Source organism: Schistocerca americana, chromosome 2 (assembly GCF_021461395.2).
Source record: "Schistocerca americana isolate TAMUIC-IGC-003095 chromosome 2, iqSchAmer2.1, whole genome shotgun sequence".
Lineage (NCBI taxonomy): Eukaryota > Metazoa > Arthropoda > Insecta > Orthoptera > Acrididae > Schistocerca > Schistocerca americana.
Genome location: NC_060120.1, coordinates 722,860,651 through 722,932,739, shown reverse-complemented (window position 1 = coordinate 722,932,739; position 72,089 = coordinate 722,860,651).

Here is a 72,089-nt window from a genome sequence, read left to right as displayed (position 1 = left end):
TTCTTTGAGATAGTGTGACTCCACAAGCGACTGTTACTAAATATGTCCTTGTGAAGTTTGGGTGTCGTGCACGCAAATCCAACGTATATATAGGATCTTGATATGTGTAATTACTGCTACTTTGTCGCTGTTGTAAAAATCTTGAAGGGTGCAATTTTCATGTGGAAGACAATGTGTAGCAAGAAGCATTGCATTGCATCTCGACAAGAGGAACCAAACGTTATTGAGACATGTGTGACCATCCTCGTGGAACTGTGGGATAAATGCTTGAATAGGAAGCGACACTATGTCAAAGTGCACCAGTGTTGCATGTGACTCAGTCCTGTCTGTCAGACATTTAATTACTGAAATTCAGAACTTTGCGCAGGGTATTATCACGAAAATTGGAGCGAAGTTTTCTTATATGTTCCAGTTACTCAAGTAGAGTATCTCATCGTTTCCACCATAATGTTCCCTACACAGAAGAATAGTGCTGTTCCAACCCCAAACACACATTTCACACGGAAAAGAAAATATGAGTTGTTATGGTGTTCTTAACTTCATTTGTACAGGAAATGTTGCGGTTATTGATACCATACACTGTAGTAAGGGATCAAAGGAGTATGTCTAAGAATTTTGGAAGCAATTATAATGGTTCAGTTCAACCCATCCAACGACATGGAGATGTGTGAAGGAGCTAAACACGGACTACACTGATCAACCAGAACATTATGACCACTAACCTAGTAGCTGGTACGTCCACTTTTGACACGGATAATAGCGACGACGCGTCGTGGCATGGAAGAAATGAGGCCTTGGTAAGTCGCTGGATGGAGTTGGCACCACTTCTTAACACACAAGTCACCTAATTACAGTAAACTCCGGGTAGGGGGCCATTTGCTCTGACGCCATATTTAATCGCATCCCAGATGTGTCCGACCGGGTTCAGGCCTGGCGAGTTGGGCAACCAGCACATCAACTGGAACTCATACTGTGTTCCTTGAACCACTTCATCACACTCCTGGCCTTGTGATGTGGTTCATTATCTTATTGAAAAATGCCACTGCCGTCGAGAAACGTGATCGTCATGAAGGGGTGCATGTGTCTACAACCAGTGTACGATAGTCCTTGGCCGATCATGGTCCCTTGCGCGAGCTAGACTGGTCCCATGGATTCCCACATAAATGACCCCCAGAGCATAATGGAGCCGCCGTTACCTTGTCTCCGTCTTGCAGTATAAGTGCCAAGGAGCTGTTCCCCTGAATGACTACGGATTCGCGGTCTTCCATTGGCTTGAAGAAGGTATCGGGATTCATCATACCATGCAGCGCTCAGTCATTGCGGCAATGTCCAGTGCCGATGGTCACACTCCTATTTCAATCGTAATTTCTGATGTCACCGTTTTAACATTGACACATGCGGAGGCCCATCGTGAGGAGTGTTCGGTGCACTGTGTGGTCAGACAAACAGCTCAGCAATAAAGCCTGATGTTAGTTCCGCCACAGTTCGCCACCTGACCTGTTTTACACTCTGCCCTGCCCCCGAAATCCGACATCTGGTAATGAGGAGTGGCCGCCCAACCCCCCGACTTCTGGACGTGATTTCACCATGGTTTCGCCACGTGTTGAAGACACTAACCACAGCCTTCCCCGAACATCCGACAAGCCAGGCAGTTTCCGAAATGCGCGTGCCGGGTCTCCCGGCCATCACTGTCTACCCTCGGTCAAACTCAGACAGATCGGGCCCCTTTCCATTCTACACACGGACAGCACATTCGTTGATACTACATGCATTGTTCGTGTGTCTCACTAGCAGTGATCCCTCACCAGTTGTCGCTGCTATCGACAGGTTTTTATCGATAGTAGATCGGTGGTCATGATGTTCTGGCTGATCGGTGTATGTGGACATAATGCAGCTTGCGTTGTCTTGCTCCAACGAATGTCATGCGACTGATGTGCAGAGGAAGATAGTCGGCGGCATACTGCTGCAACATCTGCATGCGACGAAAGAAATCACCAGAGGATTTTGATGATGACGTATAGGCAAATCACTCGGCCAACACTCTGCCACCACACACTCTCCTTTACGCATCACGCACGTACCTGCTCCCGTAGAAGTCAATGTTTGGTTTGCATTGAAATCACCATTTACTCAGAAAATTTTTTATCGCATAATGGTGTCATATTGAAGTCCTGTTGCATGCTTGTCATTTCGTCTAATATATACCTACGTCTACATCTACACTCACCTGGCATCATCAAACTCCTCCAAGCCGTTCTCGAGAAATCATTCAGTGAGCTCGTTAGATCTGTAACTTAATAAAGTTCCAAAAGGTTAAACCACATCATCTAGTATAAAACTGTCTTCATTTTACAACAGGTATAGACGACAACGAATTTGCAAGAGAATTAGTTCAACCAGTTATTGTGAAAGGAAATGTGAAGGATCACCTTCTTCAAATCATCAAAAAGAAATGCCCGCAGCTCGTGGTCTGGTGGCTAGCGTTGCTGCCTCTGGCTCACAGAGTCCCGGGTTCGATTACCGGCTTGGTTGGGGATTTTCTGTGCCCGAGGACTGGGTGTTTGTGTTGTCCTCATCATTTTATCATCATCATCATTCATGACAGTGGCTAGATTGGACTGTGAAAAAAGTTGGGCAGTGTAAGAATTAGGACTTTGTAGGGGCGCTGGTGACCGCGCAGCTGAGCGCTCCAAAAAACAAACATCAATATCGAAAGGAAAGTACCGTGTGCTTGGTTAACCACGATCAAGTAAAAAATTTCTCGTGATTAATAGGTTGTCAGTTATCGCACAGCGATTGACAAAAATATTGAAACACCGTGGGAAGTGCATGCTTGAACATAAATGCAGATGCTAGTCAAGCTTGCAGGTTCCGCTGTTCCGGTGGTGTACTGAAACACGAAGAGCACCTCTGAAACATCTTCAATGCGTTTCAAGAGTCAGTCGTGGCGAGAACAAGTTGCGAATTTATATGGGAGATCAGTGCATCCGTATGCGGGCAAACTGTTGATGTTCGTCTGGTGGGAGCTCCCGTAAGCTTCAAGAGGCGCCGTATCGAAAATTTATACCGCGTACAGTGAACGAGTAAAGGCATCTGATAAGTCGCAGCATGGATGAATGTGTGTGTCGACTGATCGCGACGGCCGGTGTTTAAGAGGATTGTAACGAAAGGCACGACGACAGCTGCAGCGGTCAATGGAGAACTGAATTTCGTACTCGCCAGCCCTGTCAGCACCATATCAAGATGAAGGAAGCTCCAGAATCAGGGAATTGCTTGACGAGTGGAATTCCAAAACCACTCGTGGTGCGAATGCCCGAACAGGAAAACGTGGTGCAGAAGCCATAAAACCTGGACTACGGAGCAGTCGAAGGGTGTCATTTGGTTTAGTGCGTCTTGCTTCACACTGTTTCCACTTTCTGGCCGAGTTTATGTCCCAAGAGTGAAACTTGGCTAGGGTTTGGTGACAATTTAGGCAGCCGTATCGCTGTATTCCATGAGCAAGGTCACGTTGCTGGCAAGGAGTATGTGGCCTTTTTGCCTAATCATATCCATCCATTGCTACAGTGTTTGTTACCCAATGATGATGCAGAGTTGCAAGAAGATAGACCTGCTGTTCACACAGTTCACAGTCTCCATAACTAATTTTGTGAGCACGAGGATGAATTTCAGCACCTCCCCTGGTCACCAGAGTCACCAGATCTCTGTATTATTGAGAATTTGTCATGAACGTTCGAGAGAAGTGGACGTGATCGCTGTCCACTTCCATCATCGTTACTTGCACTTGTCATTATTTTGCAGGAAGAACGAAATAAAGATTTCTTAGAAAACATACAGAACCGAATCTATCCTTTCCGAGATGATTGGAGGCTGTTTTGAATGCTAGAGGCTTTCCAACATCCTATTAGACATGGAAATGTGATTTTTCATTGATGTTCCAATATTTTTGTCGAATCCCAGTCTGTAAGTTTCATTGGATATGCCGCCGCCAGTACTGTTCACCTCGCTATGTACGAACATAGGTTTATCGGTGTTATTGTGATGTTATGACTTAAAGTTTGCATTCGCTATTTTCTGCTGGCTTGCAGAACTTTGTTAAGGCATCGGCCGAGTAACGTATATAACAATGCTTATTTGTACCCTCAAACGTCGGCAAATAAAATAGAAGAAGAAATACACAACCAATTACTATCCTCGATATTTACGTTCATGGAAGTACATATTATTCAGTTCATTTTAACGCATACTGATAAAAGAAATACAAATTCTTAATAAATTGTTTGCCTTAGTGATAACTATTATGGAAAAAACTTGGAGTCAAATTAAAATGCAGAATATGCTATCAGACGCTGTGATCACAAAAAATTGAGTGAGACACGGAGACCTATAATCCTGCCACCTATTTAACATAGCCTTGGAAAAGGCTATAAGAGATGTGGTCATCAACACCAGACGGGCTATTCTGTACAAATCATTTCAGCTGCTGATATATGCAGATGATGTTGACATAATTATATGAACGCCAGCCGCGCGGGATTAGCCGAGCGGTCTAAGGCGCTGCAGTCGTGGACTGTGCGGCTGGTCCTGGCGGAGGTTCGAGTCCTCCCTCGGGCATGGGTAAGTGTGTTTGTCCTTAGGATACTTTAGGTTAATTAGTGTGTAAGATTAGGGACTGGTGACCTTAGCAGGTAATGCCGGCACGGTAACTCAGCGGGTTCGGTCAGAGAGTTAGCTGCCCTCTGTAATAAAAAACTGAGTTAATCGATCAACAACTAACTTAAACGGATGTCTTACGACGTCCTCACCGAGAAGAGGCAACGAACAAAAAGCGAACAAAATGAGATAAAAAACCATAAGATTTCACACACATTTGAATATTTCTTCTTATGAACGCCAAGAGCAATGAAAGAAGCCTTAACAAATTCTGAAAGAACGGATAGAAAGATGAACCTACAGGTAAATGAAGGGATAACTAAGTATATGCCTGTAATTAACAAAGGTAATTCCAGTGAGCCCTCATCCACAGAAATTGGTTCATGTAAGTCTGACGTCGTGCGTAGTCTCGCTTACCTCAGAAGTGAACTGTAAGAATAATGTCAGCTCTGAAATCAGAAAACGAATACTGTCCGCCAACAAGTGCTACCATGGCCTCATAAAATATTTGAAATCTAAATTGCAGTTCAGGAAAACTGAAGTCATGATATATAAAGTTTAGTAATACCGGTGTTAACATACGATGGTGAAACAGGGACATTAACAAAATTTGATCGAAGGCAACTGGGCATATTTGAAAGAAATATCTTGAGACAAATTCTTGTTGATGAAAATGGTGTCTGTAAGATGAGATTGAACTATGAATTGTATAATCTGTACTGAACAAGACATTGTCAGCTACATTAATATTAAAAGGCTGAACTAGACGAGACATGTACTGAAAGAACCAGGATAGGAGGAAGACCAAAGGTAAGGTGGGAGAGAAGTGTCGGAGAGGACATAAGGAAAACTGGAATTCGGAATTGGAGGAGTTCGGCACTAAACAGGAAGGAATGAAATAATCTTCTACAGAATTCCATGACTCTCAGAGTGTTGTTGCGCCAATGATGATAACGCTGATAATGATTATGATGATAATGAGGATGATAAAAGAGAGTCTGACCAAATTAAGTACAACTGGTACAACTAAGCTTGCGATCAACTACATACAAAGTGATACCACTATGAGAAGCAATTTAATTGTCGCTATTACTTGATTTACTTCGGCAGTAACCATGTTATGACTAGTCATGGTACAAGTGTACATGTGAATTGATGAGATACAGTGTATTGAGTTTTTAAATGTAATTCTGATGACGGCTGTGGCCGGGACGCGTTAAGAATTGATTCATTACCTAATGGAATACTTAGCACCAAATTTCACATATTTGCAAAAAGTTATTACCTTTCCGTAATTTTTGTGCATTTTAGATTAGGTGAAAACTGCTGAGCTGGGAAATAATTCGAGTATTAATTACATGAACTGCCTCAAATAAAATTTTAGAAACACGCTTAGTTGACACAAATCATGCAACTAACGTCATGTTTGGATTCTTGTAACATTGCGACAGTATTTATAAGTTGAAAATTCATGCTCAGAAAAGACAGTAAATTTTAATGTTATCTTTAAGGATATCAACAACAACTGCCATGATAAAATCACTTTTGCTACCGGAAATAGGAATGGTAAATTGTATTTATATAGAATTTGGACATTACGCAGAAGTGCAGATATTAGTTTTAGGTTACCAACATCTGTTTCATACTGTACCTACATAAAAATAACTATCAATAACATACATAAATAAGTCCATATGTAAAAATTGTGTTCACTTCAGCAAAGTGCCTCATGTCTGACAATGACAAACTGACAAGGGAGTCGGTGTTCAGGTGCGTTATGGGGAAGACGTGTATGTAATTTTGAAGTACGTCAAACTATACTCCATGTTAGCTCCCATTTACGATACATGATTGATGCCAGAAGCAACAATAAACCATGGAGATTATTGAAACCGACGCCCTTTTCTTAATTTTCTTCTATTAACTCCACAAAATCCAGGATGTCAAATTACTGCAGAGTTATTAATTCGAACCTACAGATACAGAATACGCATTTTTGACTTCAACGGGATCATCAAGAAAAAAAGGTAGATATTCTGTGCTTCCTAGTTTTCTTGGGAATAAAGCAAATCCGTAAACCGTGATCAAGGGGTAGCGTCTTTCATTAGCTATTAAAACGTCCTCGATCCCAGGTTCAAGATCCCGTCATTGCTTAAATTTTGATTAATAATCACCAATGGCGGCCGAAGACATCTGGCATAAGAAGTCACCCTCATCCTGCCAACGGCCTTGTCAAAGAGGGCGGAGGAGAGGACAGAGGTTCAGGGCACTCCCTTGTCCTACGGTTGGGAAACTGCCCCTTAAGGCGGAAAAGTCAGCAATGATCAACGACATGAGGATGCAGAAGCAGTGGAAATCACTACATTAAAGGCACGTAAAGTGTATCCACAGGACCTGTAATTGAAAAAGTGTCATGATGATCTCTCCATCGGCAAAATATTCCGGAATAGTCCCCCTTTCGTATCTCGGGGAGGAGAGAGCGGATTTGTGTAAAGAATACGTTGAAAGTATCTATGACGGGGAAGAATTGTCTGATGTGATAGAAGAAGAAACAGGAGTCGATTTAGAAGAGTCAGAGGATCTAGTATTAGAATCAGAAATTAAAAGAGCTTTGGAGGACCTATGACTGGAGGGCTAGATAACATTCCATCACAGTTTTTCAAATTGTTGGTGGAAGTGGCAAGGAAACGACTATTAACGTTGGTGTGTAGAATGTATGAGTCTGGCGACATACCATCTGACTTACGGAAAAATGTCATCCACACAATTCTGAAGACTGCGAGAGCTGGCAAGTGCGAGAATTATCACACAATCAGCATTAGAGCTCAGGCATCCAAGTTTCTTACAAGAATAATATACAAACGAAAGGAAAAGAAAATTGAGTATGTGTTAGATGACGATCAGTCTGGGTTTAGAAAAGGTGAAGGTACGAGGGAGGCAATTCTGACGTTGCGGTTGATAATGGAAGCAAGAATGAAGAAAAATCAAGACATGTTCATAGGATTTGTCGGCCTTGGAAAAGCGTTGGAAAATGTAAAGTGTGCTAGATGTTCGATGTTGTGAGAAAACGCTATAATGAGAGACAGATAATGTACAGCATGTATCTATTCCGAAAAGGGAATAACAGCAGTGGACGACCAAGAACGAAGTGCTCTAATTAAAAAGGGTTAAGACAAAAATATAGTGTAAACGTGGACTGTGGCAAAACCAGAACAGAAGAGAATAGAAATATCTGAGAAGTGGTGCCACAGTAAATGTTAAAAATTATGTGGAGTTATAAGGTAAGGAATGAGGAGGCCCTGCGCAGAATCGGAGAGGAAAGGAATATGCGGAAAACACTGTTAAGGAGAAGGGACAGGATGATAGGACATTTGTTAAGACATCAGGGAATGACTTCCGTGGTACAAGAGGGAACTGTCGAGGGCAAAAACTGTAGAGAAGGACAGGGATTTGAATAAATCCAGCGAATTCACACACCAAAAAAGGTTTTGCATCACCCCAGTTCCCAAGACTCCTGAAGACAGACGTTGACTGTGGATACTGTATCACAGACACAGTCCCTTTGACTGTTCAGAAATGTCAATAAACCCGCCCAGAGATGTAAACAACCATGCTTGAACAGCACCTATTAGACGAAGGGTGTACGACAGCTAAGCAGTTCCAGACATTCCACCAGGAAGGAGGTACACGGCTCGTCTGTAATTCAACCATGCCTTGACGGTCAATACCGCGGTTCGATCGCGTCCGCATTGTTACTTTGTGCCAGGAAGGGCTCTTAACAAGGAAAGTGTACGGGCGTCTCGGAGTGAACGAAAGCGATGTTGTTCGGACACGGAGGAAACACAGAGAGACAGGAACTGTCGATGACATGTCTCGCTCAGGCCGCCCAAGGGCCACTACTGCAATGGATGACCACTACCTACGGATTATGGCTCGGAGGGACCCTGACAGCAACGCCACCATGTTGAATAATGCTTTTTATGCAGCCACATGTCGTCGTGTTACGACTCAAACTGTGCGAAATAGGCTGCATGATGCCCAACTTCACTACCGACGTCCATGGCAAGGTCCACCTTTGCAACCATGACACCATGCAGCGCGATACAGATAGGCCGAATAACATGCCGAATGGACCGCTCAGGTTTGGCATCACGTTCTCTTCACAGATTAGTATCGCATATGCCTTCAACCAGACAATCGTCGGAGACGTGTTTGGAGGTAAGCTGGTCAGGCTGAATGCCTTAGACACACTGTCCAGCGAGTGCAACAAGGTGGAGGTTCTCTGACGTTTTGGGGTGGCACTATGTGGGGCCGACGTATGCCGCTGGTGGTCTTGAAAGGCGCCTTAACGGCTGTACGATACGTGAATGCCATCTTCCGACCGGCAGCATATTGGCTAGGTATTCGTCTTCATGGACGACAATTCGCGCCTCCTTATTTCCTTCAGGTTAACGACATCGCTCGACTAGAGTGGCCAGCATGTTCTCCAGACATGAACCCTATCGATTATACCTGGAATGGATTGAAAAGTGCTGTTTATGGATTACGTGACCCACCAACCACTCTGAGGGATCGAAGCCGAATCACTGTTGAGGAGTGGGACAATCTGGACCAACAGTGCCTTGATGAACTTTTGGATAGTACGCATCGACGAATACAGGCATGCACCAACGCAAGAGAACGTGCTACTGGGTATTATAGGTACCGGTGTGCACAGCAATCTGGACCACCGCCTCTGAAGGTCTCGCTGTATGGTGGTTCAATATGCAACGTATGGTTTTCATGAGCAATAAAAAGGGCGGAAATGATGTTTATGTCGATCTCTGTTCCAATTTTCTGTACAGGTTCCGCAACTCTCTGAACCGAAGTGATGGGAAAGTTTTTTTGATGCATGTGATTGAGGACATAGGTTGCAAGTGCTAGTCTGAGATGAAGAGGTTGGCACATGAGAGGAATTCTTGGCGGGCCGCATCAAACTAGTCTCATGACCCATGACCCAATAAAAAAGGAAATCATTATGATGAACTCACCCCACCCAGGATTAACAGCACATGTAAATATCATCGATATTTCGAGGTGAAGTTACAACGTGCGGCTTAACATTTGGCGTACACCATTCTAGATGTAAAAATTGAAACAGTTCCAACGCTAAAGCTGTCTGTCAGCCTGTAGGTAAATACTAATTAAACAGATGATGCACTCGCAAGCATAAGGTGCTTCGACTTCGACCTTTATAGCCGCTCGCCACCAGATGTCATGTGGTACTACTGTCCACATTGAAGTTTATAGAATAGTTGTTTGCAAATGGGACCATCTGCTAGTTTTCGATGGGTTCAGAAACGGAAATTACTGCATCCCAACATCAGTTGCTCGTAGCTATTCTGTTGCGATTCTTTCGCACATGTTCGGTGCCAGCTCAGTCATTAGCCGCCTTGCCATGTCTCCTGCAAATCATTTAATAGAATAAGGACGAGTTGCACATGGCGAATAAAACGCTTTCATCTCCATTACAAACACGCTTCTTACCTTTCGCTTCGTCTTTCAGGAACGGCGTACATTTAGCTGCAGTAGAAGGAAACATAGTCATGGGCGTCTACATTCCAATGGCTGATCGCATATGTGTTCTAGCAACCGATATTGCTAAACACTAACGTTGCTTTCCTTTTCAGATATTTACGTCAAAGCAAGATACGAAACGTCCAAAATACAATTACGTATAGACTGCATATCTTTGCTCTGAATCCGTGGATGAACCTGTGTATTTCCGCACTCTGAACGAAACCCGTTTGCAGAGCACTTTTTTTCCACTGGAACACGTCCACTCGGCGCCCAGCAGGGAGTCCATTCAACGTAAACTGAATTCTAGCCTCATTTGAATGCCATTCATTATCACAATTGGTGTTTATTTTACTTAACAGAAGAGTTCGATTAATTATCCAAGCGTCAGCAGTTCGTTTGCAGCACTTTGTTTTGGTATGGACAGAGCTGATTTCGTTTATTAGAGCCACAATCCATTATCCTCCAATGACGTGACTTCAGCAGCGATGCAATATTGTAACTTTGCAGCAAAAAAATTGTTACTGCGTGTGAACGTATAAGCAATTTGAGTTCAATTTAGAATTTTTCCTTTACCATGGCTGCAGTAAACAAGTTGTATTTGCTACAGTATGACAATTACAATTGATAATTCTCGAAATTAACTTCTGTCGACTTCTTCCGGTGTATGTTTCAAAGTTCGTTTTTTTCTTGTAAATTAATTAGCACATACTGTAAATGGATTTCCTCTGTATAAATAATGTGGAACTCTTTTCATCTTGTCAGTGTATACAATGCATTTACGTTTTGTGTCAAGCTGAAACAATGTGCCAGAATGGGACACGAACCCGCACTTCTGCAGCTGTGAACCAAGGGTAGCCACGGAACTGAGTCAATGCGTGAGGCAAGTCACCTGACACTGAGCCAAGTGGCAGAGTGGTATGACACTGAAGTCGCATTCTGTAGAGTAGGTTTTCAGATCCCCCTCAGGCCATCCAGATTTAGGTTTTCCGTGATTAAGCCTAGTCGACCAAGACGAATGTTAGGATGGCTCCTGTCAAATGACCTGGCCGATTACTGTCCCTATCCTCCCCTGTTCCAAGCCTTTGCTCCATCGTCATCAGGAGTTACAAATCCTAAATTCGATCTCCTAGTGGCACTAGTCGAAGACATCTGTCAGTAAAACACCGGTGGGCACACGTTTCTTTCGCTGGAGAAGGGAAATTCAACGTATACAATGTGAAAAGTCGCAGAGGTATGTTTTTAAGAAAATATGTTCGGTGTCGCATATCAATAGTTTTTTTTATGAGTGATGATAAGTAAGTAAACTGTTATACGTGCAATAACATCAGCTGCCCTCAGGTGTCTGCCTGTTTAGGTAAGTGTAGCTCATATGTGCGACACCCACACCTTCCCTTCAGGTGCCCCATGCACTTGCAGCGTCACTCCCGAGTGGTGCACTAAGACACACATGAGTAGAAGTGTGCAACTATGCATCGTGCAATTGAAGCAGCTATGCAGTATACAATATGTGCATTATTAAACTAATTTAATACTTTTTCGACCTGATTTATGTTCTCTAATGCAAAAAAGAAAAGATGTTCCATTCCCAAATTTAGCCTCTTAAGAATCGATTTATTTATTTATGTATTTATTTATTTTTTTACTTTCTAAAGTAAATCTGTGTTCCTCCTAAGATTCAGCCATCTTCATACCAAATTTCATCGAAATCGGTTCAGCAATTTAGTCGTTAAAACTAATCTGACAGAGCTACTTTCCCTTGTATAATGACGTAAACATGCTGTATCTTTTCCAGTTTTGATGAAGTCTAAACGTTGCCTGAAGCTACGCTCAAGTCATCAGTGAAAACCCCGTAAAAATTGGGCTAGTAGTTTTGGAGATTAGCGTGTTGAAACAGACAAATAGACGCACACAACTGTTTTATACTTTTACTATTAGTATAGATATGCAGTATTTTTTATTTTATTTATGTTATAGAACAGAAGAGCAATGAATGTAAGGAGCTTGAGAATGAGTGAGACGTTATGATGAACTGTCGGAAACATCACCAAAAGGAAAAAAAAAGAAGGAAAAAAATTATCTCAACCCACTGTTGAGTTTGCCGATTAAGAATACCCTTTTCCGTATCCCTGAAGGATAGGTTCGCTCTTCCGAACATTTTTATAAGTACACAGAAACATATAATTATTTTGTCAAAAATGAGAACATGTTTGGTAATAGCATTATGGTACATTATGTGTGCATTTCAGAGAGAATTTTAGTAAAAAAGAAATGGGAGTTAAATAGTCTGGCAGCTCAAAAATGTTCAAATGCGTGTGAAATCTTATGATACTTAACTGCTAAGGTCATCAGTCCCTAAGCTTACACGCTACTTAACCTAAATTACCCTAAGGACAAACACACACGCCCATGCCCGAGGGAGGACTCGAACCTCCACCGGGACCAGCCGCACAGTCCATGACTGCAGCACCATAGACCGCGTGGCCAGTCCCGCGCGGTTCTAGAAGCTCACAGAGGGCTATTGGAAACATGCCTTCAATTATTGCTTAATGATAACTAAGGAAAACTTGGACTTCCAAGTTTTAATTCTAAAATAATTGTTTGGGTGAATTCAACATATTACAGATGCTTCCTTCTAAGATTGACATACATTTTATAAAAAAAGCACATAAATATGTAGGCGCTGACCACGAACGTGTTTCCGAGAGAGTTTTAGCAATTAGCCTGATATTCACCTCTTGGGATGTGGGGAACCGTCTGAAAACCACATAGACGGCTGCCACCCCGGTTCCCGTTGGTAATCGGCCAGATAGATTCGAACCGGCAAGGGTGCGCTTCCCCGTCCTGGAAGCTGGTGTTTGACCCAGATGTGCAGATATTAATACCATATTACTCGAAATAGTCAGTGACTTTTTTTTGTTGCTGTTGGTGATGATGATGATGATGATGATGATATCGACACATTCATTCATCCTGTGGGAAAAGTTAATTAACAAAGAGTGTTGCTTGACAGTGGTAACACGAGAGGGAGAGAGATGAGCTGAAATTATACTCTGTGTTCAGATAATGAGAGAAATATGAGTGTAAGAATAAATATTTCAAAAACGAGTAATGTAACTTATACGAGGGTCAGGACTTTAATAGTGGCAACTATTTATTTACAGCTTGTAAAAAATAGATACGTGTTTCAAAGTTTTACTGACCTTCAAAGTAGTCACCAGCATTGTGTATGACCCGTTGCCAGCGATGTGGAAGTCGTAGGATACTGTTAGCAGTGCCACTTGTGCTGACAGTTCGAGTGGCGCGGTCTATTGCCCGACGAATCTGTAGCAGTTCTGAAGCGAATGCCGTGATGTGTTTCCTTCAGTTTAGAAATCGAGTTGAACTTACGAGAGCTTAAGTTAGGGGAGTGCAGCAGGTGGTATAGCACTTAGCAGCCCCATCAGTCGAAAAAATCAGTAACAGCTTGTACTGTACGTGCTTGGGCATTTTCCTGCAAAATGATGGTCAAGTCCTGCAGAAAGTGTCGTCACTTCTGTCTCTAAGCTGGTCATAGGTTGTGTTCCAAAAATGAACAGTATAGAGACAGAGGTGATCACATTTTCTGCAGGACTTGTCCATCATTTTGCAGGACAATGCTCAAGGACGTAAAGTGCAAGCTGTTACTGATTTGTTTGACTGATGGGGCTTCTAAGTGCTATACCACCTATTGCACTCCCCTGAATTAAGTCCTCGTGAGTTCAGCTCGATTTCTAAACTGAAGGAAACACTTCACGGAATTCGCTTCGGAAGTACTACAAATTCGTCGGGCAACAGGCCGCGCCACTCGAACTGTCAATAGAACTGGCACTGCTAAGAGTGTCTTACGACTTCCACATCTCTGGCAACGGGTCATACACAATGCTGGTGACTACTTTGAAGGTCAGTAAAACTTTGAAACACGTAACTATTTTGTGTGAGCTGTAAATAAGTAATTGCCATTATTAAAGTTCCAAACCTCCTATGTGCAGTGGCCACATGCAACATTGCAAAGAAATCTTGGCCGCCATACTAGAGGGAAGAGTTTCATGGAGTAAGGGAAGAGGAAGACTGTGGAAAATCATCTGGATTCTGTGATGGGTGAACAGTACTGACGCATGTGTGAATAAAATGGCAAAGTGTCCCGCTAACCCCCCCCCCCCCCTTCCTTCCTGTTCGACGCTCAGTCAGTGGGTATGCAGCCCCGCAGTATCCTTGAAACATCCGGGTGTACCAAAGAGTCAAGAACTTCGTCTTGCTATCATTTTAGACCGCAAAATTTCTTGGGAATCAACGCCCCAAAGAAACCGGTGGTTTCAAAATGGTTCAAATGGCTCTGAGCAGTATGGGACTTAACATCTACTGTCATCAGTCCCCTAGAACTTAGAACTATTTGAACTTAACTAACCTAAGGACATCACACAACACCCAGTCATCACGAGGCAGAGAAAATCCCTGACCCTGCCGGGAATCGAACCCGGGAACCCGAGTGCGGGAAGCGAGAACGCTACCGCAAGACCACGAGCTGCGGACCGGTGGTTTCATTGACGCCGTTTATTCTACCTTCTGAGGTCCTCTCGTGTCTATTGTGAGCGGCGGTGTGAAATGTTTTTCTTGGTCGGTCATACGAAAACCACGTGATTTCAACTTTGGTGGTCATCGTTCCCACAGCTATCGCAGAAGAGTTAAAAGGAAGGATGGGATGTGGATAAGAGGGGGTTTGACGACCTCTCCATCGTGATGCATGTCCACTGTGGCACTGGGCAGAATCATTAACCCATCTTACACGACACGTGAACTTCTGAGGTCTGGCCTTTTTTCGCAAGGGTCGACACTTGCCGTTTCAAGCGTCGTCGAACTCGAGGACGACATCAACGGATGTTCTGGTTTTAGGCTGGTACAGAGGATGGTTGTAGGCACCTTTGAGTCAAATTTCAAACTTATGTGTCGCACTAAAATGCAATTATTATGTTTCGAAAAATTGATCCTTCCAGTCAGTTGCGCAGTGTTAACAATCAAATTAAACAAGTGCTTTGAGGTAAGCTAAAAGAGAAAGTTACTGTGTTTAGAAATTTTACGTTGTTGAAAACATTGCGTTGTGACGTTCTATACCATTAACACTATAGAGGAACCCACTAATGTGCTCAAGCCATGAAAAAGCGCGATATGTTTGACATGGACTGCAACAGAATTAAAGAATACAGCAGGAGAAGTTCACTTTTCGACAACCTTTCCATGAATTTGATTGTACATCCCACCTACACACATCGCATATACGCCACGAACTGCAGTGAAACTTTCATGGTTAAGAAAAAAAGACAGAACAAAGCCGCAACTACAGAGTCTCTAGTGGTAGTTTGAGACATTAAAATTCCTCCATATGCTTTTCTAGTTAGTAGTGCTTCTTCCCATTACGAAAACGTAGTTTCATGACTGATTCAACAGTTGTTCTATACTTTCACTCTCTTTGAATTTCACTCTTAGTATCAGATGTTACTATGTTTCATTATTCAAATCTTTTTTTATTAAGTTGCTCTATCAATTATACAGCATTAGTTCAAATTTCTGTAGTAAAAATGTATTATATATTTGAAAAGTCGTGTCTCTTGATTATCAGGGTAATGGTACACGTCCTGTACTTCTTATAGTCCAGCTAGAAACTGGAGAGCTAGCAACGCTAGTGTTGGGGGAACTGGCCTTTATGAAGTACAGCATACAGTGTATGGTGAACGATGTAGGTTTTGTTCGTGTCCAGTTCCAGTATTTTATTAGTTTATAATACGTATAGTCTATATAATCTTGGGCACTTAATGAAAAACTAGCTGACGAACCCGTTGTTGCCCAGGTATTTATTTATAGCTGTGTCCGAGACTTCATAGACATGGAATTTATTTTTGTCGTATAAAGCTTATGTGTGTAACATTCGAAGTAGTATGGTTGGGGACATGAAAGAAGAATGTTCTTCACTAACACAGGAGAGAGCCACGTAGAGCTGGTCGTGCGAAAAGCAAGTGACGCTAAGGTTCGCGCGTCGGGCGTTGTGCTTTGTTTATGGTCATGACATAACACAACCTCACCAGGAATTATACACCTTTAAAGCGAAACGGTAAATGGCTAGGAATAAATGGGATTCGTGCAGCAGGATTATTCCTATTCACTGTGCAATCAAAGCTGCGTATACACCGCCAAGTCTACAAATGCCACGCAGGTTTAGCTTATCGCATTTTGCACAGAAGGAAGCAATACTGGGGTTTAGTGACCCACCACCAAGAGGCCATTAGAGAAAGAGCACAAGCTCGAATTGCTTCAACGATGGGGAAGGAAGTGAGTCGTGTTGTTTCAGAGGAATCGGTCCTACATGTTTTTAAGCAATTAAGAAAGCTCACGGAACATCCTACATCCTTATGGTCGGACGCGGATTTGAGCCGTCGTCCCCCCTAATGCCATTCAGTATGCTCACCACTGCGCCGCCTCACTCGGTTTTAACACAATATTCCGCTGCACTGTTATGGAATGTGTGTTTAGGCAGTGACTAAGTCAATTCACAGAGACGTCCTGTTCAAATTCAAATGTGTGTGAATTTCTAAGGGATCAAATTGCTGAAGTCATCAGTTCTTAGACTTACACACTACTTAAACTAACTTATGCTAAGAACAACACACCCACCCACGCCCGAGGAAGGACTCGAACCTCGGGCGGGAGGGGCCGCACAGTCAGCGACATGGCGCCTCTAACCGCGCGGCCACTCCGCGCGGCCAGCCAGAGACGACCTCTTTCTTCATGTAGTGCTAGTCCAGCATGATATGCAGAAGAGATTCTGTAAGATAACCAGTAGTTCTTCTTATAGTCCAGCTAGAAACCGGAGATCTAGCAGCACTAGTGTTGGGGGAACTGGCCTTTATGAAGTACAGCACACAGTGTATGACAAACGATGTAGGTTTTGTTCGTGTCCATTTCTTGTGTTTTATTAGTTTATAATTACGCTGACTGGGTCTGAATGGTAAAAGTCAAACATCGAGCAAGGAATGACTTTATTGCTGATATAAACCGCTTCGGAGTTCACCCATCATCAGAGATCCAGAAGCTGCTGCTGCATGTAGATACATTCGCAGCCTACATGCAGAACTATAGATCGTCATAACAATGGTCGGCTGACTTTTGCATGACATTATGTTGCATTTATTTTAGATTCTATAAAATTTGGGAAATATTGGTTGGTGCATAAGTTCGTATTGATTTTCCACAGATTTAGTAAATACAACAGATACACGTAACAGAGACTGTTCATCAATAATGTATTCTCCTTCACTATTCAACAGCCTGGTAAGGTTAGGGAAACTTTCCGATTCTGCGACTGTAGAAATTAAGTGATTTTGATACAAAGAACACGTCGAGCTATCTTTGGAGGGCATTTTCGAATGGTTGGAATGGCTCTGCGCACTATGGGACTTAACACCTGAGGTCATAAGTCCCCTAGAACTTATAACTACTTAAACATAACTAACCTAAGGACATCACACACATCCATGCCCGAGGCAGGATTCGAATCTGCGACCGTAGGGGTCGCGCGGTTCCACACTGTAGCGCCTAGAACCGCTCCTCCACACCGGCCGGGAGCGCATTTTCATCCTAAAAGGAAGTTCCTTGAAGGTTGTTCGATAGACAGTGGAAAAGGTGAAACTCTGTGAAGTCGCAGGATGAGGTGAATGAGGTGGGTGCGGAATTACTTTCCAATGCAACTCCTGTATATTGATTTTGTCTGTCTAACAGAATGCGGACGAGTGTTATCGTGCATTAGCAGCACTTCATGCAATTTTCCTGGTGTTGTCCTTGGGCTGCGTCTACAATGAGTCTCAGTTGTTGACAATAAATGTCAGTAGTGATGGTTACACCTCGGGAAAGCAATGCGTAGTCAACCACACCGTCATTATTCCACCTGTTGCATAACATTATCTTTTGTGGATGCGGGTAGTTGCTGCTTTGTTTGGGCTCAACCATTCCTTCCGTTTTTTACGTTAGCACGAAGACGCTATTTATCGACATCAGTAATGATACAAGATGGGAATGGTGGGTGTTGTTCACAAGCCAACTGGTGACGAGCAAGCAGAAATGCAAATATAGCCACCTGCAAATTTTCCTGATTTTGGCTTAGAGAATGCGGTACCCACACACTCGAACTTTTAACCTCCTCCACGCCACGCAAATGTAACACGATGGTCGAATGATCACAATTCATTACATTTAGCAGATATCGAGTACACTGGCGTGGATCATTGTGCATTAATGCGTTCAAACGATCGCTTTCAAGCCCCATAGGTCTTCCTGAACGCGGAGAGTCTCTCATGTCAAAATGATCCTCCTTAAAGCGAGAAAACCATATTACTGCTATGCTCTATGTAGTGGCATTACTCCCATACACGGTGCAAATGTTTCTGGCTGCAGAGGTTTGGCAGCAGTAGAGGCAGCCAGAAACATTTGCACCGTGTATGGGAGTAATTCCACTAGATGGAGCATAGCAGTAATATGGTTTTCTCGCAGACAGAAAAATATGTCGGAAATGTTCCGATTTCTGCACTTGGCAGCCTGTTTTCTAGCGTCCACAGCCCCACTCACTGTCTCCAAACAATAAAATTTCAATATTTGAAGTCAAATAGCAATAGTGAACCACAAATAAAAAACGCCAGCCGATAAATAAACCCGTAGCAATCGGAATATCAATATGAAACACAAAAACGCTACGAAATCATACACCAGCCTAACAGGAGAGAGATACATTAGCAGCAATGAAGCTGTGGGGGCGGGTCGTGAATCGTGTTCGGATGCACAGTCGATAAGAGCATTGCCTGCGTAAGACGAGTTGCCGTGTTCGAGCGATGGTCTGCACACACAATTAATCTGCGAGGAAGTTTCAAAACAGCGCGCACTCTGCTGCAGACTGAAAAATTCCTTCCGCACGGGATACGCTATTTCATTCCACAAGATACACGAGTAAACTCGCTACGTACGTAAGACGGAAGCGGAACAGATGAGTGTATCGGGAAGCTGTGAGCCGCCTGCGTACGGCCTCCGGCACAGCACAGCACAGCAGCCTTCGGATTGCGGCGCAGTGCATCAGCAGGTAACCAGGTTGCGGGTGATTTATGTGTTGACCCTTCGCAGCGGGGTGCTTCCACCCCTCGCGGTTCGCCGGGAGTGGGATTAATCTCACTTGTTGCCACACCCAGCTCTGGAGGGTGTTGGGGAGGGGGGAGGTAGAAGAGAGGGGCACCGGCGGCCTCTGACCTCGCGCCCTTCTGAGTCGCTGCCGACTCTGCACGCACTACGAGGATATGGGTACGCCTCACGCTACTGCCGAATGTCGCGACCAATTGAATGGGATTCCTATGTCAGTATTTCACTTACCTTGTAATGGATTCACAAGCATGTGGAAAGAACACTTCTTCGGATATCTTGGCATCGTTTCCACATTCATCTCTACAGACTCTTCAACGTCTACGTCTCTATGAAGAATTAGCATAGTGGCCAGCTGTAACCAAACTGAGAAAGCTTGGAGATCTGTGTACTAGCAACAATTATTTCAAGAGAGAATTAATTTCTGTACTTCTTGTAGCCGTTATTACTGTAGAGCTGTTTCTTGAATGCACAGTGAACAGGCTGATGTTTTTAATTTTCCTTTATCATCTGAATCTGCATGGGACATATACACTGATGAGTCAAAACATTATGACTACCTGCTTAAGAGCTTGTTTGTCCGTCTTTGGAACGAAATGCATCTCTGATTATGCGTATCAGGGATCCGACAATTTGTTGGTAGGTTTGTGGAGGTATGTGGCACTAAATTTCTATGCACAGGTCATGTAATTCGCGTAAATAATGGGCTGCTGATTTGCGTACGAGGTGATGGCGTCCGATAGCGACCCATATGGGCTCCGTAGGACTTACATCGGGAGAATTTGGTCAGCAGGACATCAACATGTATTGACTGTAAAGCTCCTCAAACCACTGCAGCACGGTTCTGACTAAGAGACACATTGCTGAAAGATGACGTCGCCGTTGGGGAAGACATCAAGCATGAAGGGACGCAGGTGGTTCGCAGCTGTCACTGTGTTTTCAACTGCTACCAAAACTCCCATGCAAGCGTAGGAGAGTGTCTTCCAAAGCATAATACTGCTCCCACCAGCCTGCGTCTTGGCCACGCTGCACGTTTCGAGCCGCCGTTCACTTCGATGACGGCGTTTGTGGAGACGAGCACCATCCTAGTGTATCAAAATGTAATTCACCCGAAGAGCCCACACGTTTCCATTGATCGAGGTCGAATCTCGATGGTCCCGTGCCCACACCAATAGTAATTAGCGATGTCGCTTCGTCAACAGGTGAACACGAAGGGGTGCTCTGCTGCGGGGCTCTACGTTCAACAATCTACGATTAACGGTGTGCTCCAAAACACTTGGCGTGCACCAGCATTGTGCTCTTTTAGCATAAATGCCACAGCTATCCTGCTATACAGAGCAGACAAGTCTCTGAACACCTCGTTCTGTGAAGAGTCGTGGACGTCCAATGACTTAGGGCCAAGTGGTAGTTTCACTGTCCTTCTACCACTGTCCGTAGATGTTTACAACAGCAGCACGTGGAAATTCGACAAGCTTCACCATTTTCAAGATACTCGTACACACCCTCAACGTAATGATAATCTGTCCTTCGTGTCTCTTATCTCACTGCATTCCCCAATTTGCTATCCACATCTTTGCTAAGATGATACCCCTTCCGTGTCTGCTCCGTTTGAATACTTCAGTTTCCTCGACACGTGCCCACAACGCCACCAGGCGTCATCCAACCTCGCAGTGGGCAGCGGTCATAATGTTTTGGCTGATCAGTTTATGTCTCACTGGTCTCCAGATGGAATACGGTGATTTTAGGGGACCATTCTATGGTGTAAGGGAGTCAGATATGTAGAATGAAGGGAATAAGCGGTACTATTGTCCCGACATTTAATTATTAAATGTTGGGCACTATGGAATTGTAATTATAAAAAATTTCTAGTCAAAGTTGCGATTATAGACTAAAACAAACTTTTTCGGTAGTGTACTGGCCGCTGTTCAATGACAGTAACTGCGATAGTAAGGTTGGGTACAAAACGAGACTTTGCAAACCCTACACATAGTTTTCGTGTGCTGCATTGCGCTGCACCGCTTCCTTGTGTTTTCCTTCGCTTGGATCCTCGCATCGTTAGGAACTCCAGTAACAGCTGGGTTGTTTTTTTGGATAAAAGTTTTATGTCTCCTTTTACGTTTCGTCCAACTAAAAGCTGTCTTACAAGCACAGGAGGAAGACACATTGACCACCCTTTTAACTGACCCATATAATGAAACGGTTTATTATTGTGTCAGATGAGAAAAAATAATAACCACAATGCAACTCCCTGGGTGGATTAAAACTGTGTGCCGGACAGAGACACGAACCTAGGATCTTTACCTTTCGAGGGAAAGTGCTTTACCGGCAGAGTTACTTAAGCACGATTCACGACGTATCCCAACAAGCTGCCTCCGCAATGTCCCTTCTTTAAGGAGAAGGATATGCAGGAGAACTTCTGTGAAGTTTATAATATAGGGGATGAGGTTCTGGCGGAGATAAAGCTATAAGGGAGGATCGTAATTCGTACTTGGATAGCTTGTCGTTAGAGTACTTGTCTGGCAAAGGTGAAGGTCCCAGTTTCGAGACCCTGTTCGGCACATAGTATTAATCTTCCAGATAGTTTTAAATTAGCCCACACGCCGCTGCAAGGTGAAAATTCATTCCGAAAATAAATACAGTTTTGCATTTTAGTAATCTCAGCTACGAAAGCAAAGTATAGGTATCCGCCTCTACCCAACGTACTCGATATAACGCCTGCGGCACATTGTCTACCAATTGGCTTAATTAGGCCACTAAACTCAACGAAATATTGCAGAAACATGCAGAAGTGAGACAACCGTGTCCCAGTGGGCACTAGGAAGCAAATATGGTGGCGAAGCACTGCTGATGAAAGATTTAAGATTACAGTGGGATTGGAAGAAGTGGGCGAATGGAAAGATAGCTGTTAGAGCAAGGTCAGTCAGCCAAAAGCATTTAAACATAATGGAGGCCAGTATATCTCATCCAAACCGGCAAGAGAGTGAGTCGTAATGAAGTAGTCTGCTAACACAATGATGAGAAATGGGATTTTCAGCCGGCCGGTGTGGCCGAGCGGTTTTAGACGCTTCAGTCTGGAACCGCATGACCGCTACGGTCGCAGATTCGAATCCTGCCTCAGGCATGGATGGGTGATGTCCTTAGGTTAGTTAAGTTTAAGTAGTTCTAAGTTCTAGGGGACTGATGACAACGGAATTTAAGTCCCATAGTGCTCAGAGCTATTTTGAACCATTTGGGATTTTCATTCCGAGATACTGATACTCCTGATATTCCTGCCGCCGTTGGATAAGCAGCTGCAGCAGAAAGTCGTATACTCCTAGCTCACTCATTTGTTGCATAGTTTAATTCTTAATTTCTTTGCGTGTTTTTGGTACTTGCATTGTTTAATTCATAAATTTCGGGCGTATTATAGTATTTGAGGGTTGTAGCATCGCGTTTTAGTACCTGAATAGTGTAAAATCGCGTAGTCTCCTTCCGCCGCCGAGCAGTGTGTCAGCAGTGCGCAAATAGCAGCGTTATTGCATTTACTAGGCAATCTTGTATTTTAATAACCGTATAAATTTTGTGTCGATTTGTTTGCGCTCTCTGTAGATTAGTTCAGACGTTCTTTGCACAACAGTTTTTAGCATGGATAGGGACTGCAACTGCTGTGTTCGGATGCAGGCTGAGTTGCCATCCCTTCGCTCCCAGCTTCAGGCAGTGTTGGCTTCGGTCACACAGCTTGAGGCTGCCCGGATGGGGGTTTGTCGGGGACGGCCAGCTCGTCCCACGCATCCCTCGATCGGACTACGACTGTGGTTGCCCGGGATACTGCCCGCATTGAGGCTGATCCCTCACCTGTGGTAAAGTGGGAGGTCGTCTCAAAGTGTGGCAGGGGGCGAAAGACATTCTGAAGGGCTGAACGGAAGGTCTCTCCAGTTTGTCTGACGAACCGGTTTCAGGCTCTGTCTCAGGCTGATAGTGATCTTCGGCCTGACATGGCTGCTTGTCCTGTTCCAGAGGTTGCCCCTCAGTCTGCAAGATCTGGGCGGTCGCAGAGGGTGGGCTTACTGGTAGTTGGGAGCTCCAACGTCAGGCGCGTAATGGGGCCCCTTAGGGATATGGCAGCAAGAGAGGGGAAGAAAACCAATGTCCACTCCGTGTGCCTACCGGGGGGAGTCATTCCAGATGTGGAAAGGGTCCTTCCGGATGCCATGAAGGGTACAGGGTGCACCCATCTGCAGCTGGTCGCTCATGTCGCCACCAATGATATGTGTCGCTATGGATCGGAGGAAATCCTCTCTGGCTTCCGGCGGCTATCTGATTTGGTGAAGACTGCCAGTCTCGCTAGCGGGATGAAAGCAGAGCTCACCATCTGCAGCATCGTCGACAGGACTGACTGCGGACCTTTGGTACAGAGCCGAGTGGAGGGTCTGAATCAGAGGCTGAGACGGTTCTGCGAACGTGTGGGCTGCAGATTCCTCGACTTGCGCCATAGGGTGGTGGGGTTTCGGGTTCTGCTGGATAGGTCAGGAGTCCACTACACGCAACAAGCGGCTACACGGGTAGCAGGGGTTGTGTGGCGTGGGCTGGGCGGTTTTTTAGGTTAGATGGCCTTGGGCAAGTACAGAAAGGGCAACAGCCTCAACGGGGCAAAGTCAGGACATGCGGGGACCAAGCAGCAATCGGTATTGTAATTGTAAACTGTCGAAGCTGCGTTGGTAAAGTACCGGAACTTCAAGCGCTGATAGAAAGCACCGAAGCTGAAATCGTTATAGGTAGAGAAAGCTGGCTGAAGCCAGAGATAAATTCTGCCGAAATTTTTACAAAGGTACAGACGGTGTTTATAAAGGATAGATTGCATGCAACCGGTGGTGGAGAGTTCGTCGCTGTTAGTAGTAGTTTATCCTGTAGTGAAGTAGAAGTGGATAGTTCCTGTGAATTATTATGGGTGGAGGTTACACTCAACAACCGAGCTAGCTTAATAATTAGCTCCTTTTACCGACCTCCCGACTCAGCAGCATTAGTGACACAACAATTGAGAGAAAATTTCGAATACATTTCACATAAATTTTCTCAGCATGTTATCGTCTTAGGTGGAGATTTCAGTTTACCAGATATAGACTGGGACACTCAGATGTTTAGGACGGGTGGTAGGGACAGAGCATCGAGTGACATTATACTGAGTGCACTATCCGAAAAGTATCTCGAGCAATTAAACAGAGACCGACTCGTGGAGATAACATCTTGGACCTACTGATAACAAACAGACCCGAACTTTTCGACTCTGTATGTGCAGAACAGGGAATCAGTGATCATAAGGCCGTTGCAGCATCCCTGAATATGGAAGTTAATAGGAATATAAAAAATGGAGGAAGGTTTATCTGTTTAGCAAGAGTAATAGAAGCCAGATTTCAGACTACCTAACAGATCAAAACGAAAATTTCTGTTCAGACACTGACAATGTTGACTGTTTATGGATAAAGTTCAAGGCAATCGTAAAATGCGTTTTAGACAGGTACGTGCCGAATAAAACTGTGAGGGACGGGAAAAACCCACCGTGGTACAACATAAAGTTAGGAAACTACTGCGAAAGCAGAGAGAGCTTTACTCCAAGTTTAAACGCAGCCAAAACCTCTCAGACAAGCAGAAGCTAAACGATGTCAAAGTTTGCGTAAGGGGGGCTATGCGTGAAGCGTTCAGTGACTTCGAAAGTAAAATTCTATGTACCGACTTTACAGAAAATCCTAGGAAGTTCTGGTCTTACGTTAAATCAGTAAGTGGCTCGAAACAGCATATCCAGATACTCCGGGATGATGGCATTGAAACAGAGGATGACACGCGTAAAGCTGAAATACTAAACACCTTTTTCCAAAGCTGTTTCACAGAGGAAGACCGCACTGCGGTTCCTTCTCCAAATCCTCGCACAAACGAAAAAATGGCTGACATCGAAATAAGTGTCCAAGGAATAGAAAAGCAACTGGAATCACTCAACAGAGGAAAGTCCACTGGTCCTGACGGGATACCAATTCGATTCTACACAGAATACGCGAAAGAACTTGCCCCTCTTCTAACAGCCGTGTACCGCAAGTCTCTAGAGGAACGGAAGGTTCCAAATGATTGGAACTGAGCACAGGTAGTCCCAGTCTTCAAGAAAGGTCGTCTAGCAGATGCGCAAAACTATAGACCTATATCTCTGACGTCGATCTGTTGTAGAATTTTAGAACATGTTTTTTGCTCGAGTATCATGTCGTTTTTGGAAACCCAGAATCTACTATGTAGGAATCAACATGGATTCCGGAAACAGCGATCGTGTGAGACCCAACTCGCTTTATTTGTTCATGAGACCCAGAAAATATTAGATACAGGCTCCCAGGTAGATGCTATTTTTCTTGACTTCCGGAAGGCGTTCGATACAGTTCCGCACTGTCGCCTTATAAACAAAGTAAGAGCCTACGGAATATCAGGCCAACTGTGTGGCTGGATTGAAGAGTTTTTAGCAAACAGAACACACCATGTTGTTATCAATGGAGAGACGTCTACAGACGATAAAGTAACCTCCGGCGTGCCACAGGGGAGTGTTATGAGACCATTGCTTTTCACAATATATATAAATGACCTAGTAGATAGTGTCGGAAGTTCCATGCGGCTTTTCGCGGATGATGCTATAGTATACAGAGAAGTTGAAGCATTAGAAAATTGTAGCGAAATGCAGAAAGATCTGCAGCGGATAGGCACTTGGTGCAGGGAGTGGCAACTGACCCTTAACATAGACAAATGTAATGTATTGCGAATACATAGAAAGAAGTATCCTTTATTCTATGATTATATGATAGCGGAACAAACACTGGTAGCAGTTACTTCTGTAAAATGTCTGGGAGCATGCGTGCGGAACGATTTGAAGTGGAATGATCATATAAAATTAATTGTTGGTAAGGCGGGAGCCAGGTCGAGATTCGTTGGGAGAGTCCTTAGAAAATGTAGTCCATCAACAAAGGAGGTGGCTTACAAAACACTCGTTCGACCTATACTTGAGTATTGCTCATCAGTGTGGGATCCGTACCAGATCGGGTTGACGGAGGAGATAGAGAAGATCCAAAGAAGAGCGGCGCGTTTCGTCATAGGGTTATTTGGTAACCGTGATAGCGTTACGGAGATGTTTAACAAACTCAAGGGGCAGACTCTGCAAGAGAGGCGCTCTGCATCGCGGTGTAGCTTGCTCGCCAGGTTTCGAGAGGGTGCGTTTCTGGATGAGGTATCGAATATATTGCTTCCCCCTACTTATACCTCCCGAGGAGATTACGAATGTAAAATTAGAGAGATTAGAGCGCGCACGGAGGCTTTTAGACAGTCGTTCTTCCCGCGAACCATACGAGACTGGAACAGGAAAGGGAGGTAATGACAGTGGCACGTAAAGTGCCGTCCGCCACACACCGTTGGGTGGCTTGCGGAGTATAAATGTAGATGTAGATGTAGAATACATTCCGCACATTCCGCTGAAGTATTGAAGCGTGCTCGAAACCAGTAAACAGTAGAGGGTTCTAGGTAGCGACGAGCAGAGACAAAACCACGCCATGTAACTGCGGCACAAGTTGAACCTCAATTTGTCTCCATCGCCAAAACGGATCGTACACCTGCGTCCACAGTCGAGACTTGGTTACATAGCTTCAATCTTTACAACAGTAACTGCGAACACATCTTGTACGCTATCGTAATGACCACAAGCAGGCAACTCGCAATGTTGATGATTACAGAGCCGCGCGGTGCGGCCACACGGTTTCAGGCGTCATGTCACGGACTGCTCGGCCCCCATCCGCCGGAGGTTCGAGTCCGCCGTCGGACATGGGTGTAATTGTAACCCTTGGCAAAGTTAGTTTAAGTAGTGTGTAAGTCTAGGGACCGATGACCCAAGCAGTTTGGTCCCTTAGTAATTCGCACACATTTGAACGTTTGATCGTTACAGAGAACAAACGTCTGATAGATTGGGGTAAGGATGTGCAGTGTTGAGAAATAATAGATGCTTGTTACGAGCTAATCATCAATGTCCAAACATTGCAGGCTGACAAAACATCTTTGGTTTTAGCGTCAGTGTAAAGTGATTAACTTAGAGAAGGGTGTATAAAGCATTACGCAAATACGCTGAATATCATATATATTAATTAATAAATAATTACCATTACGTGTTCCACAAATTTTTGTTTACAGACAATAAAAATAAGTACCTTCATTAGAGAACAGTCTTTCAGAAGCTGGCGATGTGGCTAAAGGGCTCAAACGTACTTCTGTGCATTTTTTGTAGCTTCGGGTAGTTGGTACATATGATGTGATTCAGTACATACAATGGATATGGTTTAAATAATTGGAGGCAAAATGGTTCGAATGGCTCTGAGCACTATGGGACTTACCATCTATGGTCATGAGTCCCCTAGAACTTAGAACTACTTAAACCTAACTAACCTAAGGACATCACACAACACCCAAGCATCACGAGGCAAAGAAAATCCCTGACCCCGCCGGGAATCGAACCCGGGAACCCGGGCGCGGGAAGCGAAAACGCTGCCGCACGACCACGAGCTGCGATCTTTCAGATAGCAACTGAACTGTAATAATTTGCAAATTTATCTTTCCTTCTGCTATTTTGTGATATTCATCCCGTAAAAGAGATACAGTTTCTCTCTTTTCTTGTACTGCATAAACGTGCTACTTATTCACATTCACCTGTAGGTGTATCATTGATGGTGTTTATCACCTTTGAACGTGTTAGAGATTCTTGAAAGTGTGTATTCAGGAATCTAGTTTCGAGAAACGATGATGTGGATAACTGGTTAACGTCTTCAGTTGGTAGCAAACGGTCTCTTATGTTGCTACTCTTCAGATTCCCGTAAATAATCTGTACTGGTTGAACGTCATATATTTCGATAGCATACTAGTTACTGAGATTATTTTTCTGGTTGCAACAATTTTTGCTACGCAAATTTCACGTGTAGCTATTTGTAGAGGTAACAAATGTCACAGTCATCTGCCATATCTGCGGCTGTTGGCGTGGGCGATGCACTCTCCCGGTAATTAATGTATTATTAGTTACAGTACGCAGATGAAAAATCTTTGTTATATAAAACGTCGAGTTCAATCTAGTGGATACTCGTTTAATTAGTCTGAGGTATTATCCTTTTCTCAGTTTGTCAGTTAACGAGCATTGCGCTCTCATTTAAGTATATAGTCGAAAGAGTCAGCCTTCAGGAATTGTGAAACGAACCCTGTCGAGCGGGATCGTGTGCCACAAAGAGCGCAGATTCGCCACGAGATGGGGAAATTCACAGGCGTCTATTGTGCTGAACGAGGCCTAAGCGTTGTAGTGTACGAGTGAGACAGACGAGAACCTACATCATAGGGAAACCCCATAGAAGCTGTTTGTGGCCAGGGAAACGTAGCAGTGTTAAATATGGTGCACCTAAGATCGGCCATAAAGAGAAATATTTATGAAAACTACTTAATTTTGTGGTAATTCAAGGAATGAAGCCACAGATATTTTAATTACCATCCTTCATAAATTTTCATGGTGATCCCAATAAACTTGAATATGGGTCATATCTATAATAGTTTAGGGTTTAGTGTTAAAGTTGAATTAACGGGATTTGTAACAAAGAATTGAATGAAACTTCCTGGCAGATTAAAACTGTGTGCCCGACCGAGACTCGAACTCGGGACCTTTGCCTTTCGCGGGCAAGTGCTCTACCATCTGAGCTACCGAAGCACGACTCACGCCCGGTACTCACAGCTTTACATCTGTCAGTATCTCGTCTCCTACCTTCCAAATTTTACAGAAGCTCTCCTGCGAACCTTGCAGAACCAGCACTCCTGAAAGAAAGGATATAGCGGAGACGTGGCTTAGCCACAGCCTGGGGTATGTTTCCAGAATGAGATTTTCACTTTGCAGTGGAGTGTGCGCTGATATGAATCGTCCTGGCAGATTAAAACTGTGTGCCTGACCGAGACTCGAACTCGGGACCTTTTCCTTTCGCGGGCAAGTGCTCTACCATCTGAGCTACCGAAGCACGACTCACGCCCGGTACTCACAGCTTTACATCTGTCAGTATCTGTGCGTACCGGGCGTGAGTCGTGCTTCGGTAGCTCAGATGGTAGAGCACTTGCCCGCGAAAGGCAAAGGTCCCGAGTTCGAGCCTCGGTCGGGCACATAGATTTAATCTGCCAGGAAGTTTCATATCAGCGCACATTCCGCTGCAGAGTGAAAATCTCATTCTGGAAAGAACTGAATGCTAAAATATGAACTCTTTGATTGATTTTAACGGTCGAGATTTCATATAGAAGCCCATCTTTAAAATGACAAATTCTGTAAATGTCAACTCTGTAACTTTATTTGTTTCAAATATATAGTAAATTTAAATTATCAGTATTTACATTTAAGTATCAGATCATCGTTTCCTCCACACAAAACACATTGAACGATGACAGCATGACACCTTCCTGAATCATCAGGTAATATAATATTTGTTGTAAGGTTTGGTGCATAAGTTACTTTTGTTCTATATTTATTTATCAGAAAGCACATTGGTGCAAGGCCGTGACAGTCAAAGTTAAGAAGGAAATTGTATTGGTTTTACGTAAAAGAATTTAACGTTTATTATGTAACGGATATTATTGTTACTTTATTTAGAACGTGAAAGTAGTGGAGCTTTCATTATTTAAATACGTATGTTAAAATGTAAAATAATGTAGAATAAGCTGTAGCCAATCAGATGGACAGCTTCAGTAAAGGGAACTGCGCTAGTCAGTTGAACGACGATGTTGGGCGCGCTGGAAAAGCGGCCGGGGACGAGCAGAGGGACAGTGCGGATGGAGACGCGAAAGCGGATGGTCCGTCTTTACGTAGCTAGGAAGTGAAACGACTTAGAAAATTTCGCGTTGTGTGGTATGGCGGGACTTACTCTCTGAGCGGTGAGCGATGAGATTGCGAATAATCGAACTGTGTCAAGTGGATATGCGCTCGAGTGTAACAGTAATTCTAAATATGACCACTTTCGCTATTAGTTTGCTTTCTGAATTAACATTATTCTAACCAAATCGCAATTGTGTGGCCTACATCACTTATGGGTCGGAAGAGGAACCACGTGTGAGCCCAATCATCTTTGTGATGTTAGCTCTCAAGTTCATCAATTACAACTGCACTTTGCTTACAACGTAAAACAATTCCTTTTACTGCAATAATGAACTCAATTGATTTGCCAGTCTTTTCAATAGTTCGTTTTCTTTGTAATTTTTTTCCTACTATATTAATAATGTGATCAAAGCACGATATATCACTGTTCCCTCCAAACACTGCTTCTACTCCTATAAACACTACGCTGTACTGGTAATGGTAGTAGTATTAGTATTAGTAGTAGTAGTAATAGTAGTAGTAGCAACAGCAGCAGTAGCAATAGTAGTGGTAGCAGTAAAGAGAAAATCATCAGTTAAGACTCTTTACTCCGCATAGGTCCGTGTGTTAATTTCGTATGTAACATTACACTTGCAGCACACTGGTATACTAAAAATACTGATAGACAAAGTAACCAGTAATAAACACGACCGCTATTATATTTGCTTGACACCTCATACAGCTCTACAGATGAATTTCTGAACAGAGTTGCTAAACTTAAACGTCTTTTAAGACTTGGTTAAAAGTCACTGTTGTAACTTGTCAGCCATTCGCTTAATACTCACTGACATGTGTCTCTTAAAATTTTCATCTAAATTTACTGATGTATCTAGGTAATTGCTATGCAATTTACCCTTAAATGCCTGTCAGATGTTCTTTGAACCAACTTCAGACAATTTCTCTACCGGCCCACTCTCAAACAGCGCATGGGGAAAATGAACATTTAAATCTATCTTTACGAGCTTCATTCCCCTCATTTTATTACAATGATCGTTTCTCCTTATGTAAGTTGGCAACAGTAAAATATTTTCGCATGCAGAGGAGAACGTTGGTTACTGAAGTTTCGTGAAAAGACCTCGACGCAACGAGAAACACCTTCGTTTCAACTATTGCCTGCCCAACTCGCCTATCATGACCCTGACACTCTCTCACGTATTTCTCCTTGTTAAAAGACGAGGTGGCCTTCTTTGAAGTTTTTCGATGTACTCCGTCAGTCCTGTCTGGTAAGGATCCCATACGGCAAAACAATAGGTCCTACCATAGCAGGCCTATCCACTTTAGACAGTCTCTTTAATGGACCTGTTGCATCTACTACGGGTGCGGCCAATAAAATGTAGTCTTTGGTTTGCCTATGGCACAACAGTACCCAAGTGATGGTTCCAATTTTAGTTGTTCGTAAATGTAATTCCAAGGCATTTAGTTGAATTGACAGCTTTTAAATTCGTGTGATTTATCGTGTAACCGAAATTTAACAGATTTATTTTCGTATTCATGTGGATGACCTCACACATTTCCTCATTCCGAGACAGTTTCCACTTTTCCCACCATGCAGATATCTTGTTTAAACCATTTTGCATTTTATTTTGTTCTGCTGATGACTTTACAATAATGTTATTGACAGCATTATCATTCAGGAAACAATTCAAGAGGTCTGCTCAGATTGCCTTCTAAGAATCAATTAGGAACAGCTGAGGGCCAATAACACTTCCTTTAGGAACGCCGGATATCACTTCCGTTTTACTCGACGATTTTCCATCGATTACTACGTATCTTTGTGACAGGAAGTCACGAATCCAGTCGTACAACTGAAGCGATACATCATAGGCATAATCTGATTAGAAATCGCTAGTGAGAAAATGCAGATAACTGAACTAAACTTGACCAAATCAGTCTGGAGGCTGACTTGGCCTGTGAATTGCGAGTAGTCGGCACCTATACTGATTTCAGTAATTAGGACTCTAAGCTACATTTGCACCGAAAATGAGACAGATACCTCAGTTCATCTCGTAGTTAAGAGCAACTAAATAGTTTGAGCTATTTTGGGTCACTTTGTATAGGAAGGATATTGAATGTTCAGGAAAGCTACGTTACAGACCTTACAAAAACGAAACAACTAAATGTACAACTGTTTTAATCCTGAAATTATGCTGGAAAATAGAAATTAATAACGATTAAAAATGGATAGATCACGTCACACATGGGGCATCAAATGAAATTTTCTGACGTCACTAAACACAAAAATACGCTACATCGAGAATCCTGCAAGGAGGTATATCAAAAATTTCAGATTATTTTATAAAATATAAATACACAACTGTGATACAGCCATAAATCCTCTACAAGCTACAAAGAGTATGAAGGTAGCGTGAGATACCTAGATCCCTCACTACTCATCCCAGGTAATGACTGTCTAGCCCGCCCGGCTAGCCGCGCGGTCTAAAGCGCTGTTTGCCGAGCGGGAAGGCGTACCGGTCCCCGTCACGAATCCGCCCTGCGGATTAGTGTCGAGGTCTGGTGTGCCGACCAGCCTATGGATGGTTTTTAAAGGGGTTTTCCATCTACCTAGGCGAATGCGGACTGGTTCCCCTTATTCCACTTCAGCTACACTATGTCGGCGATTGCTGCGCAAACACTGCCTCCACGTACGCGTACGCCATAATTATTCTACCACGCAAAGATTCGAGGATGGGAGGGTGGGGTGAAGGGAGAACTGCACAATAACCCTGGGTTCGATGTGGGGCGGTGGTGGGCTTGGTGGACTGCCGTGGCATGGGTGGACTGCAGTGGCCTGTTGTGGGGTTGTGAACCACTGAAGGCTACGGCGGGACGATGCCTTTCCATCGTTTCTAGGTCCCCGATTCAATACACACACAATGACTACCTACAGTTAACTATTAAATACACATTATGTAAATGACCTTCAATACAAGTAGTTTATTTATTTATTTAATCGTATGGCTAGGGCCTCCCGTCGGGCAGGCCGTTCGCCGGGTGCCGGTCTCTCAATTTGACGTCACTTCGGCGACCTGCAGTCGATGAGGATGATGATGAGGACAGCACAACACCCAGTCCCTGAGCGGAGAAAATTCTCCAACCCAGCCGCGAATCGAACCCGGGCCCAGAAGACTGACGATCCGTCACGCTGACCATTCAGCTACCGGGGGCGGAAAATAAAAGTGTTATTAAATCATGATGTAAGTGCGAATGATAAAGGAGTAAAACATTTTCATTGGAGACTACATGGTGTCGAGTAGACACTGAGGAAAGGTAGCCCATGTGTACTAGTAATAAGGACTCCACAATCAATGCACCTAGGAAATTTAATAGTCTTTTTGCAGTGGAGGGCCGTAGGACGTTATACCGTGCTGCTGAAACTAGTCATGTGAGACAGTGAAGACTTTCTGATGACACAGCTGTGGTGGTACTTTTTCCCATACAATACTCAAATGTTTCTGTGCAAGCTCTTATTTCTCTTTTTTTATTACAATGGTTATTTCTGCCCTGTAGGTGTGCGTCAATATATTTCCGTTTGGGAGAAGAAAGTTGGCGTTTGAAATTTCGTGAAAAGATCTCGCTGCAACGAAAAAGGCTTTTTTCTCTTTTGAATAATTGCCACTATATCTCACTTATCATATTCTCTGTCCCCTGTTTCACGATAGTAAGAAATGGATTGCCCCTTTTTGAACATTTTTTGCCGACCGTAGTGGCCGAGCGGTTAAAGGCGCTGCAGTCTGGAACCGCAAGACCGCTACGGTCGCGGGTTCGAATCCTGCCTCGGGCATGGATGTTTGTGATGTCCTTAGCTTAGTTAGGTTTAACTAGTTCTAAGTTCTAGGAGACTAATGACGTCAGAAGTTGAGTCCCGTAGTCCTCATAGCCATTTTGAACATTTTCCTCTGCACTCCGCCAATCCTGCCTGGTAAGGATCCCATACCACGCTGTCTGCTGCTCCTTCTAAGTGCTCTGCCAATAAAACGCGGTATTTGGTTCGCCTTCACCACAACATTATCTATGTGACCTATCGCAGCCCCTCAGGGATCGCAAAATACTTACTTTGAATTTCACAATGAAACTGGAGGTGACGTGGGACTTTGGGTCATCCGTTTTTGGGAAGCGAGTGGAAATGTGCAGGGCTGAGGCGGCGACGGTGTGTACGTTGAGGCTTTTTAGGTCTCTGTGGCTGGAGACAATACAAAATGACTCGAATGTCAGGGTAAGGAGATTTGGTCTCAACATGGAAATGCGGCTCTGGGTTGGCTCGCAGTCAGCTTTTAATGCTTATTGACGTTTTTATATGAACATGTCGAAGAGCGCACGCGACGTAAGTGTAAAACACAGAGGAGTCCTGCAGCCTCAAGCTACGACTAGATGCTCCAACCAGTTACCACAGCAAATGTTCACGTAGCCTATCACTGTTATAATTAGGGTGCACAAACCACGTCTAAAGATGGTATATAAACCACGGAACATGAAAAGAGAACGTTTCTATTGCTCTAATGGACCCTTACATTCAGTTACACGTCACAATGAAAGTTATAACCAGATATTCGTGCATAGGCTCTGAGAGATGGAGAACCGGTTCATGGGGTCACGACGCTCAGCATAAGCACAACACTAGTGATGAGGCAAATGTGCTGTTAACCACAGTCCAGAGGTACATATAGGCAAGTTTTACAACTTTTTAGTTTACAAGCTTAACTTAATATGCCTTCTGACTCACGTAATTTCTGCTCCGGCTGGTTATCGTCCGAGGCGCTGGTTTAGACGTATTTTGGGGTCTAATTTCGCTGCTGGCTGGATCTTTACCGTACTTGTTTGTTGATGCCCTCTACGTATAGCGTTTGGACCTGTCTGTTAACGGATAATGCGTGACTGCGTCGAAGTTTGTGTCCACTTCGCAACCGGCTAGGGTGACATCAGCGGTTTCTTCATGCGTATGTCCACATAGTGATCTAGGGAAAACGTGTGATTTTGTCTCAATCTTACAAGTCTTATTTCAGGTATTCGCATTTAGACTTTTTTTAAATTTAATGGGTTTATGGCAACCTTTCATGACTCGATCATTATAGATCATTCAAATTTATTGGTTCGTAATTCAATGATATTTAGTTGAACTGATAGCCTTCTCATTTACGTTATTCATCGCCTAACCGAAATTTAATGGATTCCTTTTAGCACTCACTTGGATGACCCATCACTTTTCATTATTTAGAGTCAATTGCCACTTTTCGCACCTTACAGACAGCTTGTATAAATCTTATTGCAATCATTTTTGATGATGACTTTACTGGAAGGCAAATGACACCATCGTCTGCAAACAAATTAAGAGGACTGCTCAGGTTCACACCTGAATCGTTAATACAGGTTAGGAACAGCAGACAGCCTGTCACACTTCTTTGGGGAACGGCAGATATCACTTCAGTTTTTCTTGGTGACTTTCCGTTAGTTACTACGAACTGTGTTCTTTATGATAGAAAATAACAAATTTAGTAGCACAACAAAGAAGATACTCCACAGGCACGCAACATCTTTAGAAGTCGCATGTATCAAGAGGCTTCTGGAAATCTAGAAATATGGAATCAATTTGAGACACCCTGTCGATACCACCATCAGTTCGCGTGGATAAAGAGTTAGTTGTGTTTCACAAGAACGATATTTCCCGAATTCGTCTCTTCGGGTAATCCACAATACTCGAACTCTTTATACAGGGCTATTACAAATGATTGAAGCGATTTCATAAATTCACTGTAGCTCCATTCATTGACATATGGTCACGGCACACTACAGATACGTAGAAAAACTCATAAAGTTTTGTTCGGCTGAAGCCGCACTTCAGGTTTCTGCCGCCAGAGCGCTCGAGAGCGCAGTGAGACAAAATGGCGACAGGAGCCGAGAAAGCGTATGTCATGCTTGAAATGCACTCACATCAGTCAGTCATTACAGTGCAACGACACTTCAGGACGAAGTTCAACAAAGATCCACCAACTGCTAACTCCATTCGGCGATGGTATTCGCAGTCTAAAGCTTCTGGATGCTCTGTAAGGGGAAATCAACGGGTCGGCCTGCAGTGAGCGAAGAAACGGTTGAACGCGTGCGGGCAAGTTTCACGCACAGTGATGTGAAAGATTCAGTGTTTAAACCTCCTCTACCAAGAAACGTGCCAGAACTGCGAGCTCGCATCAACGATGCTTTCGAACTCATTGATGGGGACATGCTGCGCCGAGTGTGGGAGGAACTTGATTATCGGCTTGATGTCTGCCGAATCACTAAAGGGGCACATGTCGAACATTTGTGAATGCCTAAAAAAACTTTTTGAGTTTTTGTATGTGTGTGCAAAGCATTGTGAAAATATCTCAAATAATAAAGTTATTGTAGAGCTGTGAAATCGCTTCAATCTTTTGTAATAACCCTGTATGTTTCAAAATCGTAATGCATATCGATGTCAATGATACTGGTCTGTAATTCAGCGGTCTACTTCCATTTCTGAGTACTGATGTGAACTGAGGAACTTATCATTCTTTAGGTACGGATCTTTCGTCGACCGAGCGGTTTCTTAAGTATGGAGCTATTAGATCAGCATTCACAGAAAAGAAAGTAACTTTTATACAAAATGAACTAGAGGACTCGCTTGTATGAAATAATCACGCTGCTTCGCTACACCTAGGGTACATCAGTTCCGTCTGTTATTAATTTATTTGGTACAAATCTCTCAACTGCGAATGACGCTACTTCTTCATTTACGTCACATCTGGTCTGCGCTCACATAGGCTGGAAGGGGTGGAGAGTGTTTCTTAGGATGGCGTCAATAGGTGTATTTTGCATTTGTTTTTGTGGGCTTGGATGTTACAGCATTGAGTTTAGATACAAGGACTTTTTGGTCACTAATCCCTGTATCCGATATGATGCTCGAGATGTGCTCAGCATTATTTGTTGCTAAGATATCAAATATGTTTTCGTAACCGTTTACACTTTGAGTGAGCTCCTGAACTAAATGTTCAAAATAATTTTCGGAGAAAGCATTTATACCAAACATGGACTTTAAACTTGTATCTTCACCAACACATCGAGGGTACACCGAAGGCGACACCAACTATAAATGTATGAGGTTGGTACCTGTTTTAAGCCACTCAAGTTTCTTTCAATCCTTTCAGCAACTGTACCTTCTGAGTCGAGACGTCGATAAATGGAACCAATTATTAATTTCCTCCAGTTGTAAGGTATAAATACTGTCCGTACTAACTCAGTCGAAATATCTGTTTCAATTGCACTACAGCATAAACTGCCACAAACAGCAACAAATATTCCACCACCAACTGCACTTAATCTATCCTAGCTGATCACCGCTATGTCCTTTGGAAAAATTTAGGCTGAACTTTCCTGCGACTTTAGACAGGTTTCAGCAAGAATGCCGATTTGAGCTTGAATGCTTTCTATTAGCGCTCGGAACTCTGGTTCTCTCCCAACGCAGCTAGGTCAGTTTAAAAGTACAATATCGGTGGTTCCTGGGTCTACCATCGTTCTGTGTTTACTCTGCACCCTTAAAGAATAATACTCTTTCTGTAGATTCCCTAGACTCTCTAACGCAAAAACCCACCCAGTCCACTCCACATAGTCCTCAGTACACGATTAGTTGCTTCCAGTGTGTAATGGAACTCTTACTTGTTAAGCTATCTTGGGAATATTTTTATGATTGATCAGAATGCCATGCTTTTATTGAACTTCTTTAAAAAAGTGTTAAATAAAAACCACTGCAGTTGTTCTTTATAAAAGGCATGACCCCTTTCGTAATTGAATTATATCATCAGGTTCTAACCTCAGTATGAAGAAGGAAGAGATAGTAAATAAATTACGCAAAGACCTTATTGTTGTAAGAAAATGTATCCGCAAGACTGAATACTTACGTTATTGTTGCCGAATCTCTTGGACGGTCCGATCTGAATAAACAGGACGAGAGAAGTGAAATGAGAGTGTGGCAATGATGGCCGGGAGGCCCATCCGGAAAAGTTCTGCCGCCGAGTTGAAAGTCTTATTTCAGATGACGCCACATTGGACGACTTGCGTGCCGGTGATGATGAGATGATGTTGAGGGCAGCACAGCATCCCATCCACGAGCGAAGAAAATCTATAACCCGACCGGGAATCGAACCCAGCTCTGCTGCACGGTAGGCAACAACGTCACCATTCGGCTAACAAGACGGGCATGACGAAAAAATGGGGGGGAGGGGGAAATTATAGCAAGCATAAAAAAGAGAGAAGGGGTGGGGGTGGGGGGCGGTCGAAGACGAAATATAGAGTGAACGATAGGTCAGAACAAGCCGCGCCGGGACAGAATGTTGCGACTGCCATACTCGAACTGACAGGATGTCAAAATACAGGCCCCGAAGGAAGTGGGGCACGCGCTGAAGCGTGAATAACATCCACTTAACTATAAGGAAATAAGCATAATAGTAAATCTCAAGTGAATAACTGATAGCGGTAGGGATAAAAGCCTAGAACCTGTTGTAGGCGACTTATAAAGATAACATTTATAATTGAAAAAAAATCTTAAAACTAATTACAGTCATTAAAACTTAAAAAAAGAATATCACACATAGTAATGTGTGGCTTCACTCACTCCCATTTTTCCCTTTCATGTAACCTTCTACATCCACATTCTTTTTTTATCTATTACTCATTGAACGGTACGATCGAATATCGTTAGTGAATTCAGTCGCAGGCTATTCTCGGAAAGGGATTGCTAAGATATCTTTAAATGAGACGGAACTGGCGTGTTTTTAGTGCCGTATGTACGTGTTCTCCTGGATGTTTCGGAGTAATATTTGTCTTTGATGTGTAACGTTCCCTCTCTCTCTCATTATCGCACCACTGTAATTTTTTCGTGTATTCTCGGCGTTTCTACTCTCAGTAAAAGATCCCATGACGAATCGCGCAACAGTTCTCTTAATTTTCTCTGCGGCTGCCGTAGCAGATTTCATTGCTTCCGTGCTGACGATATAATTGACGTCAGAGCGACTCTTAAGCGCCGCTATTATTAGTGGGGCCCGGCAGACACGCACCAGCGAGCGTAATTACGTTTGGACTGCACAACTGCGTGACAGAGGCGGTGTTTGCGCCCGCAGCCTTTGGTGTTTGCCCGTGTATCGAACGTCCGGCCCCCCAGTGCCGGCTTTGTGAGCCTACCGGCAGAGCCAGCTGTCACCAAAGCCCGCGGAGCCTCACTTGCAGGGAGGGCGAGCGCCCGGTGGGGAGAGTCGAAGGCAGACAGGCGTACGATTGCCTGCTTAGCTGAACTCCACTGGCGGTGAAGGAAATAGGAGGAAAATAAGAGTAAGCTAGAGGAAGTACCGGTAATGCACAGCAAGAGGGAACAGTAACAAGGGAAGACCATGAACAAACCACTCGTAGTTGAAAAGAGGGTAAGGCTGTGATGCAGCCTTTCTCACCTGCCGTTCAGTCTGCACATCGAAGAAGCAATGACAGAAGTCCAAGTAAATTTTAAGAGTGCAAAATACTGAGTGATTCGAAAAGAAACAAACTACAAAAGAAACGCATTGCACCTGTCACTGGATAGTGTGTTTTAAAGTTTTGCCACAGCTGAGATGTTTTGTGTGTTGGAATTCGCGCGCAGTCAGTCCATCAGTCCATTGTTGAAGTGCAACGTGTATTCCGCCGTCGATTCAACCGCCTCTGCACAAGCAGATTCGCGACTGGCCTACAAAATTCCTGGAGGCTGGTTGCAAATGCAAAGAGAAGAGCACAGGTCGGCGACTCACATCCGACGACAATGTCGACCGTACGAGAGATGCGTTCATATGGAGCCCACAAGATGGGCAGGCCAAGAACTTAAGCTTCCTCAAACAACGGTGTGGCGTGTTCTGAAAAGATGAGTGCGTATGAAACTGTACAAGTTGCAGTTACTGCAACTACTGCATCCCGACGACCATGATGGAAGGTACAAATTTTGCATTTCAGTTCTCCAGGATATGGGAGAGGACACTTTTTTCGAACGACTCATGTTTTTGAACGAATCGAAGTTTCATCCATCGGATAAAGGAAACCGCTATTGTGCTGACATAAGCTGTCGCCAGCACACAGATCGGCAAAGATGTAGAGCGAAGACCGGTAGTAGGCAGTGGATCAAGCGCGCCTAAAAGAAGATTAGCCATAGACACTCTCACAAGCAACACGCCGCCAGCGCCCTCTCGACCGCAAGTATATAGGCCGCCGCCGCTGACCGGAGACTCTCAGTCACTACCTTAGGACTTACTGACTGTCACTCAGTCACTAACTCGCATTCCAGTTGGCGTCTGTCAGTTCACATCACCAGCTAGGATAGTAAATAGCATTCAGATTTTTGTCTGTAGCGAGATACCGATACTGTGTGGGAGACGACTATTACGGGTGAGCTTGTACCACAACGCATTGACTCTATTGAAGAAAAGTAGTTTCCTATTCATGTAAATAAAGAACTGCGTTTATCTACGTGCACATTTGTGTTGTAGAAAGGGGATACCGGCCATCCATAACAACATCATTTTCCTTGCACCCTTGGTACAAGACTCTACAGCTACAATGTAAAGATTTACTGCTCGCAAAATCCTAGTATGGTCGTCGACCATGAAGGAGACTAGCCGAAATTGAATGTGTTTTGTGCCGTTTCTGTTTGCAAAGTTTATGGACCTATCTTCTTTGAGAAGGAAACAAAGGTCGTACCTGGACATGCAGCAAAATTTCTTCAACTTCACGAACATTCCAGTGATCTCACTTTTATGCATGTGGCGCTCTGTCTCTCGTTCACCTTGAGGTGTGGCGTCATATCGTAATAACGCCATCCCGCAACGAAGGATTAGAAGACGTGGGCAACAAAATCTTGTTGATTGCTTTTTGGCTACCAGATCACGAGGCCTCACACCTATCGATTTATTACTGTGTGGGGCCTTTATCCAACCTGTGGCAGCTACTCTTCAAGAGCCGGGAAATCGAAGCTGTCGATTCAATAAACAGTGACTTGTTGATCCGTGTGTAGAATGAAAGTGACTGCCCTTTCGATGTTTCTCGAGAAAAGCATGGTGCTCCTGTTGAGTGTATAGTACTGAGCCTCTGCGAACACGAAACTTTTAACATTCCTGTATCCAGTGGCGCGCAGCTGTGTAATTATATCTTTCTTAGTTTGACTGTAATAATCTTTTCTTTCTTTTTGAATCACCCTGTAAGTCAGGGTAAAATGGTATTATTGATAAGATTAGCCGGCGACACTGAATGTGAGGAAAAATTACTGGACGAGTTGAATGACGTGGACAGTATTATGAGCACACACAATGAACTGAGAGTAGACCGAAGACAGACGAAAGTAGTGAGGGATATCAGAAAGTAGATTAGCTATAAATTTAACATCCAAGATGGAGACCACGAAAAGCCATAGTAAAGGAATTCTGCTATCTTGGAAGCAAACCAACACATGGCTGATGAAGCAAGGAGGAGACAAAAGGCGAACTGTCACAGGCAATGAGGTCACTCCCGGCCAAAAGAGATCTTCTGTTATCAAACGCAGCCCTTAATTTGAGGGAAATTTCTGATAATGCACAAAAAATGGTTCAAATGGCTCTGAGCACTATGGTCATCAGTCCCCTAGAACATAGAACTACTTAAACCTAACTAACCTAAGGACATCACACACATACATGCCCGAGGCAGGATTCGAACCTGCGACCGTAGCGGTCACGCGGTTACAGACTGAAGCGCCTAGAACCACACGGCCACAAAGGCCGGTTGGTAATGCACATTAGAAGCCCCGTGTTGAGTGGTAAAGAATCATGCAGTCTGGGAAACCGGAGACGAAAAGAATCGAAGAGTTTCAGAAATAGTGCTATAGACAGACACGGGAAAGAAAATAGGAAGGATATAGTTCTTCGAACAATGTAATGCTGTGAAGACACGAATTCCACCTTACATCCTTTTGGTTCCGAAAATCGCTCCGACTGCTGTTATTTTTGTTGAGGTTATATTGACGTGAACCGTATGCATTGATCTCCGAAAACATATCCCAATAATTGTATTATCAATGTCTACGTTGCCTCTATCCTTTAGAGTATCTGCTAAAGACTAAATTTCTCATAAACTCTTTTGGACACAACCCCTCTTTACTTCAAGATGACGCCTTTCAGATGTATAACATTGAATAACGCAAAGTTGATGGAGCGCTTCGAAGCAGTTCAGTAAGGCCGCACAGGATGTTCTCTGTGTACTCAGAAATAGGCCGAATAGCGCGGCCTTCCCCTCAGTTCGAGAGTAGTATTTACATGGATCAAATCAATCAAAAAGACAACTGAATTCAATTGAACCTCACACGATTAACACATCACCACGTAAATAAACACTTCCATTAATTTTTCTGATCTTTTCGATTTTTCTCTAACCCAAATTCCGACTGGTGTTTGACTTTCACGGCGGCAGTTCTCTCCGAATCTGGGTGCTCTCGCTAGATACTCGACGCGGAGTCACGTGAAAAACGGAATGCCTACACGGCTCGGAGTCGGCAGCACGGCATCAAATGCCTGTCATAGTGCGTCTTGTCCATTTTATGGTCGAATGCCGCACTGACTCTCAATACATGCTCCGACTGCAGTTTCAGCCACGTCACGGACCATACTATTTCATAAGCCGTATCTGCAGACGTAGTTTCTCTCCCTCCAACGAAGCAACTATACCTCATTCAACTGATCAAGAACTTACTTCTTTGTTTTTCCATCGTCTCCAGTATCCTCGATCTTTAACAGGCTCTAAGATCCTCCACTCTTCTTTTGAAGATTTCAAAATTCTTCCCATCCATTTCGAACACTAGTGGAAAATATAATAAATGCTTGGTGGAATGTACTAGTTTCAGAGGAAGATTAAAGCATTTCGTGTGACTGCGTTTGTTAATTAACTATATTTAGCCCGAAGGCAGAACACCCTCCTTACGTTATAATCGTATATATGAAAGCTACATGTTTTACAGTTCCATGAGCACATATGCCGGAGATAAACGCCGTAGTTTTTCAGAACGTTTTAACTCTGCTAGTGTTTCCTTCTTATGTACAAAGTATATTACCGAAATTTTTTGGGCCAGAAAAGAAAGCACTCAGAAAACATTCACTCTGGAAGAGGTTATGTTGATAATGTAGCTTGTGTAAATAGTGGAAACAAATGGTAAAGCACCTGTTTGCTTTTGTTCCACAGTATTACTTGTGTTAACCGGTTATAAGACCATCTTCAGCCCAGAGTACTTTTAATAGTAAAGATAAGATCCAGTTATTAGGAAACAGTGGGGTATACAAAATCACTTGTCCTGATTGTGACCAATTTTACATCGGGCAGTCAGGCAGAGACATAGCAACTAGGCTGACTGAACATGAATGCAGCTAGAGGTTGCAGAATTCTTACTCGGCATTTGCTGAGCATGTACTGAGTGAGGGTCACAACTAACAACCAGTGCCCCATGTACTTCACTTAGCAAACAAAGGCCATAAACTCAACCTGCTGGAAACCCTGGAAATTAACAAACATCTGGCTCACAGACCAGATATAATCCCAAATCAGCAGACACAGCTTAACACATCCCCTCTCCTAAATTTCACATAATCGTCTCTGTTGTTCTTTACTTCCGACACTGTCTGTTCCTACATATTACAATTTTCCTGTATTCATTAAGTCCTTTTGTTTGATTGAAGTTGCATGTGCATTCCATATGGACTGTAATTTTAATAGTTAAGGCTTTCTTTTAACTGGTACTTGTATTTCTGTCCATGTTTAAAACCTCATGTAGTTGTCTCATCAGATGTTTTTTTATATTTTACTTGGTTCATTTATTTAATGAAAACTGTTACATAGCCATAGTTTTCAATATAATATTAACGTTAAAATGCAGTACCACCACACTCTCAAAGATTGCATTTACTGTATGTTCCCTCAGATTCCTCCATTTTCCTGCATTTATTTATTTCTGTTTATCTTATTGATATTCCTTATGTATTGCTTATGTATTGATATTCCTTATGTATATCGTAGCTATATTGATAATTGTTTCTTCTTTTAATTGGTTTGTGTATCACTCTCCATGTTTTATACCTCCTGATGTAGCCTTGTCAAGCACTAATTTTATTTCATTAGTTTTGTTTATTAATAGTAACTGTTATGTAGGCATGCTGTCCCTATTTTGTGTTAAAGTTTTTCCTGTCTGCTCCAGTTTTATTTATTTACTGTTCATTTTTTTACTTTTTTATTGCATTACCACCACACTGTCAAAGATGTTTCTGCTTCAGTCTAGACGAGTCATTTCTCTTTCAATGTTGTTTGCAAACATTTTAACTTCTTTGGTGACAATACTCAGTAAATGTCTGAAGATGGCCTTGTAAACCGAAAAGCGGTTAACACAGTAAAAGCAATACCGTGGAACAAAAGCAAACTGGTGCTCTGCATTTATTATAATGTTGTTCTACCGACGGAAGATTCAGTTAACAGTAACAAATGGTCTTAATAGAGGAGACATTTTTCGGGATTAATCTCTGTTTTTCTTGTTAGACCTTCTCACTCTTCTGTGGTTAACGAAGTTAAAAATGACTCATATGGAATACTGATAGATGTTTCAATGTTACAAACACGGCGAGCAGAGTCGTTTCAACCAGAATGGTCGTTATAACACCACTCTGGTTTACTGCGCATGACTTTGCTCCTGGTCGCTTTGACAACTAACCTAAACAGCTATTTGCAGGAGTATTCATAGTACGGTATCCCTCCACTGTTCATATTGGCTTTTCTCATATTCACAGAACTTTGACACACTTATAATCCTTCTCATCTTTAAGCCTTAATTCCTGAGACCAGCCGGGAGTCTAAAATGGCATTGGAATTTGTACTCTCGTACAGAAATGCGGTACTGATCTGTATATTTGGCTACAAAAATATTGCTCTAGTCTGAATCCCACGCATTCTTCTTCGCGGGACTGGATTCTGATTCATTCTACACGCAGGAAGTATAATTTGTGTAATTTATTGTCCAACATTTGGAGCGTCTAGTTGCGGGTTCCGCAAATGTTATACTGATTTTGAATAGTGACACTGTGGTTTTTATTTTAAAATCCACGACCGGTTTTGGCCCGCTAAGGCCGTATGTCAGGTGTCCTGAGTCGACACAGAACGGCTCACTTTCGAGACATACGACACTTAAAATCGCTGCAGGAGCTTAAATCTGACGTTATTTTTAAAATAAAAATAACACTGCAACTGGATCTAGTATTTTACTTAAAATTCGTGAGATTATTAACTTTTCTTACTGTAAATAAGGTAAATATTTTCCTGAAAATGTTTGGGAATTCTTTAAAGTGAAATACTGTCTCTAAAACCATCTACATGAGTTCATTTTGTTGTTAATAATACGTTCGAGTATTTCTTGGTAGTTTAGGTTCTCTTTCTTTGGACGAATTTGAGATGAGACTCATTTTACCTGTATTTTTGTAGAAACGTCTGATTTTAAATGTGAAGTTCTCACAGAATTAACGTCTGGAAAGTTTCTTGGATTTAATTGGAAAAATGTCCGCAGTGCTAATATGTTTAACAGTGCTTAGTTAAATTAATTACTTAATTTAATTAATTTACATGCTTAAAAATATTTTTACTGTTGCAGTGACAATTATTTTTCTTTGCTTCCTATTTTAAATAAAAATACTTATACATAAAGACAACACAAAGTTCGTGAAATTATAGATTTCCTTAGAAACCATTACAAATAAGAGGTTTGGTAGTTTCAGTTTAGTGTTATAGATGTACCAAAAGATACTCTCTTCGTCTAAGTGCAGCCATGTTCCCTCTTTACACATTTACACACTTGCGAACGCCTAACTTTGTTGTCACTTGAGAGTTACCCCATGCCCCCATTTCATTTCTCGCTGTAGAACCCCTTATCGTATGTCCCTATTAATGTTTCCGCACAAGTCAAAGAGTTAAATTTGGTCGACAATTTCTGCCAAGAAAAATACTATTTAAGATACAGCCTATCATCAAGAACATATGGTTCTGAGTCACAGCAGAAAAACACAGTCTCTTGTAATGACACCAGGTTCAAGACTTGTTTGAAATTATGAATTTTCGTTCCAGAGAATAGTTTCATGTGGAACCAGACATATGTGGGTAAAATGTTTGCCTCGGTAGAACGGGAAAAACGTTTTTAAAAAGTATCAGCCATTTATCGGTAGTAAGAAATCTATGTAGGTTTCTTCCTACAGTTTTGCTCGCACTGTTAGCGCAAGGAAAATTGTACGATGTTGCCAGGACATCCTGGCCACTCTAGTCGACCTGAAGGAAGTTCAAAATGGTTCAAATGGCTCTGAGCACTATGGGACTTAACATCTATGGTCATCAGTCCCCTAGAACTTAGAACTACTTAAACCTAACTAACCTAAGGACATCACACAACACCCAGTCATCACGAGGCAGAGAAAATCCCTGACCTCACCTGAAGGAAGTCATTAACAAGATACGTACGATGGGAGCGCGAACTGTCGCTCATGAAGACGAATGCCTAGCCGATATGGTTGCACTATCGGTCGGAGGATGGCATTTACTTATCGTACAGCCGTTAAGGCGCCTTCCATGACCACCAGCGGCGTACGCCGGCCCCACATAATGCCACCCCAAAACTTTAGGGAACCTCCACCTTGCTGCATTCGCTGGACAGTGAGTCTAAGGCGTTCAGCCTGACCGGGTTGCCTCCAAACACGTCTCCGACGATTGGTTGAAGGCATATGCGACACTCTTCGGTGAAGAGAACGTGATGTCAATCCTGAGCGGTCCATTCGGCATGTTGTTGGGCCTATTCTGCTCCGAGCTGCATTATGTCATGGTTGCCTTCAGTCTGGAACAGCACGACCGCTACGGTCGCAGTTACGAATCCTGCCTCAGGCATGGATGTGTGTGATGTCCTTAGGTCAGTTAGGTTTAAGTAGTTCTAATTTCTAGGGGACTTATGACCTCATATGTTAAGTCCCATAGTGCTCAGAGCCATTTGAAACATTTTTGTCATGGTTGCAAAGATGGGCCTCGCCATGGACGTCGGGAGTGAAGTTGCACATAATGCAGCCTATTGCGCACAGTTTTGAGTCATAACACAACGTCCTGTGGCTGCAGGAAAAGCATTACTCAACTTGGTGGCGTTGCTGTCAAGGTTCTTCCGGGCCATAATACGTAGGTAGCGGTCATCCAATGCAGTAGTAGCCCTTGGGCGGCCTGAGCGAGCCATGTCATCGACAGTTCCTGTCTCTCTATATCTCCTCAACGTCCGAACTACATCGGTTTGGTTCACTCCGAGACGCCTGGACACTTCCCTTGTTGAAAGCCCTTCCTGGTACAAAGTAACAATGCGGATGCTATCGAACCGCGGTATTGACCGTCTAGACATGGTTGAACTACGGACAACACGAGCCGTGTACCTCCTTCCTGGTGGAATGACTGGAACTGTTCGGCTGTCAGATCCCCTCCCACTAATAGGCGCTGCTCATGCATGGTTGTTCACATCTTTGGGCGGGTTTAGTGACATCTCTGAACAGTCAAAAGGACTGTGTCTGTGATACAGTATTCACAGTCACCGTCTATCCTCAGGAGTTCTGGGAACAGGGGTGATGCAAAACATTTTTTTATGTGTGTATTAACCACGATTTACCTTATGTTGTATACGCGTACGTTCTGTTAGACGTTTCGCCGATGATTCATCTATTCCGATTTAGCGTGCCTTCTTAGTACGCCACTCTTCTTACTTTGTGTAATACATTTCCTTACAGTTGTTATCTCTAAGACTTTTGAGTTTTTACAAGTTTTGGTTCACTTGAGCATAAGCATATTTCTGAGGTTTAGCTTTTACGCGTGTTTGTATAATAATCTGCAAACTTATTCGAAAAAAATAATGTTATTTTGAAACAGCAGTAATATGCGTGTTTATGATCCCCATAAATAAAAATGTTCTGTATCCATGTTCCACACGTTTCAATGCTTACAATGGAACCGGACAACGGTTTCGATTTACTTCAGATAATACACTGTATTTGCGGTGTCACGGACAAACCTCCATTATATTGCTTCAGTTGCACAGAAATGATCGTGCAGAACGTACGTGTCCGCGACATAACCGTCGCCGGGTTGTTGTGGTATTTCACATGCGTCGTTCCTACTGACCGCGGGTCCGTGGTATTACGTGGGCACTGTACATCCTACAAACAGCGCCCACAATGCCTCCCGACTGCGTGTAGCCCCATCAGTATACGACATTCACCAGCTCGTTCCAGGAAATTTAATTTGTGGACAGCGCTGCGGCGAGAACTCAGAACTGCTGCCGCAACAATACACTGGTGGATCCCCGTAACCGGCATTTCGACAAAAACGTCACCCATGATAATAACTGGAAGAAATTAATAGCTCCAATTCATTAGAAGTATTGCGACTACTGCACACCAAATTAATGTGGCGCGATATTCGAATGTCAATACACTGCTTGTGCCCGGCAGATTAAGCCTAGACGACTACACGAACACATGCTCACGGCTTTCGTTGCATTTTCATCCTTTGTACAGAACACCTTACGGCATCAGGTCACGGATAAGTCTAACACTATTTGTATAATTAGAGGGAATATTTTCTGTAAAATAACTATTATTCTGCTACGCCATATGTAACGAAAATGTAGGGGAAGTCATACACCACAGGAATATGTTTGCGTCTTGCTCAACAGAACTACTCTCCAACTGACACTGAAGTATTTGATTGAGGGTTCACAGAATCACATTCAGATTATTCCTCTACCGTTCCACTCTCCACTAGGAGATGGGAAAAATGATTACCGAAACTTTTCCATGTGAATTCTGATTTCTCTTATTTTATCACCATGGTCATTTCCCTCTATGTAAGTGGGAGTCAAAAAAATGTTTTGCGATTCGGAGGTAAAACATTATGGTTGTAATTTCGTGAATTTCTTGCTTCAATTATTGCCACCTCAATTATCACTTCCGTGGCACTCTATTTTCCATTTCCTGTTGCAAAGAAATGAGCTGCCGGTTTTGGAACTTTTTCGTTGCCCTCCATCAATCCTGTCTGGCAACGATACGATTCCGCGCGGCAACATCCCAGAAGAAAATGGGCCGCAGTAATGTACGTAGTATCTCAAGTAGATTTGTTACTTCTTCTGTTCTGCCCATTTAACTCAACAACATTTTCTACGTTCTGGTCCCAATTTTAAGTTGTACGTAATTCTATTCTCTGGGTATTTAGTAGAATCGATAACGTTGAAGCGCTACTTTTCTTCCGTTTCCTTTCATTACTTACAAGTAATGTAAATGTGGATATCCTGTGACTTGGGCCTCCCGTCGGGTAGAACGTTCGCCGGGTGCAAGTATTTCGATTTGACGCCACCTCGGCGACTTGCGCGTCGATGGGGATGAAATGATGATTAGAACAACATAACACCCAGTCCCTGAGCGGATAAAATCTCCGACCCAGCCGGGAATCGAGCGTAGGCCCTTATGATTGTCAGTCCGTCGCACTGACTACTCAGCTACCGGGGGCGGACGCTTACAAGTAATAATAGTTTTAATCTCGACAACTGTAATATCAATAACAATTTCGTACATTTCATTGATATATTCGTCTGCTGAAGGAATAGCTGGACTCTCTTATTTTATTTTGTGTTACTTATCACATTCCCTTTTCTCCTTTTCTCCTTCTCCATCCTTGTATGAGTGATCGTATTAGAGTGAGTACAGGTTGAATTTAGCGGGATAAGGGTGGACCAGAGGTAGACAAAGTAGTGTAGAGGCAATACCAACTGTAACTGGTGGACAAGTTTAGCAAAGGAAAAGTAGCACCAAAGATAGCCTAGTTGGCAGTGTAAGAGTCGTCGACTTCGTTACAGGGGTGGTAGTCGTACCCCCACCACCGAAGTCTGAACGGGAGAGCCGTTGTCGGAGAGCGTGCTATGTCCTGGTCTAGCTAGACCTGGAGAGATGAGCGGACGCAGCGCTTCATATTTGGGTAACGAAGGCAAGTATCAGAATGCATTATTTCGTCGTGGAGAACACGAATGATGTGGGTTTTAAGTTTAAATTCGTCAATGGAAGTTTTAATTTCGGTGTAATTATCATGATTTTGCTGGAATAAGTGATAAAAAGTTGGGACTTAGTCGTCAGTAGACGTGGAGTGTAGACTTTCAGTTCACGCCTTTATTTCGTTTGCTAGAAGCTTTTGTTTGTTGTTCATTTATGCAAAATGTTTCTCTGTTGCCATAACAGTAGGACTGTGGTACTTTCGTTAAATAATTTAAGGCCTTTTCTTTTTATAATGTACTTGGCACATGTTGACGCCATTTGTTGCATGCTTGCTAATGTGTGGTTACAATATAATGTCGTGTTTTTTCCATCGTGTTCTAAACTCGGTGAAAGACAAAAGGCATAACTACAGTAATTTTGTGAGGCAATTTTATTTAATTTTGAGTGTTCCTTTCATGATTTCTGACTGCGCACATGTTAACACAGTTTGCCTTACGTCAGCCTATTTTGTCTGGGCTTATGTTTTGCTGTTACCACATTTCATCAAAAGTAAAGTAAATTCAAAATCTTTCGCGGAGTAGTAATTTTGTGAAGGAATGTTAGTTTAATTGTGCCGTTTTCTTTGTATGTTGTGCTCAACCATACAGTATGTAGGTGGTCTGTCTTGGATTGTACAGTGTCTATTGCTATCTCATTTTGATGTTAAGGCCCCTGAAAACTTAATTATGAGAATACAAGCTATGTCAGAGAGATTTTTTGTGAGAATTTTAATTTCTTTGTGGTGTTCTTTGTGCCTGGTGTATGACCACATATTGTGTCACTTACGTTACACAAAAGTTCATTTTCCTTTCCATTATCGTATTGTCGGTCCTGATTATTTGAGATAAAATCACTGATTCAGTATAGTCAGAAAGTTTAGTAATTTGAGAAAATGTAAGGCAATGAACCGAGTGTCTTCAAGCATTCCACCCATTCCCTTGCCCCGATTTTCGAGGTAAAGCCAGCAGTAATACTTGTTCCACTGCCAAGGTTTAGTTATGTACTCACATGTTGCACCAATGTTAGTAAATAAGTATTGCATCATTCACTTCATAAAGTAAATCCGTAAGTGAAGAAGTTTCAAACCCGTAATTGTTACTTTATTAGACGTTTCAGTCTATTGTTCATCAGAGACAAGGGTATTGGCAGGAAGTGTGACAGGACCGCTATTGTTCCCTATACACCTGAATAATTTGGCTGACAGGGTGGGCAGCAATCTGCGGTCGTTTTCTGATGATGCCGTGGTGTACGGTAAGGTGTCGAAGTTCAGTGACTGTAGGAAGATAAAAGACGACTTAGACAAAATTTCTAGTTGGCGTGATGAACGGCAGCTAGCCTTAAATGTGGAAACAATGTAAGTTAATGCAGACGAGTAGGAAGATCAAACCGGCGGATACAGTATTAATAGTGTCCTGCTTGACACAATCAAATCGTTTAAATATCTGGGCATAGCGTTGCATAGCGATACGAAGTGGAACGAGCATGTGAGAAATGTAGTAGGGAAGGCGAATGGTAGACTTCGGCTTATTGGAAAAATTTTAGGAAGGAGGGGTTCACCTATAAAGACACCGCATATGGGTCGCTGGTGCGACCTATTCCTGAGTGCTGCTTGAGTGTTTGGGATCAGTACCCGGTCGGATTAAAGGAAGACATCGAAGAAATTCACAGGCGGGCTGCTAGATTTGTTACTGGTAGGTTCGAACAACACCCAGGCGTTACGGAGATGCTTCGGGAACTCAAATGGGAATCCCTGGAGAGAAGGCGACGTTCTTTTCGAGAAACACTACTGAGAAAATTTAGAGAACCGGCATTTGAACCTGACTGCCGAACGTTTCTGCTACCGGCAACATACATTGCGCGTAAGGACGACGAAGATATAAGAGAACAGGGCTCATACGGAGGGGTACAGACAGTTGTTTTTCCATCGCTCTGGTTGCGAGTGGAACGGAAAAGGAAATGACAAGTAGCGATACAAGTACCCTCCACCATGCACCGTACGGTGGCTTGCGAAGTATCTATGTAGATGTACTGGTAATGGACTAGACAGTTAATTAACATGCTTTCGCTTGATAACTTTGCAGAAATTTCGTCGTCGCTTTCAAGTAGCTCTCGGTCCTCGCTCTGTGTTGTTCTAACTGCACATGCACCTAGTTGAATTGGTGTGTACAGCGTTGAGGAGTGAATCACTCATTTTCCTTTCCATTATTTACCAAGTGAAGGGACAAGTGATCATCATCATATATTTAATGACACCATTGGCGATAGAATCTGCAACTATATCGCCAAGGTAATTCAAAATGTATAGAATATGCTGCATAGAAAGCATAAATTTTGCAGCTACTGTTTTGCCAGTTTTGTGATAAATAAATGCAGATTGTCAGAAAACTAAATTTCGTCACTTGTTCAATCCCCCTTTGTCTAGTTCTAATGAATCCAATTTCACCCCAGAATGTAAGCGATTGGCATAATTATTGAATTAATAGTTGCAACAGACATAAATGAATAAATTAATGAATTAACCTCTGCCAATCCCAGTGATGAGATTACAAGCTCCCACTACATTTACGTGTTGCTTCACGCTTACTCGCACCATTAATGTTATACGTTGTGCATGTAATTAGTTTGTTTAACAAATTTGGCAAAAGATCAATTTTGACCACTGTTTGTTATAGTTTCTCGGGTGTTTGCCTAGAACAATACTGAGGTCGAGTTCTCACATGACGTTAAACGTTTAGCGAGAGTAGGAGCGAGCTTATAAACAAAATATCATGGAGTCACTTATATAGAAGAACCAGGTGGTAATCTTACAACCTTTAAATTTGTAATTTATTATGTAATCGAAATTTAATGGAATTTTTTAGTTTTTCATGTGCCACTTTTTGCCCCATGCAGACACCTTATCTAAGCCATTTCACAATTCCTTCTGATCTCCCGATGACTTTAGTAGGCAGTAAACTTTTGCATCACCTGTAAACAATCCAAGAGAAATTCTCAGATTTGCTTCTTTTTTATACAGATTAACGACTGAGGAGAGACTGTAAATCTTCCTTGTGGAGCTACAGATATCATTTCGTTTCTCTATAACCGTTCCATCCAATTACTACGAACTTTAGTCTTTCTGATAGGAAATTATGAATGAAATTGCTCAGCTGTGACGATACTCTATAACCCGTAATTTGATTATATGCAGCTTGTGAGGAACGGTGTCGAATGCCTTCTGAAAAATCTGGAATCAGCTTCAGATCTCTGTCGATAGCTCTAATTACTTTGGGTGATTAAAGAGCCATTTGCGTTTCACAATAATGTTATTTACCGAATCCGTGCTGATGCGTGACACAGGATCTTTTTCGCCTCAGTGATGCTGGAACACAGTAAATTATTCAAAACTCTACAAGAAATACTTGTCAACGATAAGTGCCTATAATTCTGCGGATTACTTGCATTTCCTTTCCTGTGTCTTGTTGTGACCTGCGCAACTTTTCAGTCATGAGGTACAGATATTTTGCCTAGGGAGTAATTCTATATCTACAAGATAAAAATATGTGTTTGTTCGTCTTCTGTGTCTTCGTGTACCATCCATCCTGTGAAACTTTGGTGAGATATTGTGCACACTCCTGCTAAGAGTTATTTGGGGTTAAGAACCATCTACCACCAGCAGGGTTGGGGGTGAAACGGGGAATGTCTAGTGCAGTTTCAATTAGATTTTTCGTACAAATGACCCGTTATGTGTACAACTATTTGTTTAAAAATATTTTGGGGTAATGTACATTAATCACCCCGAGCCGTGAGATTGGGGATGAGAATACTTGACATGCAAAAATATTCGATACAGACCGATATTTGTATAAAATTCTGCGTAGTTTCCAGTGTCGCTAGGCATTGGTGACAAGGATGGTGAAGTTTCGCTCCCTAAAGCTGGAAATAAGTGGGGGAGGAAGATGGGTGCAAAGACAGTGACGTATCAGCATAACTATGTAACGGCTGAACGAATTTCTACCAAAACCGGCACAAGTGCCAATTGATGCCTGGAAAAATTTACTGTTAAAGTAAGACACCCCTAGTATACCTATAGCTAAAGGTTTGAGGTGAAAAGAGATGACTTAAAGGCAAAACTCAAGGCATGTAGCAATTTCTACCAGATTTTTTATACAGGGTGTTACAAAAAGGTACGGCCAAACTTTCAGGTAACATTCCTCACACACAAAGAAAGAAAATATGTTATGTGGACATGTGTCCGGAGACGCTTACTTTCCATGTTAGAGCTCATTTTATTACTTCTCTTCAAATCACATTAATCATGGAATGGAAACACACAGCAACAGAACGTACCAGCGTGACTTCAAACACTTTGTTACAGGATATGTTCAAAATGTCCTCCGTTAGCGAGGATACATGCATCCACCCTCCGCATGGAATCCCTGATGCGCTGATGCAGCCCTGGAGAATGGCGTATTGTATCACAGCCGTCCACAATACGAGCACGAAGAGTCTCTACATTTGGTACCGGGTTGCGTAGACAAGAGCTTTCAAATGCCCCCATAAATGAAAGTCAAAAGGGTTAAGGTCAGAAGAGCGTGGAGGCCATGGAATTGGTCCGCCTCTACCAATCCATAGGTCACCGAAGCGTACGAACACTTCGACTGAAATGTGCAGGAGCTCCATCGTGCATGAACCACATGTTGTGTCGTACTTGTAAAGGTACATGTTCTGGCAGCACAGGTAGAGTATCCCGTATGAAATCATGATAACGTGCTCCATTGAGCGTGGGTGGAAGAACATGGGGCCCAATCAAGACAACACCAACAATGCCTGCCCAAACGTTCACAGAAAATCTGTGCTGATGACGTGATTGCACAATTGCGTGCGGATTCTCGTCAGCCCACACATGTTGATTATGAAAATTTACAATTTGATCACGTTGGAATGAAGCCTCATCCGTAAAGAGAACATCTGCACTGAAATGAGGATTGACACATTGTTGGATGAACCATTCGCAGAAGTGTATCCGTGGAGGCCAATCAGCTGCTGATAGTGCCTGCACACGCTGTACATGGCACGGAAACAACTGGTTCTCCCGCAGCAACTTCTTTGACGCTGACATTAGGGTTATCGTCAACTGGATGAAGAATTTCCTCGTCCATTGCAGGTGTCCTCGTTGTTCTAGGTCTTCCCCAGTCGCGAGTCATAGGCTGGAATGTTCCGTGCTCCCTAAGACGCCGATCAATTGTTTCGAACGTCTTCCTGTTGGGACACCTTCGTTCTGGAAATCTGTCTCGATACAAACGTACCGCGCCACGGCTATTGCCCCGTGCTAATCCATACATCAAATGGGCATCTGCCAGCTCCGCATTTGTAAACATTGCACTGACTGCAAAGCCACGTTCGTGATGAACACTAACCTGTTGGTGCTACGTACTGATGTGCTTGATGCTAGTACTGTAGAGCAATGAGTCGCATGTCAACACAAGCACCGAAGTCAACATTACCTTCCTTCAATTGGGCCAACTCGCGGTGAATCGAGGAAGTACAGTACATACTGACAAAACTAAAATGATCTCTAACATGGAAATTAAGCGTTTCCGGACACATGTCCACATAACATCTTTTCTTAGGAATGTTACCTGAAAGTTTGGCCGTACCTTTTTGTAACGCCCTGTATACCTGACCCTTATTTGTATAAATATGCTATTTGAGTAAAGTACTGTGGTATCACATATCGATACCACCCCACGGGCGACGTTATGTTGGTAACAGAATTGCAAGTTTGCGTTTGGCGCTGATAGCTGTCGTGCGGTATCCGGCGGACCCAATGGTGCGCACCTGCTGAGACCCACCTCAGCAGCTCCCTACTACATGCACCCTCTGCCGCCACAATATAGGACATTCGGGTGTGCTGCTCAGCTTTCTTGCGCTCAGGGCCACACTGCCACGTGACGCTACGCAGACGCATTTTAGTCGTGGCCCTAACACCATAGTTCGTGCTGTAGTGCAGAAAACCTGATCCTTGTTAACAATGTGGTGGCTGGACTCCATTTATAATTGCATCATTTGTAACAAGACTTAGTTCATCTGGAAAAATACAAGTTAAGTAAGTATTCTGTTTATTGTGTTAACTTGTGCACTGATCATTTCTGCTCCTGTCCAGCTTTCCTGTTATGACAGCTGCTGCCCACTCTGCAGCTCACCTCTCCTTACCATTGTTCAGGATGCTGTACACAGCAGATACACCTACTACTGTTAGGGTTGGGGTTAAGTATGAGGAAAGATGACAGGTATAAACGTTCGAGTTCGGGTTGTAAGTATTTCTTTCCTGTAAGTAGCTCACTCGAAATACCTTAAAAATATCAAGTACAGTCTTCCTCTTAACTGCATTGTTCGGAGTATCAAGCACATCGTGAAAACGAACACTGCAGTGAGTCAATAATTTTGCCATTGCATAGCTGGGCCAAGGAATAAGGCACATGGCTAAATACCAAATACCACAGATAAATTTAATGTCCTTTCTAGAACAGCTTGGGGAGAATTTTTTTTCCCTAAATGGCAGTTACTGGCCGAATTATATACTTTCTCAGAATTGAGATGAAACTGCTCAGCAAAATTGGCTAGAAATATTGTTGAAATATGTGTACAAATATGTGTAAAATATGTTAAACCTGTGACACAGTATGTCGTTATGGGACAGTTTCTCAAAAGTGCTACATAACCTAGTTAATAATCCTCTATTCAAATAAGACTAAAAAGTCAATTCAAATTACATGTGAGGCATGAAGGTATGCGTATAACGAAAGCAAACACCAATGTCTGTGAACGGTGGTGGAAGCCATGTCTGATTTTTCTGTAACTTGAGTCCGGTGGCTGACTGAGAATATGAAGGGCACAGGAGCAGAACAGCAAGTGAGTCGTAAAACTGTTTTTCGCTAAAAGCCAAAGTTGTTAGCAGTAATGCCCTGGGTGACAGCCACTGTTTGGGACGTTGCGTGACACCCCAATTGTGGCCAAACTAAGCAACTTGTAAGCTCACACTTTGAGGGAAAATGTACGACAGAGTGAGAAGAATCTGATAGTCGAATATTTTAAGTAATTGAAGGGCACAAGTGCAAATTCTTACTGAAGCAAAGTGAGTAAATGACTGCCAAAGTTAAATGGCTATTCATAAAATATTTATATTACTGTCAAAAGATCACTTTTTTTCTACTGGTCAGTTACTTTGTATAGAATTGTATGTATGATTAGAGATTGTAGTGCCCCTGTAGTATTTTTTGTAATACATTAAAAATAATTGTAGTCTTTGCATCTTAAAACTTTTTATAATGAAACAGGTACAAGCGCAAAAACATTTTATTTACTGTGCTGTATTTTGAAGATATGTGATTAATTAAAGCGAAATTAATATAACAGGCTACAAAAGAACAAGTAAACAGCAAATAAAATTAAAATACGAAAACGATTATTGATGTGGTTCCAACATATATGAGAGATAATTCATTGCAAGTTTCTATAATCCCCTCACAGTCAGTGTTTGGAGAATTTAAATCATGTTTTTCTGCGCTATTTCTTGAAGAATGTCCTTCTTCGGCAACACTCATAATGCTGTACTATTTTGTCGTGCATTTTCAGTCTTTCTCGTCCCCTTCTTTGACAGCATCTTCTTCCTTCTCCACTTGCTCTTCTTACACCCATACAAAATAGTGGTTAGGAACGGGGTGCATTGTTATAGAACTCATGCTAAGGTGGAGCATTAATGTCTACAAACGGTATTAGAAAGTATGGCCTGTTAAAACATGCATTACATATTTCTATAACGACTCTTAATAGCATACACTTTCGGCTATTGCTGTACTTTCAAAAAAATACATAGCTCCAGAGAGGGAGCACTTTTTCTTTGTGTACGCTTCCAGAGACAACACTTCAGCCTGGTAGTCACTTCGAGAATACGTCTCAGAACTGATCACTGATGCTGGGGTCAAACTTCTATCTTTCAGCGTCCTCTACAGCCATTCTCTTCATTTCAGTCTTAGAATAATTGCAGCGTTTGCGCACAACACGACGAGGTGGACGCAAAGACATTTTTTTCGAGTTACTCTTGCTTTTCTGAATTATTCCATATACTCAGCTAGTTGAACTAACATGTGCTTAGTCAAGGGAACTGGTGCTCATATGTACTTTTCTGAGGCCTTGCTTTAATTTTTTTAAGCTAATTCAGCAATCATTGACAGTTCATGTGGAAATAGCTAACTGTACATTATTATTATCTCGTTTCCAATTTCGCCCATCTTTGCCAAGATATTATTATTTATGTTTAATAATACGTTTGAGCCATTGCACACTTAATAATCACTTTTATTAGCTATTCAATGACTGGAGTAAGTACATTTATTTTAGCAATAAAGAGGACTTAATTGTTACCTCTAATGTCATTACATAGTTAGATGAAACCCTTTCTTGTTATATTTATGAGAGCTGTGACGCCCATATCTCATCTTTAAATAGGCCACCCATGTTGAAATTCTGACGTTCAATAGTATCATGTGTGTGACTTTGTCTTAGCACTCCACTTGATCTTATCGGGAGCTGTCTGTTCATTGTATCGGTTCCTGTTTTCAGATCTTGATAGCACCACAGGGGTGCATTTAACGCTTAACATTAGTCTCACAATATATGTTTAATACATGTGGCTTACGCGCACGCTTTTTGTATGTTTACCCACTTAGAAAGGGAAAAAAATGGTATTGCAGCGCATGCTTGGAACAGGTGGTGGACGTTATGATGTAGCTATTTCCCTAGCATAAACCGAAAAAAACATAATTGTTATACATTTCAGACCAGAATGCTTCTCTTTATTAAGTGACTGGAATGCAGTCTCTCTCTTAGGAAGAAACAAATGCGTTTTTAAAGGGCTGTTTTAAATATAAAAATTTTACGTTTATTTTTGGTGGATTCGATGTTACAGTTTTCAGTGTTATTTCAGAGACGTTGTGGTCACTAACTAATATATCTGTCATGAAGCTGTCAATCTGATCAGGACTGTTTGTCGCTTAGAGGTCTACTCTATTATCTCAGTCTCTCATTTCTGGGTGAGCTCCTAAACTAACTGCTCAAAATAATTTATGAAGACCGCATTTAGAACAATTTCCGACGATGTTTATGCCTATCACCAACTTTGTACACGTATTTTCGTCTATATATTGAAGTCACCACCACGAAGAGTTGCATAGGTCAGGTACCTATTCAAAATGAGACTCAGATTGTCGTTGAACATTTCAGCAAGGCTAAGTGAACCAAGGCTAAGGTTTTTTGAAAATTATTTAACTTTGCTCCATTCATTTATAAAATTCTACTAACCTTACCTTATACTTATTTCCTCACCTACCGTAAATAATTTCTCTTCTACGCGCTCTGTCTATTGACTTAAATTTTAACAACAAAGTTACAGTTATAAATTCCAAAATCAGCTATCCTTTACGGACGCTGTGGCACTCCTTTGACTACTTTAAGTCAATGTGGTATTTTAAGCCGGTTTACAATTACGTATGTCAAACAAAATATGTGAAGTGTTAAAACTGCATTTCTGAATCTGAGGAGTAAATTGCGCCTAAGATAACGTTGTCATTCATCAAAGATATGTAACCTCATTCAAAGAAGCTATTACGTAATTTTCATTGTAGCACCGAGCTTGTTTTTCCTATAATGTTTAAATAATGATTCCTGATGCTGTAAGAGACTCTCTCTTTGACACTTCGTCATGGCACATGGTACAGTTCTGTAAGTGTGAAATGTTTTATTTCAATATTAGCTGCATAAAAGAATTTTTATTTTCATTCAAGTAATTTTGAGCACCTGGTCACTTTTTGAAGTCAATCTAATAAATAGATTTTACCTTTGCAATTGTATCAGCTGACGGTTGTGTGGAAGTACGGGCGATCGGTTGCCATTTTCTTCCGATCGTAATTTCAGTATCTACAGGTGACAACCAGTTTTATATGGTATTACACTGAAGCACAAAAGAAATTGGTATAGGCTTGCGTATTGAAATACAGAGATATGTAAACAGGCAGAATACGGTGCTGCAGTCGACAACGCCTATATAGCACAAGTCTCTGGCGCAGTTGTTGGATCGGTTACTGCTGTTACTATCGCAGGTTATCAAGATTTAAGTGCGACTGAACGTGGTGTTATGGTCGGCGCACGAGAAATGAGACATAGCATCTCCAAAGAAGTGATGAAGTGGGGTTTTTCACGTACGACCATTTCACGAGTGTACCGGAAACATCAGGAATCCGGTAAAACATCAAATCTCCAACATCGCTGCTGTCGAAAAAAGGTCCTGCAAGAACGGGACCAACGACGACTGATGAGAATCATACAGCGTCACACAAGTGTAACCCTTCCGCAAATTGCTGCAGAGTTCACTGCTGGCCCATCAACAAATGTCAACGTGTGAACCATTCAACGAAACTTTAGCAATATGGGCTTTCGGAGCCGAAGGCGTACTTGTGTACCCTTGATGATTGCACGACACCAAGCTTCACGCCTCGCCTGGGCCCGTCAACGACTTTGGACTGTTGATGACAGGAAATATGTTGCCTCGTCGGAAGCCTCGTTTCAAATTGTACCGAGCGGATGGACGTGTAAGGGTATGGAGACAACCACACGAATTCATAGTCCCTGCATGTCAGCAGGGAACGGTTCAAGCTGGTGGAGGCTCTGTAATAGTGTGTGGAGTGTGCAGTTGGAGTGGTGTGGTATGGGACCCCTGATACGTCTAGATACGACTCTGACAGGTGACAGGTACATCTGCATCCTGTCTGACCACCTGCATCAATTCATATTCATTGTGCATTCCGACGGACTTGGACAATTCCTGCAAGACAATGCGACACCCCATACGTCCAGAAAAGCTTCAGAATGGCTCCAGGAATAATCTTCCGCTGCCCACCAAACTCCCCACACATGAAAATTATCCATTATATCTGGGATACCTAGCATCGTGCTGTTCAGAGGAGATCTCCACCGCCTCGTACCCTTACGGATTTACGGACAGCCCTGCAGCATTTCGTTGGCTCTTTAGTGTAGCTTACGTAGTTCGAAACTTTTACATCGGCTACAATAGATGAATCTCTTTATGTACTCCAACGCTGTCTTAACGCACCACAAAGAGCAGACACTATTAAATAATTCTGTCTTGAACCGAATCCAGAGAAATAGTAGAAGCTAATTTATTGAAATTTTTTTTGCATTTCACCAATGACAGCTCGTATTAGGCAGGGAATTTTCAAAGCACGTGTGCTCTGACGCCTTGCTGTCAACATGCAGCAACTCTACGAAGAAGTGATGACTTTCTTTAGTCGTCTGATTTAGGTTGGAACAGTCACTTCACACGTTGGTGATACTGTGCACGATAAAAACAACAAAACGAGTGGATATAATTTGCTGTGTTGTAAAGCTGGGCGCTTAACGGCGTACAATGTCTTCTGAATTTTCCTCCCAAGGACCCGTGTAAAGACTTGTGACTAACTGTTTAGGGACCACAAACAAAACATGCCCATAGAATGATCAGGACTATGATATTCACATTGGTAATGTCACAAAGAATTACACGTAGAATACTTGTATGATACCTATATAAGTTTCAGAACGTACTTCTGAAAGACGATAAATGTTTTTCTATACAATTAAAATTCTTCTCTCTCTAAAAAGTGGAAGCGTATACTTCTCGTAGGCGACTGCTGTGACAGCAGCATCAATTTTCAGTTTTTGTCTTAATTTTATTTACATGCGTACAGTTTCGTGACTTGGAGAAACACAGATTAAATTTCATCAGCAGCAACATCTCAGAAAGAGCAGTAGTGCAATAACGTGGAATAATGAAACAAACTTCATAGTCCACGATACAGAATATGTTAGTTTCGTTTTGTGTGCTTGTTCACAGGTACGCACGTAAATGAAAACTCTCATAGAGGTAGCAGAATCGTTTCTATTGTCCAACTCGACGACTAAATGCAAACTTTAGCCTGTTCTCCGTAAGAATTCTTTTTGGCAACGACATTCGTCCATACTCTTATTTCGTGTAATTGCTTCGATTTGTCAATTGTGTTTGAAACAGTCTTGAATTACTCGTTGCAAATATCTATCGAAGTTGAATCTGTAAGCGAAAGTCCTGATGACGAACGAGGTGGTCCAGGAGCTTCGAAGCGGGAGAAGTGGGACTCAAACACCTGTCTAGCCACCTTGAGTTAGATCTTACGTGTAACCCCTCAACCGCTCGAGTCTGATGCTGGAATGTTTCCTTTTAAAAAAGAGAAGCTAATTTTCTTCCCGATGCTTTCCGTATCCGAGCTCTTGCTCTTTTATTCTTACGTTATGTTCCTTACTTTCTTGTTGATGTTCTCTTCAATTATTTATGTGTGTTTTAATCTATCAGTAACTACACCAAGTAAAAATATTTTCTGAATCATTTCGGATTTGTTTGTACAATTTCAGCAACAGTACCTGCATACAATAAAAGAAGTAGCCAACGAAACCCTGTCAAGCAAACGCCTTTTTGTAGAATAAACGTTAGTTTAATGTACTGTTCATAACGAGGCATTAAAGGCAGAAATAGCTCTGAGTGATGCAATGAACTATTCTGTTGTTCGTCTACGTAGGTAAGGGAATTCACACAACGCATAAATGAGAGTGAAGGTGCTGAGACGTAAACCTTCTTTCCCTCGAATAAAAGTCTCATGTATTAAACACTGCATCAACCAACTAGAAACCTTCTCTTTATTTATAAGAGTATTTATTGACAGTGATAATGTGCTAGAATCCAGTGACACGAAATCATTCACACGGTCACATATCCAAGAAAGCATGGCCCTCTCAGAAGTCGAACATCCGCTAAATACACCTTTCTCCATTAACTTTTTTTTTACAACTCAGAACAAATTTGCAGTTCAGTGTGTGTGAATGAAATATATTAGTTCGTTTAGCTAATTATAAGCTACTTTACGAGCCCACATGTTGCCAATGCTGTTTCGACAATGTTGTGGAAGTTTTGCTGCAGAGCCTCTACACATTCTCCATACAGTATTTGGAGCCCTGAAGAAAGACGTTCGTTGTTGTGTCTAGACAAGACAGCCTAGACACAATGAGAGGAAGCCGAAAGGCACGCGCTAAGTTAAAGCAGGATGGCGTGAGGTCTGAAACAGGATACGTAATGAATGCTATGAAGAAAAGTACTTAGCTTCTGGAATACTTAACTTTAATCCATCCTTTTGGTACATCTGGAGATTGTGGCGATACAAGTGAGACTCTTTAGATACATGCAATGTTACTAATGGCGCCTTGCTAGGTCATAGCCATTGACTTAGCTGAAGGCTATTCTAACTATCTGCTCGGCAAAGGAGCGAGGCTTCCTCAGTGTAGTCGCTAGCTACGTCGTCCGTACAACTGGGGCGAGTGCTAGTCCGTATCTCGAGACCTGCCTTGTGGTGGCGCTCGGTCTGCGATCACACAGTGGCGACACGCGGGTCCGACATGTACTAATGGACCGCGGCCGATTTAAAACTACTACCTAGCAAGTGTGGTGTCTGGCGGTGACAACACATTCATCTCCCGCAAGTCGGCGAACGGTCGTGTTATAATGCTTCCGCCCGCCGTGGGGAGGACCCCATGTTGACGTATGCGATGAGGTGGGGAGCCTAACAACAGGCGAGGCTATGCCACCTGCACCCGGCCATTCGGTCCGAGGGAATCTAGGAAACGCCTGAAAACCTAGTCCAGGGTGCACGTCAACATGCAGTGTATGCGCCCGTAAAGAGACAGGAGGGGCCGAAGGGTCGACCTCCATTGCGTCGGGGTATCCGACGCGCGATGACGTCGTGTGGTCCGGAGCGGGCAAGAGTTCCATGGCGGAGGACAGCTGGTCACGGGAAGCGATCGGCGGCGCGTGACCCAGGGAGGCGCTTGGCGGCTGCAGCGAATCGTCCACTGCGGGCGGCGCCGGCTGGAGGACAGGCGGCGGCGGCGGAGGCGGCAGCGGCTCGTCGCCTTGGGGCAAAGTGGAAGGCATCGTCGGTAACACCTGGGGATGAGGCGAGCCATTAGATGGGTCCCCAGGGCGCTGACCGGACGGCACCGTCGCTGAAAGCAGACGGGGAGTGGCAGAACCCGTGCGACGACAGAGGCGCAGCTGATTGAGATGCCGACGCACCTCACCAGAGGCCCCCAAAACCAAATACATCGCGCGGCCGAGGCAGCGAAGAATGCGCCCTGCGAGCCAACGCCGTGAACCTCGATAGTTGCGATAGAATACCACGTCGCCTGGAGCAAAAGCAGAAGACTGCCGCTGCACAGGAACCTGATGCGGCGGGTGCAGCAAAGACATCAAGGTGCGGTGAGGACGACCGTGGAGCAACTCAGCCGGCGAGCGACCATCTCGGGGCTGAGAGCGATACGAAGACAAAAAGAGCAACAACGCGTCCTCCTGAGAATGCGACTCTTTCAACTTCAACATCTGTGACTTGAAAGTCCGGACCAATCGTTCAGCGGCACCGTTTGACTGAGGCGAAAACGGCGCGGATGTCAGATGTTGAATACCATTGGCCTGGCAGAATGACTGAAATTCTGCGGACATGAATTGTGGGCCATTGTCGGAAACAATAGTCTGCGGGAGACCTTCAATGCAAAAGATAGCAGACAACGCGTGGATGGTGGCAGATGACGTCGGGAAGACATCCGGACAACAAAAGGAAAATTACTGAAGGCATCTACCACAACCAACCATCTAGCATTCCAGAATGGACCAGCAAAATCGATGTGCAAGCGTTGCCAAGGGGAAGTGGCTTTTGGCCATGCAAAGACTTTCCGCGGCGGTGCGGATTGTTGTTTGGCACACGCCATGCAAGAAGAACACATATTCGTAATCGCAGCATCGATTCCGAACCAAGTACAGTGCTGACGAGCAAGTTGTTTAGTTCGCACTATACCCCAATGTCCTTGGTGAAGAAGCCGTAAAACAGAGGACTGTAACGAACGTGGGACCACGACTCTGGACTGATCATTATCAGAACGCAACAACAAAACACCACGTCATACAAAAAGTCTCTCCTTATGAGCAAAAAATTGGCGAACCAACGGATCCTCGATCCGAGACATTGACAATGGCCATTGCGTAGCAACAAAACGCAAAACGGTAGCAAGGACTGGGTCAGCAGCTGTGGCTGTAGCTACACGACGAAAATCAATCGGAAACGATTCGACCACTTCATCGGTTTCCGAATCAATGAACATGCAAGCAAGTTCGGAAGAATCGAATGCTCTATCCTCAGCAACAGGCAAACGGAACAACGCATCGGCGTTTCCGTGCTTAGCAGTGGACCGATACAAGATATCGTAGCGGTACTGGGAGAGGAAAATAGACCAGCGAATGAATTTCTGCGCTGTACGCGGAGGTACAGGCTTGTTCGGATGAAAAAGCGACGTCAAAGGTTTGTGGTCTGTGATGATGGTAAAGTGACGACCATAAAAGAAATCATGGAACTTGTAACACGAAAGACGAGAGCCAAAGCTTCTTTCTCGATTTGTGAATAATTTCTTTGCGCAGACGAGAGCAATTTGGATGCAAAGGCAATAGGGCGATCATGCGATCCATCTCTGTGCGCAAGCACAGCACCGATCCCAAAATCCGATGCATCTACCATCAACAAAAGGGGTTTCTGGGGATCGAATGGCGTAAGGCAAGTATTTGAAAGCAACGCCGATTTCAACTGGCTAAAAGCGCGTTCGCATTCCGTCGTCCAGACGAACGGAACACCTGTACGGCGTAAGCGATGAACCGGAGCTGAAAGGGAAGAGGCATTGCGCACATTCACTCACACCTTGTGATTTGAAATCGTGTAATGTTCTTGCGACCTCATCACGCAATGTGTGAATACATTGCGCGCTCTGAAAAATTTTGGTTGCGCGTTGACTTTCAGTTCCAAATGTGCTTCATAGTTCTGAGCGCAACCTAAGCCCGGTGCAAAAAGGTCTGCAAATTCCTCACACAAACGAGAAATACTGTCTGAAGGCACAGTCTGATTCACTGATAGGACCTGATTTACTATAGACAAGTTAAACAATTGAAATAAATCTAAACCAAACAAGTTCACTGCAGTAGAAGAACGAAGAACGTAAAATGACACAAGTTTTGTTTGTCTCTTGTATGTTGCAAGAAGAGTGCACTGTCCTAACATAGGGATATGCTGTCCTGAATAACTAGTGAGCTGAATATTTGCGGCACGCAACGGAGGTTTGCCCAGTTGTTTGTATGTGTCGTGATTGATCAAGGAAACTGCAGCTCCCGTACCGAGCTGGAATGGGATCACGTTGCCTTCAAAGTCTAAGTCTACAAAAAGTTTATTGTCCTGCTGACGACAAGAGCGACTTTCTTGTGCAATTTGAACTGATACAGGTACAGAAGCACTTGCGACCTGACGGGATTTCCGGCGACGTCGACGCACACTATTTGTGGGATGAACACAGTCACTGTTAGAAAGAGCGGCACTGGGCGGACTGGAATTAACTACATGAATGTCCATGGGTGAAGGTCCACGAGCCTGAGTGTCCTTGGTTCGATTCCGGCGCAAAGCAAAGGGCCTGGAAAGGTTGTGATTGTCTGATCTGAGCTTTTTCTGGCAAACACTTTGAACATGTCCTTTCTTATTACAGAAAAAGCATATAGATTGGCGTGATGGGCAATTTTCACGCAAATGTCTAGTAGCACACCGAGGGGATGATTTCACTGCATTTGTATGCTGGCGCGGCTCACCTAGTTTAGAGCGTGGCGGCAGCTGCGCGGACGTGTGCGAGGGCAGTTTACCGGGCCGTGCAGCGCGCCCGGCGGGCCGGTTAATGTTACACACGGCTGGCGAAGTTGCAAATGATTCCTGAGCAAAGTCAAGTGTGTCTTGTCTATCTAATATGTCTATCACTTGCTGAAGGGAGGGATTAACTAGTTTCAAAATCTGTTCCCGTATGCGAACATCAGAAACGTTCTGTGCTATTGCATGACGTACCATAGTATCTGAATAAGGGAGTCCACATTCACACTCAAAAGCACAATCCCGTGTAAGGCCTTGCAATGTTGCAACCCACTCCCTATTAGTTTGACCGGCCGTACGTTTTGTACGAAAGAAAGTATACCTTTTTGCAACGACATTGACTGTTTCTTTGAAATAGGCGTCCAATGCCGACAAAATTTCTTCGTAGGACAGAGTCGCTACATCGCGTCGGGGAAGTAATTTCACTATCACACGGTACGTTTGCACCCCTACACACCCCAATAAATGAGGCTGCCGCTCGTTACCTTGAATTCTGTAGGCGGCGAGATGAAGTCCAAACTGGCGTGACCACCCCGTCCATGTTTCCTTAGTTGGGTCAAATCGCCAAAACGCGGGTGCAACAGCATGTTGTGGCTGCGGTAGCGGTGAAGCGGCGGCTGCCGCATCGTTTTGCATTGCATGTTGACCCTGGACGAGCTGTCCAAGGGCATCCAATAACGCCTGCGTCTGCTGATTCTGCAAGCGATAAAATTCGGACAGTACATCTGGCGAAGCCATGACACAAGTAAATGTAAGCAATTAGAAAGAACAAGACCCTTTCCGTTGACTCGTCGCCAAAAATGTTGTGTCTAGACAAGACAGCCTAGACACAATGAGAGGAAGCCGAAAGGCACGCGCTAAGTTAAAGCAGGATGGCGTGAGGTCTGAAACAGGATACGTAATGAATGCTATAAAGAAAAGTACGTAGCTTCTGGAATACTTACCTTTAATCCATCCTTTTGGTACATCTGGAGATTGTGGCGATACAAGTGAGACTCTTTAGATACATGCAATGTTACTAATGGCGCCTTGCTAGGTCGTAGCCATTGACTTAGCTGAAGGCTATTCTAACTATCTGCTCGGCAAAGGAGCGAGGCTTCCTCAGTGTAGTCGCTAGCTACGTCGTCCGTACAACTGGGGCGAGTGCTAGTCCGTATCTCGAGACCTGCCTTGTGGTGGCGCTCGGTCTGCGATCACACAGTGGCGATACGCGGGTCCGACATGTACTAATGGACCGCGGCCGATTTAAAACTACCACCTAGCATGTGTGGTGTCTGGCGGTGACACCACATTCGTAGCCGTCGATCTGCTTCAGACAAAGAGGAGCTCGCGTATGTACATTCATTATTCCGTAGGCAACAGCAAACGCTTTTCCATGAGTGCATTTACCGTCTTGTTTCACGGTGGGACAATATATTCACCGTTATGGCGACTATTTTTGAAATAATAAACAGCTTACTTTCTTCCTATCGGCCTCGTTTAAATTTGACTGCCCCATATAGCTTATACAAAAAGTAATTTTGTAGCTCTACAGACAATCAAAGCATAATGTAAGAATCTCACGGACATTAACTTAGCTTTGCACGTTTATTCAGAAGCTATAAACATAAAGAGTCGTGGTATGTAGCAAGTTACATTTCTACATATTTTTCGAGATAATTGCGATTTCGGCTATCGACAATTCGTCGATACTGTAACTAGGAAAGCAACATATTTTGAATTAGTAAAGCAGATCTGCTAATACTTACGAACACTCTCACAGATTGTGATATGTTTCTGATTTTCTTATTTTTTATGTTGATAATTTTTGGTTATTGAGAGCAACATCAAAGATATAGATTGAGGTATCTCGCTCTACTATCAAGATTAAAGAAGCAAGTAAATAGTTACACAGGCACTGGAAACGACAATCTCCGCTATTTGACTATTATCAGCACCCTAATTCAGTCTGTAACCGAAGTTAATCAAACTCAGGAAATTACCTCAGAGACCTTTGGTCACCATTCCGCACTGATCAAGACATACAGAATCAATCGATGAAAACGTTTACTTCGATTGCGGGTGGGCGATTTCCATCATTGAGGAAACGTTCAAGCTCATTTCGTTACAAAACTGCGTATTTTTCTTCATAACATCACGATACACCAGAGATTATCATGTTAACTAAATCTAAATGGCATGTAGATATCTAGGTATTGAATCAAGTAAGTTTAAAGTTGTATCTTCCTTGATGATCAGTTTTTTACCCTTGCAAAATCACTACGCAAGCAGTACTTATTCATATCAAACACCGGGATATATTATGAGCTAATCCAGTGATGATCTTTATACCGGCTTTCACGTTCTTTATCCTCTGTTATAATTTTTAACTCTTGTTGTTTTTAATTTATTTTTAAACCTTTCGGAAATTTCATTCTGCTTCTCCGCCATAGATATAAAGCTCAGTAACATAAAAAATTGGCCAAAAATTTAGACTGAAGCAAGGGAACACCGTGCGCTGTAAAAAGGAAATTGAGAATTTTAAATCACCACTCTTAGAACAGTTTCGAGCTATTTTGTAGAAATTTACAACCTGCAGGTAACACTGTCTGAATAATAACTATGATACAATATTGAGAGAGAAATTATACTTTGCTATAACAGTGAGGGCTGTATTCCTTTGTTGGGTGCTCTATTTTTTCTGGTTATAAAGTATAAAGTCTCTTTACATGTCTGTCATTACACGAATGATTATTAGAATTAAGTACCTGTAAAATCAGTATCAACTAACTCATGTGATTCACATACAATAAATGATTGTTTCTTTACGATACAAAGATCATATAGTACATAATAGCCACCAAACTTATTGACAAATTATAATTATATGACGTAGTGGGACGGGAACCTTTGCCTTGCTTGAACATCAAACGTGAATCGTGCTGGAGCATAGCCCGTGTCATGAAAGGCTGTCGGGTCGTGTCCTAGGCCGGTAAACATTCTAAGCAGTTCACACTCCGCTTCAGAGTCGCTGATGCCGTTTGTTGATGTGGCAGGCTTGCTTGTAATAACAAATGTAATGGCGCAAAAATTAAAGAACTCTGCCTAGCGAATTAGCGTAATGGTCAAGCAGTTGGACGCATATTCCGAGTGACTTGTAATCAAATACTTCTACTGATACATTCAGATTTTCGTGTTTCTACTAAATCAGTTACGGTGAATGTTTGTTTCGTAAGGCGATGTCCCATTTCTTCTGTAAGTTGCTCTTATGGAAATCTCGTCACGTGTCTAAGAAACTCGGTGTGAATAATATACTGTGTTCCTGCATTGGTTCTATTCTCTAACATTAATTACGAACACTACAGGAGACCGAAATCACTATGTCTGTATTAAGGAAGTAAGCTCGGATTTTCTTCACTGACGGACGAATACACTCATTAAGTGAGCCTTAATTATTTATTCATGCACAGTAATTCCTATTAAATGTTTCTTTTCCTTACGGTAAAATTAGCGTAACAGGTTTGCAGAAGTAATATTTAAAGGGAACAGAGTACAAGCGAACACTTGTAACAAACGCTTCGCTGAGCATAGTGAACAAATGGCAGGCCAGCGAACTTGTTTGTTGAAGATCGCATGCCGGAAAGGGGTTTACTGTGTCTGAAAGGAAGCAAATAAATAGAGTTGGTTGTTTGTTTAGGGAACCGGCAGCCGGAGAAATGCGGCGCTAAAGACGCGCGGCCTTTCGCCCCCGCTCGCAGCCGACTTGTTTGAAAGCAGACGCCGGACGGCGACGCCTCGCGCCGCGCACACAGCAGTCAGTCGCCTGCCTCCACCCGTCAGCTGGCCGCTCGGGAAACACGGCGCAACTCGTCCTCGTAGGCGTGAAACGCAGTGGAATCGCTCTCTCCTATCAACCGTTTCTATCTTCTCACTATTCTTTCTTCTTTTCTTTTCATTCCCTTAAAAAAATTAAAATTCTTGGAATTTTCTGTTTCGAAATTGCGTGTATTATAGTTCGAAGAAGTAATAAAAGCTGTAGCTTATACCAAAGAAGACAGAGGATCTCCACGCAACCTCACATTGACGTGGTACTCCACGGGCAATGGTGCTCGCGGACTCAGCTGCGTCCGCAGTCAAATTTCGCCGCACAGTGGGGACCGCCGTAACCAGCTAACATGGCTACCGTGCCTATTCGTCATCAGCGTCCAAGTTTATGGTATATCAAGGGCATGACCAGGAAAGAAAGTGACAGAAATGGGTGCTGGAGATGGTCAAATGTTTACATAAAAAAAAGAAAAGAGTGCAGTTCGCGTAGTTCGGGCGTGGCATGAACCATTTACTCGTATTGTGCAGCGGATGGCGTACAGAACAGTAAATCCGAGGGTCAAGGGATCGAATCTCTGTGCGGAACACAGATTTTTTAGTTACAATTTCTAAGGTATTTACACTATAAGCAAACCGAAACAATTTTCATTGTATTCCATTTCATGGAATGAAACCCTATATGCATTGTTCCGTTAATTGACTCGTCTGGAGGACAAACGAATTCGCTTCAGAACTCCTTTTATCTTGTCGAGAGAAAAATAAATCGTATCCAGAGAAGACTGCATCGAAATACATTCCATTGTGCATCACAAGCTATTCTCGCCAATATTTGAGGAAGTGATGCATTACGTTTGGTTTGCTGCCCAACCGTGTGGAGAGAAAGGAACTTTTATGAAAGCGAACATTTTTTTTTGGTTTTTTTTTATAGAGGCTTCAACACAACCAAGTAATTGTTAAAGAAAGAGCCATTTATTAATGTGCGAGGTGCTGGAAAATTGGTGCTTGCACAGTTTTTAAGTTGAATACCACCTCAAC